This window comes from Lactuca saligna, chromosome 7, assembly GCF_052625555.1.
Source record: "Lactuca saligna cultivar CGN05327 chromosome 7, ASM5262555v1, whole genome shotgun sequence".
NCBI classification, from domain to species: Eukaryota; Viridiplantae; Streptophyta; class Magnoliopsida; order Asterales; family Asteraceae; genus Lactuca; species Lactuca saligna.
The window spans coordinates 148367194-148435960 of NC_136423.1; the positions used below are offsets into that span (position 1 = coordinate 148367194).

General features: G+C 38.8%; 2 protein-coding genes across 2 annotated transcripts; both read left to right on the plus strand.

The window, feature by feature from the left end:
* The first annotated feature begins 37282 nt into the window (after positions 1-37282).
* Positions 37283-37633, plus strand: LOC145007329 (uncharacterized). The gene has a single exon (XM_078966287.1). It carries the CDS (start codon positions 37283-37285, stop codon positions 37631-37633), a length of 351 nt encoding a protein of 116 aa, XP_078822413.1.
* A 20333-nt stretch (positions 37634-57966) lies between these two features.
* LOC145005738 (protein RER1B-like) lies at positions 57967-60526 on the plus strand. Its single transcript, XM_078964848.1, has 4 exons — positions 57967-58105; positions 58624-58990; positions 59091-59271; positions 60269-60526. The coding sequence occupies exons 2-4, from the start codon at positions 58644-58646 to the stop codon at positions 60314-60316; spliced, it is 576 nt and encodes a 191-aa protein (XP_078820974.1). The 5' UTR covers positions 57967-58105; positions 58624-58643; the 3' UTR covers positions 60317-60526.
* Positions 60527-68767: the final 8241 nt, after the last annotated feature.

Genomic DNA, 68767 nt, shown 5'->3' on the forward strand with positions numbered 1-68767 from the left:
TATTTTCCAAATACTTATAATAGTTATATACTCTATTATCTCTCTCACATGTGCAGAATAATCAGTCAGATACTTATTCTCAACAATAGTCGCCACAACCATGCAAAAGACCCGAAAGACCAAGTCAAGTAACATCTATAAGTTGATCTCAGAGGATCTCGTAATTCTCGGAGTTCTTGTTATTAGCTTTAGACTATAAAAATCACTTATATTCATCACACTACACACAAGACTTAGCAGACAACAACACTTGTACTTATACTCTTTACATTTTCTCTATAAACGACATTTTCAATCAATAAAATCATCAAGGTAGGTGACCATTATCACCTCCCAAGGTTTTATTTCAGAGATCCTAGCAAGGATCAAAGGCTTTCAACTCGTGTCACTTTGATCAACATTTTATACTTCCATTATTCCGAACATCACAACCTCTCATACACTTTGGTCGATTCTTGCTTGTTCATTTTTTAACCAAAACAATTTGGTGCCCACTGTGGGGCTGTGGTGTTCAAATTCCTTCAAAAAAACATGTCTACTTAATCAAAATTGTCCTCTTCTTTGATTCCTCCCATTTCCTCCAAAAACCTTCCACCACCGCTAGCTAGAGCTCCCAAGAAAGTCTCAAAAACACCAAAGAAAACACATCTATGGTCATTACCCCAGGACTCCAGGATCCACCTGTGTTGATTTCTAATACATAATTTTTACTATAATAAAGAAACTAGAATGACAAGTCGCCTAGCAGTAGGAGGATAATAGGACAATTCTCAAGGAAGTGGAAAGAATGAGGACATAAATCCACAAGCCTCAGGAGGCAGCGCTGTTGATCTTGCAGCCGAAGATCCTGAACTTTGATAACCCAGGATCCTCAGTGGTTCGTTGTAATATAGGATCCTCAATATTGACCTTTTTTCCCACTTGGGGGACGACTCTGAGAAACCAAGCCCATACGACCCAGGAGCCTAACGAAACCTTTGTTAGTCCCAATAACAAGGATCCTGGTAACCCCATCAAAAATAATATATTTACTACTAATTCAATGGATCTTGATACATGTTTAAGACCGATCATGGCTAAGGAGCCACAAAAACTAAGATGAATGATCTCTGTGACAACCCGAAATTTCCATTTATACGAACATTATCTATTTAATAGAAGCTAGTCCAGTTTCAGTGATTTTCAGACTTGTCCGAACAAGTTTGTGTACATTAGGGTTTACGTTTCTGGATATATCAGGAGAGTGGATGCTCCTGTATTTGTGAAACTTGAACATTCCAAGTTTCATAATGTTATAGTCCAACTTCCGGAATAAAAATATTTTCTGTCAAAATATTTCAGGACTATAAATAGATTTCTGAATTTAATTAATTCATTATTCACAATTCCAACTAGAGAAAAGCCATTTCTCTCTGACGGATCTTCAGGTTTTCATCCCGGATTGTGAGTCTACTTTCCTAAATGTGTTTTAATGCTTGTTATATGCTTTATAACATTGTTTACATGTCTAAAATATAAGATCCGGGAGCTTACGACCCAAGAACGTTCTTGGGGTGTAAACTCCAAAACGAAGCCTAAAGGCTTCCTAGTCCCGATTCCTTGTTAGACAACTACTTAAGGACTTAATGTATAAACATTTGAGGCTAGAAATGAATCAAGAAACCCTAGTTATAGGAGTTTATGGCCAAGGATATCTCTTGGGCCGTAAACCACTTTTTAAGGGATATAAGTGCCCTAAATCACCCCTAAAGCTTAAGGACCTTTACCCTCTAATGCTTGTAATTAATTTGGACACCAAAACACTTCAAAATCATAGGGTTTTAGGAGTTTACAGCCAGGGAAAGATCTTGGGTCGTAAACCCCTTTTTCAAGGGTTAAAAGTGCCCTAAACACCCTTAAAGCTTTAAGACATTACCCTTTAATACTTAGGACTTGAATGGGGAGTAAACTACATCAAAATCATCCCTTAAAGGGAGTTTACGGCCAAGGAACATCTCTTGGGCCGTAAACTCCAAGTAAAGGCACAAAGGTGTGCCTAATGTCCCCTTTAGCCTTAAGCAAAAACATGGAAGTTATCCTACATGTGCAAGTGCCTTAAATGAATTAAAACCAACACCCCATAGGAGTTTACGGCCGTAAACTCTAGGGGATATGGTTTTTTGGTCGTAAACTCCCCAAAGGAGCATTCCAAGGCCTTAAACTACTTCAAGGATTATCCCAACAAGGCTAGGCTTATTCTAGGATCAATATAGCACTTCAAAACACCCAAAACCATCAAGTGTGGAGTTCACGGCCGTAAAATCAAGGAGTTTATGACCGTAAACTCCAAAGTTGGGGTTTGTTGGGTGGTGAACTCATATACAAGGTCATTGGTGCATTAAACCCCTTTTCCCTTGTCCCGTATCAACTTAGATGCAACCATTAGGACCTATAACACTTATATAAAGTGTTTACATGTTCCTAAGTGTCTCAACTTATTTTGTTAAGTTATTATTTGGCTAATTAGTTATATATATGCTCATTATATGATAACTAGGCTCGTGCTTGTGAACAAGTCTGCGTTTGCCACCTTGCACGGTACCCGATACATCAATCCAATCTACTCACCACAAGTGAGTTCATACCCCTTTCATCAACCTTTGAAATGCTTTTAAATGTTTTAAATACTTTATGGGGGGGATACAAGTTAAACACTTAGAGTTATTACATCAATCACATGTGATTACATTAATCACATGTGATTAATAACTAGAAAACCAATGATTTTATCACTATTCAAACTGTTTATCAAACTGTTTCACTTCAAAATGTTTTACAAACTCTTTTACTTATCAAATGCTTTTATTAAACTTTGTTTTACTTCTTATAAATTGCATGCCCATATATGTATAGATATATAAGTAATGTTTAAAGGGCTTAGGAAGGCCATCTGCCCTATTTCCTTTTCGCGCACTGAGATGTGGTCTGGTGGGATTTCGGGTGACCATCCGAGGGTCGTTTCAATATTAGTTATATATCATATATACATGTATAGACATAAAAGTACTTCCATATTCATACTTATCAGTACATCAATAGCTAGTTACCATCAGGGTAATACATAACATATACAATTATACTAGAAACAGAACATATACAACTATACTAGAAACAATACATATACAACTATACTAGAAACAATACATATACAACTATGCTAGAAACAATACATATACAACTATACTAGAAGCGGAACACATACAACTATGCTAGAAACAGTACATATACAACTATACTAGAACGAGAAACATTACATATACATGAACACGTTAACAATTGTAATCCACTGTGTCGGAGAATGCCTTAAATGTCATGGCCCGAGTTGTAGTCAGAATTCTCTTGAAGGGAGAGCGTGAGTTTGCGTATAGATCTATATTGGATTGACTATCCTACACCTTGCTGCTAGCTACAGCCGGACCTGCAAGCCTGCGGGTGCCAAACGTCATTTCATTATTACGACCATTCATTATATCGTTGTTACCAGTCGATAGTATGGTGATATTTATCACATTATACCTTAATATAAATCCGGTTTAAGGTAGTTAGTACAGCAGTAGTTCCTATAATACAAAACTACAGTACTACAATGATTTACCCATTACATATTTTAGTGATAACCTCACTTAAACGTTAATGTACAAACTATGTTTTGTTAAATGATAGTTACACTTGGGAAATTACACACTTTTACATCAAACGAGCATACAAAACAGTTAAGCCTTGGTAGAAGGCTATTTTAATGGAAAATATAGGTTTTTCTGAGAGATTCAAACTTTTACAAACACTTTCAAACACTTACTTACATTTTTACAAACTTATACAGTGAGACAGGTTCAAAAGTTTTGACAACAAACATTGACACTAAAATACTTATGAACTCACCAGCTTAATGCTGATAAACTCTTTCAAAATAACTTGTATTCTCAGGTCATCAGTAGACAGGTACCGAGGCCAGCTTTTGAGAAGATGGAGCGCATCCAAGACTCATCTTATTATTTTGATATACACTATTTTTGGTGTCTATACTATACAGAACACGCTTGTATTAAAATTATATATTTAATGCAATGGATGATGTTGTTTGCTTATTTACATTTACTGTGTTGTGATACTTTACATGACGTCCTCCACCCCAGAACGTTTCCGCCGTTCTTGGTTTTGGGGTGTGACAGATTGGTATCAGAGCATTGTTTATAGTGAATCAAGTATATCAACCCATAACAGATATACTAAACTATAAACCCATTTGGGATTAAAACACTCTGACCAAGAGTCTATACTTTAAATACTAAAATATTTAATTAAGTATACTAGTCTGCATTCATACTAAAACCAGTGTCACAACGACAAGAACAAAAGTATTACGATTGTTAAATATCACAGGTAAGCTCGGGGATATATGGTCAGTCCTGGGAATGGCATAGCCTGATCAACTATGCTGGTCCTAGGAGTGATTAGCATATGCCCTAAAATGGTTGTGATGTGTTAACAAGTCTAAAAACTTACCAACAATACCATAAGAAGATCAATAGAACCTAAACTTAAAATACTATAGGTGTATTTTGTACTTCTAGCTACATATATACTATATCTTTATACCTCTCTTCTCGCGTAGATTTAAATGGCTGGATTCCATCATGGCGACCCGTACTTTCCAAATGAAGGCAACGCAGGATGGCTCGAAGCAGAGTCTGATGATGAGCACCAAATTCCGTTGGATGATCATCAAGCTGAAGGCTTCTCAGATGGATCAGACTCTGAGCCAGAAGTCAACAACCTACCCCCAGTAGGTCAAGCCCCAAACAACAACCCTTGACCAGCTTTTCCAGGTCCCACTCCCTTGTGGGTAGATAACTTGAATCGCTGGAGTGACGAACAGGGTCAACCCTTACCATACTTTGGGGACCGAACCTTTTACAACGTCAGCGATGGTGGCTCTGCTGACCGCGCTCTACCTGTCATTATCCGCAGAATAGCTCGTAATGTCGAGCAAGGTCGAGCAGCCATCGACCGGGTCGTGGAGATTGATGCCAAATCTGGTGTCAACACAGTCCGCATTTGCCGTCTCGAAGAAGACATGGAACGGACCCGGAGAACCAATGAAACCCTACAACAACATCTAGTTTCCTCTCAAGCAGAAGTCATGGAACTTCGAGCTCGTCAAAGGGCTCATGAGCGACACCTTTAAGAGGTGGTACGTCAAATGAGAGACCTCAGGGTTCTCCCAAGGAATACTCATCGCCGTTAGATGATGTCTAGTACATCATTATCTTTTGGGTTAAGGATTAGCCTTTAACATCCGTGCTCTAAGTATCACTTATCTGTAAAATATTCCTAACTTTCAGTACTTTAATTAGGAATATAAGAACTGTCAAACTTTCCGTATGGTATGATGTAAGACCTACTGTTAGGTCAATTTTCATTGAACTCGTTACATCAGTAATACCAGTATTATTGACAACTACCTACTCTGTGGGAAGAATCTTTACATTTGGGTTTTCCGACACATCTTTCTGGTTATGATCTCAAACACTCATTCAATTGTTGGACTATGGTTAGTTAGTCCATGTGTCATTCGCACATTACTTGCAAATTGATTCTTACCACTTTTCTCATCTTTATAAACTTATAGCTGAAAGATGCCTCCTCGCAAATCTCCCCGGAATAACCCTACACCGCCTCCACCACCTCCGGTTATCGATACAGCAGCCCTAAATGTTGTCGTAGCTGCAGCAATGGCAACGCCATGGCACAGTATCACTCTACTGATGCCAGTAGAGGTGGAACCCTGGTTAACTCCATTCCGGTTGAAACTCCTGTGTGCTCGAGAGAGTGCTCTTACAAGGATTTCACCAACTGCAAGCCGAAGTCCTTTCATGGGACCGGCGGAGTCATTGCTCTCTCGCAATGGTTCAAGAAGACTGAATCAGTCTTCGAAATTTGTTCTTGCCCTACTGCGAGCAAAGTCAAATATGCCGCATGCACCTTTGAAGGAAAGGCACTGACGTGGTGGAACGGCCACGTTAAAGCTCTAACTCTCGTCGTGGCCAACGACATAGGCTGGGAAACGATGAAAGACCTCATGATTGAGGAATACTGCCCGAGGGGCGAGATCCAGAAACTAGAGCAGCAGCTTTGGAGCCTGACCATGAAGAGCACCAACATTGTTGCTTATACCGCCAGTTTCAGCGAACTGGTGGCCCTCTGCCCTAATATGGTTCCCATTGAAGGGAAAAAGATCGAACGGTACATATGGGGGTTGGTGCCTCTGTATCAGGGGAATGTCCTAGCATCGAACCCCGCTACCTTCGACAGTGCCAAGCGACTGGCACAGCGACTCATTGACCATGGTGTCAAAACCCCTGCAACCACAACAACCCTAGCCATCTCGGAACCCTCCAAACCCGCTGACACCAAGCGGAAGTTCTGGGATGACAAGAAGAAGCAGCGAGCTGCCAAGAAGCAGCAAATTGCGGCAGTACATGCCACGGTAACCCTTGCTGCTGCTACTGCTCCGATGAAGCAGTATGCTGGAAGTTTGCCGAAGTGCAACAAATACAACTTCCACCACAACGGCCCGTGCCGTGAAATGCAGTGCTCTAACTGCAACAGGAAAGGACACACCGTCCGTTTCTGTAAGTTCCCGGCACAACCGATCACACAAGTCCCCGGCTCCGGTGTGAGCCCAACTTGCTATGGATGTGGTGAAACAGGCCACTATAAGAGGGACTGCCCCAAAGCGAGAAATGCTGGAGGATAAGGGAGGGTACTAGCTATAGGCCACGGGGAAGCAGTCGCTGACCCGACAGTGGTGACTGGCACGTTCCTCCTCGATAACTCCTATGCATGCATTCTGTTCGATAGTGGAGCGGATCGAAGCTTCGTCAACCATAAATTTGCTCGCATGCTTAAACAACGACCACATGCACTTAAAGAACAATTCACAGTAGAAATGGCTAATGGAAAAACAGAAAACACCAATAGCATATACTTAGGATGTATCCTAACCCTAGATAACCATTCATTCCCAATCGACCTCATGCCGGTCTCAATAAAAAGCTTCGACGTTATCATCAGGATGGATTGGTTGAGTCTTCATCGCGCCGACATCATGTGCTTCGAGAAAGCAGTCCGACTAAACCTTCCGTCTAACGAAACTCTTATAGTCTACGGTGACAAACCCGGTGCGAGTCTTCGCATTATATCAAGTATTCAAGCACATAAATATCTGCGCAAAGAATACCACCCATTCCTTGCTCACGTCGTCGACACGAACCTCTAAACGAAAGAACTAAAGAACATTCCAGTAGTGAGCGACTTCCCCGACATTTTCCCAGAAGAACTACCTGGATTACCTCTGCAACGACAGGTCGAGTTCAGAATCGACTTAGTCCCAGGAGCTACCCCAGTAGCCAAGTCGCCCTACCGCTTAGCACCAGCAGAGATGCAGGAATTATCTGGTCAAGTTAACGAACTACTCAGCAAGGGCTTCATAAGACCAAGCTTCTCACCTTGGGGAGCACCGTTCTTGTTTGTTAAGAAGAAAGACAGATCATTCCGTATGTGTATCGACTATAGAGAACTCAACAAACTGACGGTCAAAAATCGTTACCCTCTGCCTCGCATAGACGATCTATTTGACCAACTACAAGGGGCAAACTATTTTTCCAAAATTGATCTAAGATCCGGATATCACCAGTTACGGGTACTAGAGGAGGATGTTCCAAAGACAGCCTTCCGAACTCGTTACGGACACTACGAGTTCGTGGTGATGCCATTCGGATTGACCAATGCGCCAGTAGTTTTCATGAACCTGATGAACAGAGTATGCCGACCTTACTTGGATCAGTTTGTCATTGTTTTCATTGAAGACATCCTGATCTACTCCCGAAGTAAGGAAGAGCATTGTGATCACTTGCGACAAGTTCTAGAAACTCTACAAAAGGAGAAACTTTATGCGAAGTTCTCGAAATGTGAATTTTAGATCCGAAGAGTCGGATTCTTAGGACACGTGGTAAGCAAAGAGGGAATCGACGTGGACCCATCCAAAATTAAAGCCATTGAGAACTGGTCAACACCCAAGACGCCGACAGAAATTCGTCAATTTCTAGGTCTTGCTGGCTACTACCGCAGATTCATTCAGAACTTCTCCCGAATAGCGAAACCTCTTACAACCCTGACCCAGAAAGGCGTGGCCTTTGACTGGGAAGAGAAACAAGAGAGAGCGTTCCAAACGCTCAAGCGAGCCTTGTGCACCGCGCCAATACTATCTCTCCCTGAAGGGATAGAAGACTTCGTAGTCTATTGCGATGCATCGAACCAAGGGCTCGGATGTGTTCGGATGCAGCGAGGTAAGGTCATTGCCTACGCCTCCAGACAGTTGAAGACACACGAAGTTAAATACACGACCCACGATCTTGAACTGGGAGCAGTGGTGTTTGCTCTGAAGATCTGGAGACATTACTTGTATGGAACGAAAAGCACTATCTTTACCGACCACAAGAGTTTACAACACATTTTCGAGCAGAAGGAGCTCAACATGATACAATGATGGTGGGTCGAGCTACTCAGTGACTACGAATGCGATATTCGTTATCATCCGGGTAAAGCCAACGTAGTAGCAGACGCCCTGAAGTCAGAAAGAATATTCTGGTCACAAAGTCAAATCATTATCAATAACCATCCATTCACACTTGTCTAAACAAATTCAGGCAGCCCAACTTGAAGCCATGAGACCTGAAAATGTGACAAGTGAATCCCTCAGAGGAATGGACAAGAATTTAGAAGCCAAGGGTGACGGGGCCTTATATTTCATGGACCGGATCTGGACACCGAAACACGGTGGTTTCCGAGACTTGGTCATGACCGAGGCGCACAACACTCGGTATTCCGTCCACCCAGGTTCAGATAAGATGTATCTGGATCTTAAAAAGCTATACTGGTGGCCTAATATGAAAGCAGAGATTGCTAGCTTTGTAAGTAAATGCCTTACTTGTGCAAAGGTTAAGGTCGAGTACCAGAAGCCCTCCGGTTTACTGCAACAACCAGAGATTCCAGAATGGAAGTGGGAGCGGATCACTATGGATTTCATAACCAAGTTGCACAAGACAACGAGTGGACTTGATACCATATGGGTCATCGTCGATAGATTGACCAAGTCTGCACACTTCCTGCCAATCAAAGAAACCGACAAGATGGAGAAACTTACGAGAACATACATTAGGGAAATCATACGGCTACATGGTATACCTATATCCATTATCTCCGATAGAGATAGTAGGTTCACCTCAAGATTCTGGCAATCACTACAATATTCCCTAGGAACAAGGCTGGATATGAGCACAGCCTACCATCCACATACCAACGGACAGAGTGAGAGGACGATACAAACTTTAGAAGATATGTTGCGTGCTTGTGTAATTGACTTTGGAAAAGCGTGGGATACCCATTTACCCCTCGTCGAATTTTCCTACAACAACAGTTATCACATGAGCATAAAGGCAGCACCATTTGAAGCCCTCTACGGCTGAAAGTGCAGATCCCCTCTGTGCTGGGCCGAGGTGGGTGATACCCAATTAGCCAGGGGGCAAGCTTCCGACAGTACTCTCACCGGTCCGGAAATCATTCGGGAAACGACAGAGAAGATCGTTCAGATCCGTGAACGATTGAAAGCCTCTAGAGACCGACAAAAGAGCTACGCTGATAAATGAAGAAAACCTTTGGAATTTCAGGTGGGAGACCGAGTCCTTCTCAAAGTCTCACCCTGGAAGGGCTTGATACGCTTCGGTAAGCGTGGGAAGCTTAATCCTAGGTACATAGGGCCTTTCGAGATTCTCACAAGAGTCGGCCCCGTAGCTTACAAACTCGATCTACCCGACACACTTCGTAACGTACATTCTACATTCCATGTATCTAACTTGAAAAAGTGTCTATCCGACGAGACTCTCGTAATCCCACTCAACGAGATCGAGATCAACGAGAGCCTCAACTTCGTGGAAGAACCTGTAGAGATCATGGACCGTGAGGTCAAGCAGACGAAACAAAGCCGTAGCCCTATCGTGAAGGTTCGCTGGAACGCCAAGCGAGGACCGGAATTCACTTGGGAACGCGAGGATCAGATGAAACTGAAATACCCTCATCTTTTCGCTTAGTTATTTGTAACTTCTTATTTGCTTAAATTCTAATTTCGGGATGAAATTCCTTCTAACGGGGGGATGATGTGACAACCTGAAATTTCCATTTGTACGAACATTATCTATTCAATAGAAGCTAGTCCAGTTTCAGTGATTTTCAGACTTGTCCGAACAAGTTTGTGTACATTAGGGTTTACGTTTCTGGATATATCAGGAGAGTGGATGCTCTTATATTTGTGAAACTTGAACATTCCAAGTTTCATAATGTTATAGTCCAACTTCCGGAATAAAAATATTTTCTGTCAAAATATTTCACGACTATAAATAGATTTCTGAATTTTATTAATTCATTATTCACAATTCCAACTAGAGAAAAGCCATTCTCTCTGACGGATCTTCGGGTTTTCATCCCGGATTGTGAGTCTACTTTCCTAAATGTGTTTTAATGCTTGTTATATGCTTTATAACATTGTTTACATGTCTAAAATACAAGATCCGGGAGCTTACGGCCCAAGAACGTTCTTGGGGTGTAAACTCCAAAACGATGCCTAAAGGCTTCCTAGTCCCGATTCCTTGTTAGACAACTAGTTAAGGACTTAATGTATAAACATTTGAGGCTAGAAATCAATCAAGAAACCCTAGTTATAGGAGTTTACGGCCAAGGATATCTCTTGGGTCGTAAACCCCTTTTTAAGGGCTATAAGTGCCCTAAATCACCCCTAAAGCTTAAGGACCTTTACCCTCTAATGCTTGTAATTAATTTAGACACCAAAACATTTCAAAATCATAGGGTTTTAGGAGTTTACGGCCAAGGAAGGATCTTGGGTCGTAAACCCCTTTTTCAAGGGTTAAAAGTGCCCTAAACACCCTTAAAGCTTTAAGACATTACCCTTTAATACTTAGGACGTGAATGGGGAGTAAACTACATCAAAATCACCCCTTAAAGGGAGTTTACGGCCAAGGAACATCTCTTGGGCCGTAATCTCCAAGTAAAGGCACAAAGGTGTGCCTAATGTCCCCTTTAGCCATAAGCAAAAACATGGAAGTTATCCTACATGTGCAAGTGCCTTAAATGAATTAAAACCAACACCCCATAGGAGTTTACGACCGTAAACTCTAGGGGATATGGTCCTTTGGCCGTAAACTCCCCAAAGGAGCATTCCAAGGCCTTAAACTACTTCAAGGATTATCCCAACAAGGCTAGCCTTATTCTAGGATCAATATAACAGTTCAAAACACCCAAAACCACCAAGTGTGGAGTTCACGGCCATAAACTCAAGGAGTTTATGACCGTAAACTCCAAAGGTGGGGTTTGTTGGGTGGTGAACTCATATACAAGGTCATTGGTGCATTAAACCCCTTTTGCCATGTCCCGTATCAACTTAGATGCAACCATTAGGACCTATAACACTGATATAAAGTGTTTACATGTTCCTAAGTGTCTCAACTTATTTTGTTAAGTTATTATTTGGCTAATAGTTATATATATGCTCATTATATGATAACTAGGCTCATGCTTGTGAACAAGTCTCCGTTTGCCACCTAGCACGGTACCCGATACATTAATCCAATCTACTCACCACAAGTGAGTTCATACCCCTTTAATCAACCTTTGAAATGCTTTTAAATGTTTTAAATATTTTATGGGGGGATACAAGTTAAACACTTACAGTTATTACATCAATCACATGTGATTACATTAATCACATGTGATTAATAACTAGAAAACCAATGATTTTATCACTATTCAAACTGTTTATCAAACTGTTTCACTTCAAAATGTTTTACAAACTCTTTTACTTATCAAATGCTTTTATTAAACTTTGTTTTACTTCTTATAAATTGAATGCCCATATATGTATAGATATATAAGTAATGTTTAAAGGGCTTAGGAAGGCCATCCGCCCTATTTCCTTTTCGCGCACTGAGATGTGGTCTGGTGGGATTTCGGGTGACCATCCGAGGGTCGTTTCAATATTAGTTATATATCATATATACATGTATAGACATAAAAGTACTTCCATATTCATACTTATCAGTACATCAATAGCTAGTTACCATCGGGGTAATACAGATTACAGAACATATACAATTATACTAGAAACAGAACATATACAACTATACTAGAAACAATACATATACAACTATACTAGAAACAATACATATACAACTATGCTAGAAACAATACATATACAACTATACTAGAAATGGAACACATTCAACTATGCTAGAAACAGTACATATACAACTATACTAGAACGAGAAACATTACATATACATGAACATGTTAACAATTGTGATCCACTGCGTCGGAGCATACCTTAAATGTCATGGCCCGAGTTGTAGCCAGAATTCTCTTGGAGGGAGAGCGTGAGTTTGCGTATAGATCTATACTGGATTGACTATCCTACACCTTGCTGCTAGCTACAGTCGGACCTGCAGGTCTGCGGGTGCCAAACGTCATTTCATTATTACGACCATTCATTATGTTGTTGTTACCAGTCGATAGCATGGTGATATTTATCACATTATACCTTAATATAAATCCGGTTTAAGGTAGTTAGTACAGAAGTAGTTCCTATAATACAAAAATACAGTACTACAATGATTTACCCATTACATATTTTAGTGATAACCTCAATTAAACGTTAATGTACAAACTATATTTTGTTAAATGATAGTTACACTTGGGAAATTACACACTTTTACATCAAATGAGCATACAAAACAGTTAAGCCTTGGTAGAAGGCTACTTTAATGGAAAATATAGGTTTTTCTAAGAGATTTAAACTTTTACAAACACTTTCAAACACTTACTTACATTTTTACAAACTTATACATTGAGACAGGTTCAAACGTTTTGACAACAAACATTGACACTAAAATACTTATGAACTCACCAGCTTAATGCTGATAAACTCTTTCAAAATAACTTGTATTCTCAGGTCATCAGTAGACAGGTACCGAGGCCAGCTTTTGAGAAGATGGAGCACATCCAAGAGTCATCTTATTATTTTGATATACATTATTTTCAGTGTCTATACTATACAGAACACGCTTGTATTAAAATTATATATTTAATGCAATGGATGATGTTGTTTGCTTATTTACATTTACTGTGTTGTGATACTTTACATGACGTCCTCCGCCCCAGAACGTTTCCGCCGTTCTTGGTTTTGGGGTGTGACAATCTCAAGCGTACCTAGAGTAGTTCAGTCTGTACCAAAAGTATCCCCCACGGGCCATAGTATCTCCAAATTCTTTCCAGTGGTAACTGATACCGAATTCCCGAAGCACTTTCAGACCCCCTATATGAAGCCTTACAACGGAACTACGGATCCTGAGGAGCACATGGAACAATACAGGGAGAGGATGGAGATCATTCCTATCCCCAGTCACTTGAAAGAATCTTGCATGTGCAAGGCTTTGGTTCCACCCTCGCAGGATCAGCTCTAAAATGGCTTCTTAACGTTCCTCATTAATCGATTACATCATTTTCTCATTTGATTAATTTATTTAACAATCAATTTTCTTGTAGGAGAACATCCGTAAAGATCATTAGTGATCTCTATCGAGGGGAAGAAGATTTTCCTAAGATTACTGACTCCTATTTTTTTATAGATATTTCAGGTGTAATATTTTCTATTCAGGATCTTAGAGACAAAGGAAAATGGCCAAGAAAAGGAGAAAAATCCATCTCTTGGAAAGACAAGTCCAAATGGTGCACATATCATGAAGACTTTGGTCACATCACAGAGGACTGCGTAGCTCTCAGGAAGGAGATCAACTATCTCCTAGGCAAAGGATACCTCGAAGAAATCCTTGGAAGAATAAAGGAGATCCAAAGAAAAATACCAGGATCGCCAAAAGATCCTCGACAGACCAAAATCCCCCCTACCGATGCCAAGGTGATCAATGTGATCTCTAGAGGATCTGACATTTGTGGTACCTCTCAATCTTTAGCAAAGAGGCATGCCAAGGTATCCAAAATGGAGAAGGAAAAGGGACCACAGAAGAACACATCAATCACAAAGGAAAAGGAGATCACCTTCGATGAAGCGGATAGACAAGACATCCAAGATCCTCACCATGACGGATTAGTGATTACTTTCTACATTGCCAACCATTTCATCAAAAGGATCCTCGTCGATGGAGGATCCTCGGTTAACATCATACTCCTGGACACATTGAAAAGAATCATGAACATCTTGGAGTTTGAGATAGTTGCAAGATCCTTAATGTTAATTAGATGCAGCAGTGAAACCAAGCACACCATCGGCAAGATGAAGCTACCAATCTACATAGAAGGGATAAAGTCTGTACAACGTTCTTGTGTAATTGATACATTATCCTCTTATTTGTCATACTAGGTAGACCATGGATGCACGGAATGAAGGTCGTTCCATCGATGCATCATAAATGAGTAAAAATGCCCACCCCATGGGGGCAGTGAAGATCATAGGAGACCAACAAGAATCCAAGGAATGCTACAAGACTTCAATGAAATATTCAATAGTATAAAGACAAGCATAGAAATTAAGGTCAGGGGCACGAGACGTGCTAGAAACAATAGAGCAGGATATAAAAGAAGTGCCCCTGAACCTTGAGGATCCTGAAGCCAAAGTTCTTAGAGGATCTTCAATGCCTGAACAAGTCAAACATGATCTCATAAAGTTCCTCAAGGCTAGAAGCAAGACGTTTGCATGTAAGCATGAGGACATGACATGTATTGATAAAAGTATAATAACCCATAAAATTAACATTGACCCATCTTCCCGTTGGAATAGTGTCTAAGGCTGCAACTATATTAGGCAAGTATTTGACCCAATTGTGCATGGTCCTTTTGGGTTGCCTTCACCATAGCAACTTGGTAGGATGATTTATTATGAGAGAATAGATATTATTAATATATTATGAGAAAAATATAATGAATATAATATTGTTATTTGATTAATATAAGTCATAGATTAATTAGTATTAATTTGGTGACTTAAAGAGATTAATTAAATAAGAGCGTATAAACTGTCAATTGTTTGATAGTTATACTTTAGGCTGTAAATCCTTATTGGAAAGAGGGTGGACGATTTCTAGGGCTAGGATAAGCCTAAAATCGTCCATGGCTTATCTTTGGTAAGGATTAGGATTACTTAGAGTCTAAGTTATCCAATTAGGGTTTAAGGGTGAAACCCTAGGAGCCTTACAAGTATAAATAGACCCCTTGGGATAGGGAAATCGGCACCTCCTCTACAGCAAGGATACCCTTGCCAATTTCCTCCCCTCTCCTCTCTCTCAAATCATTCTCTTTGCTAGTTGGTGTTTGTAAGCCATTAGAGGAGTGACAATTGTGACTCTAAAGCTCCAAGAACAAGAAGATCAAACAAGTGTTTCAAGGTATGCTTCTAACTCTGGTTTTGTATTGTTCTTATACCTAATTAGCCATTAGGAGTCTTGGATTCAATGCATGTTTAATTAGAGAAACCTAGATCCAAGCATTAGGGTTTGTATGCGCACATAGGAATGTTCTTATGTACAAAACCCATCAGTGGTATCAGAGCCTAGATTGGTTTCTATTAAACTGATGCTTGATTGTTTGAATGTCAACTGCAAAATTCGATTTTTTGTTTCTGAGTCATGGACTCGGCGAGTCCCATAGTGGACTCGACGAGTTGGCCTGACTTGGCGAGTCCAGTTTGGGTACTCGGCGAGTCCGAGCGTCAGGAAGAGCCAAAATCGGGATTTTTTCATATTTATCTTATGGAAACTTACCTTTATCATATTAGATCAACCCAAATCCGATTTTATGATATATATATGACTATATTTTTGATCTAATTGAAGATATTTATCAATTAATAAAATATTTAATTTCCTTATATGATAATTATTAATTATTTTGATTAAATTGGTAAATTGTTTTTTCAAGAAATCATAAATAAATCAAATATGGATAATTATATGATTAATTGTTAATTTGAATTATTTGTCATTTGATCCTTTATGTTTTAAATGTTTAAAACTTGCCCTCAAGTTTTGAAATTTATGTTTTGTGATTAAAAGTTTAATTTAGACAATTTAAATTTCAAACCCTAGAATTTTTTACAAGTTTAAAATCTAACCCTATACTAATATAATATTACAAGATTAATATCTATATATGTATAACTTAAATGCTAGTCTTACCGTTAGTAGGCCTCATTCACGAAGCCGGTCTATAAGGTGGGTATAAGGTTGCGGCCTATAAAATGGCGCTTAATGGGTGTACACTCACACCCACCGCTTGCTTGATCGGTGGAGGGTTGTTAGCCGAACGGGTAGGATAGGGCAACCTCATCCTCTCATTAAAAGTATAATATGAAATACAAAGTAACGACATGTTTTCTTAAAATTTCCCAATCTTAGTTACATTAGGAAAAGTGAATTGATGCAATCCCATGAAATTACACTTTGCACCTTGCTAAGAAGTTAGTGGAGTGTGTGTGGTTTACCGGCACACTAATTGGTTCTAAGCGAAGGTGGCAAAGGGTGATTCATTGTTTATCATAGTTCGATGGAGCGTGTTTGGTTTACCGGCACATCGAATAGGTGATCGTTACAATGAAGGCACCATGTGAATTTGCATGGTAATTCACACCCACTTTGTGATCCTTGGTATCCCAGTCATAAACAAGAAGGGCATATCGAGATTTAAACATGGCATTGAAAAGTTTCAATGAATCTCATCCGAACCTAGGAATTCTCAATACATTTAGGACTTAAAGTTATGTTTTTCATGGTGGAGAATTAGTGAATCGTCATTCACTTACCTTCAAAATTGTTGCATATTAGATTACGGAATCCCTTTTCTAATGTGTAAATATTGTTGTTGGATCCTAGCCCTAATTTTCTTATTGGGTGATAATTAGGGATTCACATTCTAATCAATCTTTGTCCTTTCTATTGTAGATGTCGAACGCTAACAACGCTGCTGCTAGTTCTTTCACTTTGATGAGCCTTTGTCAAAAGGTCACCTTTGATGGAACGAACTTTAGCGAATGGATAAGATACATTCGCACGATTGCTCGCTATGAGGATAAGGAGTATGTCCTCGATGAAATGCTCGAGAAAATCAACCACGAAATCGCTACTCCCGCCGAAATGACCGCTTTTGAAACTCACGAGCGTGATGTAACGAAGGTACATTGCATCATGATCGCAACTATGAACTCCGAATTCCAAAAGTCCTACGAGGACATGTATCCGTACGAAATGCACCAAGACTTATTAGAGAGATACCATCAAAATGCGAGACAAGAGCGTTATGAGATTTTCACTAACATGATTTCTGCTAAGATGGGTCATGGAGAGTCTCTTACCGTGCACCTGCAAAAGATGCAAAGGTATGTCGACCGCCTTTGCAAGTTAAACGTTGACTTTCGGGAAGACTTGGCGATCGACATGGTGCTTCACTCTTTTCCTCCAAGTTACAATCAATTTAGGATGACCTATCACATGAACAAAGAAGAGTTCACCCTAAGCAAACTCCAAGGTCTCTTGAGGGTCGCTGAGAGTAACTTCAAGGACAAGTCTGTTGCACCAAATCCCAATCCGCCCGCCGCTCCTGTCTAGGCAATTAGACAAGGAAAGGGAAAGAAGAGGAAGTCTTTGTCTAAGAACTATCGCAAGGTTAAATCCTGAGATGGTGCCTCTTCTAGTGGGACCAAAGTTGATCCTGCTAAGCCATGCCCTAACCCGAAGGAGGCAGAGTGCCACCACTGCCACAAGATAGGATATTGGAAGAGAAGCTACCCAGAGTACCTGCAAGCCATCAAGGAAGGAAAGATCAAGCCATCTTTCGCAGGTATATACACAATTAAATCTAACGATTCATCTCATGATATTTCTTGGGTTCTTGATACCAGTTGTGGTTACCACATTTGTTCTAATGTGCATGGACTAAGAAGAAATAGAGACGTGGAGCATGGAAGAATAAATCTAATCATGGGGAATAGATGATCGTCGCCTGTGACCAAGATTGGAGTGTATTCTTTAGTGCTTAGGAATGGTTTATCTTTAGATTTGAACAATTGTTGCTATTCGCCAGAAATGGCTAGAAACATCATTTCATTTCATGGTTTGCTTAGACAAGGTTTTAGATTTTCTTTTAATAATGAGAATGGTTCTATTTTAGCTTATCTAAATGGTGTCTTTTACTTTGAAGCTATACCCTGTAATGGAATTTACGAAACTGTTACGATTGTTGATAACTTAGGAAATGATGTTTTATGCATGGATTCTTCCAATAGTATGGATAAGGCATCCTTATGGCATTGTCGTCTTGGACATGTCAACAAGAAACGCATACCCTAACTCCAAAAGGATGGAGTGTTGGAGTCATTCGACCTTAGGGAAGATGACACATGTGAGTCCTGTTTACTTGGAAAGATGACTAAGTCACCCTTCGTTGGTACGTGCGAAAGGGGTGAAGGTCTATTGGACCTTATACATACCGATGTGTGTGGACCGTTTAGATCTACCACGAAGGATGGAACCCGCTTCTACGTGACTTTTACCGATGACTATAGTAGATATGGGTATATCTACTTAATCAAGAAAAAGTCAGAAACTTTTGAAAAGTTCAAAGAGTTCAAAAATGAAGTGGAGAATCAATTGGGCAGGAAGATCAAGATGCTTCGATCCGATCGAGGAGGAGAGTACCTAAGTCTTGAATTCCACGATTATCTCAAGGAGTGTGGAATAGTTTCACAATTGACGCCACCTAGGACACCGCAATTGAATGGTGTGGCAGAAAGGCGTAATCGAACCTTGTTGGACATGGTTCGCTCTATGATGAGTCGTGCTTCGCTATTTATCTCTTTTTGGGGGTATGCCTTAGAGACTGCTGCCCATATCCTTAACCGAGTCCCTTTCTAAGAAGGTTGCCAAAACACCTCACGAGATGTGGACGGGGAAAGCTCCTTCGTTAGCACATATCAAGGTTTGGGGTTGCAAGGCTTTCGTAAGACGAGATACTCACGACAAACTCGAACCTCGTAGTGAGCGATGTATTTTCATCGGCTACCCGCAGAAATCCTTTGGATATCTCTTGTATAGACCGAAGGACAATGTTGTTTTTGTTGCGAGGAGAGGAGTTTTCCGAGAGAGAGAACTCATAGGCCAAAGAGACAGTGGGAGGCAAATCGATCTTGAAGTGATTCAAGAGTCGATAGATGAATGAACCTCTACCGCTGGCGCTCAACCCAAGGAGGAAACTCTGGTTGAACCGACTGACGTATCATTACCTCTTAGACGTTCCGAAAGGGTTAGAGTTCAACCCCAGTTGTATGGTTTTCATATTACTACTGAAGGGGACACGTATATTAGTGATAGTACACTAATAAATCTTGATGAACCTAATAGCTATAAGGAAGCCATGACAGGCCCGTAGTCTGCAAAGTGGAAAGAGGCAATGGATAGCGAGATCCAATCCATGTATGACAACCAAGTTTGGAATTTGGTTGATAATGTGCCTGGAAGTAAGACCGTTGGGTGCAAATGGATCTTCAAGAAGAAGACCGACGTGGATGGAAAGGTACACACGTATAAAGCGTGATTGGTTGCGAAGGGCTTTACTCAAACTCCTGGAGTTGACTATGAAGAGACCTTCTCACCAGTTGCGAAGATAAAATCTATTAGAGTGATGCTAGCTATTGCCGCATTTCATGATTATGAGATTTGGCAAATGGATGTCAAGACCGCTTTCCTTAACGGGAAGTTGGCTAAGGATGTTTACATGGCTCAGCCAGAGGGGTTTGTGGATCCGAAGCATCCGAATAGAGTGTGTAAGCTTGAGAAGTCCATTTATGGACTAAAGAAAGCATCTCACAGATGGAATCTTTACTTCGATGAGAAAGTCAAAGAGTTTGGATTTGTACGAAGCGAAGATGAATCATGTGTATATGTCAAAGCCAGTGGGAGTATAGTAAGCTTCCTCGTTCTATATGTCGATGACATATTACTCATAGGAAACGGTGTCCCAACTCTGCAGGAGGTTAAGTCCTGGCTCGGGAAGTGCTTCGCTATGAAGGACCTAGGAGAGGCTTCCTATATTTTGGGAATAAGGATAGTAAGAGAAAGAAGTAAGAGACTAATAGGACTTTGTCAAAACACTTACTTAGAGAAGGTACTAAAACGTTTTAGTATGGAAAACTCAAAGAAGAGAGAATTACCGATACAAAGCAATGCCACGTTAAGTAAGACTCAAAGTCCGAGTACCGAAGCCGAGATAGCTGAAATGAGCCGAGTTCCATACGCTTCCGCAGTTGGCTCAATCATGTATGCTATGACTTATACTCGCCCTGATGTAGCCTTTGCTTTGAGCATGGTTAGTAGATATCAAGGGAACCCTGGCAGAGCCCATTAGATTGCGGTGAAGGATATCCTTAAGTACCTTTGGAGGACGAAGGAATGGTTCTTAGTCCTCGGAGGGAGTGATGACTTGAAGGTGCGAGGGTATAGTGACGCCAGCTTTCAGACCGACAGGGACAACTACCGTTCACAGTCGGGCTGGGTCTTTCCCCTGAATGGAGGAGCAGTAACTTGGAAAAGTTCCAAGCAGAAAACCGTAGCTGATTCAACGTGTGAATCAGAGTACATTGCAGTGAGCGAAGTGTCGAAGGAGGCGACATGACTGAAGAACTTCATTGGTCATTTTGGAGTTGTAGCTGCCATAAAAGAGCCCATGGAGATTTTCTGTGATAATGAAGGAGCGGTTGCCCTGACCAAGGAACCAAGAGATCATGGTAGATCACGACATATCGACAGAAAATATCACTTTATTAGACATCGTGTAGAAGAAGGACAACTCGTAGTGAAGAGGATATCATCAGAAGATAACCTAGCAAATCCGCTTACGAAGGGACTGAGTAGGGTTAAGCATTTGCAGCATGCTAGGAGTATTGGGCTGAAGGATGATATTAGCATAGATTAGATAGTATTAGAAACGTATAATAGATAAATGTAATTAACATTTGATGATTAAATAAAGGAGTTTTATTTATAAGTAATGTTACTGTCTTATGTTAATTGTTTAACTATTGTTTCACTTGGCATGTTTTGACTTCCAGAATAATTGAGTTTATTAAGAATAATCGAATTGTTCAAATTGTCCACAATCATTCATATGTCGGAAGTAGATATGAATGAAGATTGTCATGAATAGATGTGTAGATTGTCTAAATGGTTTTATACATAGCAAAAGATTGCTGCAACGTTCATGAGTGCTTATGAACTAGTTTTGAGCATTGGAACAAACCCGCGCTTGCTGGAATCACCTTATGGAATGTGATAAAAAGGGTGATCGCGAGACGATAATATCATATAGTCTTAAAACCTAGATATATGGTTTGTTATTTGCTAATTGATTTTACATTGAAAATGCGAAAACGCATTGGTAACTCAATGTTATAAAATGCATTGTTGTGTATAGTTGGTTAATGAATAAGTAAATGCATATTAGTCGAAGTTTATCTGTAACTTTTATCCTAAGAAGAAAAAGTGATATCTCGGCCGCTCGATGATTTGATTTGACTTATGTGCCGGGCCCGATCAGAATTGAATTGATGTGTTTGATTAAGTTCTATGTCAAATAAATCGGAGATCAAGAAACCAAATGCTAGACTAATCATTCCATAGAATTGTCAGCATGATATCTAACAGAGGACTGTACGATCTCTTATCTGAAGGATAAGATTGATTAGATCAGAGTTATGACAGCATCTTTGAGAGCTACGATTGGAAATTGGATTGTACTTGTGCATATAGTTACTAGACTTATCCAAGTGGGAGACTGTTTGAATAGTGTTTAAGGCTGCAACTATATTAGGCAAGTATTTGACCTGATTGTGCATGGTCCTTTGGGGTTGCCTTCACCATAGCAACTTGGTAGGATGATTTATTATGAGAGAATAGATATTATTAATATATTATGAGAATAATATAATGAATAATAATATTGTTATTTGATTAATATAAGTCATAGATTAATTAGTATTAATTTGGTGACTTAAAGAGATTAATTAAATAAGAGGGTATAAAGTGGCAATTGTTTGATAGTTATACTTTAGGCTATAAATACTTATTGGAAAGAGGGTGGACGATTTCTAGGGATAGGATAAGCCTAAAATCGTTAATGGCTTATCCTTGGTAAGGATTAGGATTACTTAGAGTCTAAGTTATCCAATTAGGGTTTAAGGGTGAAACCCTAGGAGCCTTACAAGTATACATAGACCCCTTGGGATAGGGAAATCGGCACCTCCTCTACAGCAAGGATACCCTGGCTGATTTCCTCCTCTCTCCTCTCTCTCAAATCATTCTCTTTGGTAGTTGGTGTTTGTAAGCCATTAGAGGAGTGACAATTGTGACTCTAAAGCTCCAACAACAAGAAGATCAAACAAGTGTTTCAAGGTATGCTTCTAACTCTGGTTTTGTATTGTTCTTATACCTAATTAGCCATTAGGAGTGTTGGATTCAATGCATGTTTAATTAGAGAAACCTAGATCCAAGCATTAGGGTTTGTATGCGCACATAGGAATGTTCTTATGTACAAAACCCATCACTTTCAGGCTGATACACCAAAAGAGAAGGAAATTTACACCGGAAAGAAACCATGTTATACAAGAAGAAGCAGAAAAACTTCTCAAAACTAGCATGATCAAGGAGGTGAAATTCCCAAGATGGCTAGCTAATATGGTTGTGGTACAAAAGAAGAATGGTAAATGGAGAGTGTGTATAGATTACACAGGTTTTAACAGGGCTTGTCCCAAGGATCCTTTCCCTCTACCACACATAGACTCCATGATAGACGCAACAACGGGTCATGAATTACTAACATTCATGGACGTATCAACAGGATTCCAACAAATCCAGATGGAAGCCTCTGACCAAGAGGACATTACGTTTATGACTCCAACAGGTGACTATTGTTACACTGCCATGCCATTTGGTCTTAAAAATGCAAGTGCAACATACCAAAGACCGGTTAACAAGATGTTCAAAGAGAAACTAGGGGACACCATTGAAGTCTACATCGATGACATAGTGGTCAAGTCCAAAAAAGTTAAGGGTCACCTCAGGGATCTCGAAGAAGCCTTCAACATCCTGGACCAATATAACATGAAGTTGGATCCCTCCAAATGCCACTTTGGGATGAGATTGGGTAAGTTCTTGCGATATATGGTAACCAAAAGAGGAATCAAATCAAGCCTGGAGAAAGTCAAGGCTATCAATGATCAAAGATCACCATCCTCGACAAAAGATATTCAGAGACTAACAGGACGAGTGGAAGCCCTAAACAGGTTCATCTTAAGATCCTCAGAAAGATGCAAGCCTTTTTACGAAATCTTGGAGAAGAACAAAGAATTCGAGTGGACCCAAGAACATGAAGATGCTTTCTAGGAAATTAAAAGATATTCGAATTCAATACCTCTATTGGTAAAACCATTAGATGGGGAACCACTCCTTCTTGATGAGTACAAAAACTCTAGATCGATTAGATCTTTCACAGGTATGATTATAGAGATCGAACAAATAAAAAACAGTATGAAAGTAAACACTAGATGGAATCAAATGTACGCTTATGATTCAAAACAAAGTTACTCCTCAGCAGAGCTTGACAAAGAACTTCCGCTGTAGAGGCGAGCTAGGGTATACAAAACTTAGAGTAAAATACAATAATGAAAGCGATGATTACTAAGACTACATGCATGTAGCTTATATACTAAACCCTAGAACAAAACATGCACGGTTGGACAGGCCCAATACCAACAATCAAAATTGGGCTAAGGACCGAGCTGATGACGCAATCTATTAACCCCAACAATCTCCCCCTTTACGTCAAATGAGGCGAGAGATCATTTCTTTTGTGTGGGCTTCACTGTCTTTACAAATTTAAACATACATGGAATTATTGCAAGAAGTGTCTGTCGAAACTGTAAGTGCCACCTCAACATGTTAGTGAATAATTTCTTATCAGCAGCACTGTTCTGATCACACCTCTGGATGATTTCTAAGATATGCTTCAGGCATGATGTTGAGAAGAGGTGTTTGTCAACAAGAGAAAACAAACATTTCTGACCTTCGCCCCTGAGGAACATACCAGTTTGGTAAACTGTATCAATCTTCCCCTTGACCATAGTGCTGACATTGCCAACCTTGCCCATAGCTTTGATTATAGTTCGTTTGTGAATGGTTGAGGCAATATCCTGGTCCATCTTCGCCACTTCGTGTATGTAGCAAACAAGCATACGCTTGATATGATCAATTATTGGCTGGTACTCCTTAGGATTTGATAGAAGAATGTTGTTGAGGAGTATCCAATCATGGGGATTCAGGTTCGGCAAATCAGCGAGGGTGAAGCTGTGAACCGAGCCTTCGGACCCTCGAGTCACTTTAAATTGAACATTGACAAACTTCCCCGCTGAGTAAGGCTTTAAAACCTTGACAGTTGTGATCTTTTTCAAACTCCAAGTCAAGTACTAGGGTTGAGAAAATTCCAGGTAGAACTCCAACAGATCCCTATCTACCTTCGGGTCTGGGGAAGGAATAAAAGCAGTTGAATTAAAGAAATAGAATACAAATGCCTTTCAGTTGAATTAAAGAAATAGAATACAAATGCCTTTCGGCATGTCAAACTGTGCATCCTTGGAGTTCTCGAGCCCAAAATACATAACTGGCTCAAGCCAAAGAATGCTTGGCTCATCAATTGCACATCTCTGGAGCGAAACTGCAGTCTACACGGGAAACATGGACTTTTTCTTCTCTAGGAGCTCCGTCTCCTTGTTTTTTCGCTCCATCTCCGCCTGTTGTTTCTTGAGATTTTCTTCCAACTCTTTTTCGGAGAGCTTTATCTTCTGAAACGGATTCTTAGGATTTTCAGCATATACATCATCCTCATCATCTGTGTCATCTTCTCCAATTTTCTTATTTTTCTTCCCTTTGTGATAGATCGAAGCTTCATTACCCTTCAGTTCAGATGATGGTTTCGATTCAGTAGTAGGTTGAGTTGGCTTGTCTCGAGTTTGCTTTTCTCCCCCTTGTTTCGACAGGACACCAGTCACCGGATCACCCTCGATACGACTAAGGATGTCCAATGATGGCCTATGTTTATCAACCAGATGCCGACGGGTGGTAATTGTGATGATTGGATCATGTGCTTCAACAAGATGAAGGAGGATGGAGTGAACATCAGCCACCGAACTACGAACGGCCTCCTTCTCTGACTTGAGATCATTGAGCTCAGTAGTGGCAGTACGCAGCTTGAGGTTTTGCATTTTCAGCTGGGAGGGGCGCCTGTCAAGCTCATCCATAATGCGATTCTCTACAACTAATTCGGCCTCATGCTGAGTGAGACGATCATTGACGTTAGCATGTAGAGATGCATTGGCTGCTTCAATGGCTTGTCGTGCCGCTTCAAGGTTTGACCATTCAGATTGAAGAGACCGTTGAAGGTTCTCTACTGAAGCGTTGAGAGTTTGAGCATTCTTTTGATTAGCAGCCTTCAAGGAATCTAAAAACACTTGAGCGTCAGAAACTAGTTTATCGACTTTTGCAGTCGCTTCCTTGCATTCTTTAGTCGAAGCATCAACAACAATTGAGGCTTGTTGACATTGGGAAGTGGAGGCTTCGATTGCTTTGGCTGCAGAAGATAAAGCAGCACTGTGTTCAATAACAACGGAGGAGAACAAGGACTTCAATGCAGCTTCAGAATAAGTGTTGGGGGTAGAGGATGAGGGCAGTTGATCAAGCTTTTCATTTACTGCCTTAAGATGACATTTCGTAACAGGCTCATCATCATCATCATCACTCTGCACTCGGTAAGGACTAAAATATGTGGAATAAAATTCCAAGTCCTCACCGCCTAGAATAGGGGTTGTTTCAGTGGATTGTGTGGGAGACAAGGGTTTTGAAGTAGGTGGAGGTTCGGTTGTGACAGGTGGAGTGGGGGAAGTAGACTAAGCACCTGTTGTGGTAGTGGTAGTGTTTGTGAATATGGGAGTGGGGATGGGAATTGTAGTGAATGGTTGAGTGGTTGGAATGGGAAAAATGGGAGGGATAGATACAGGGATGGCTACTGGTGGAGGTGAAGGAGGGTGAGAGCGAACTGGAATTTCTGGGGTAGGGGAGCGAGGCAGAGTATCACCTCGGCCCGAAGCCTCATCATCAGAGCTTTCACTCTCAGATGCTGAAGGAGAAGCAATCTCGTGTTGGGGAGGGACATACTCAAAATCTGAGTCACTCAAAGATTGTAGTATTAGCCTCCTAGCGGGCTTCTTTAGCTTCTTCGGTTTGGGAGGTGAGCTAACAGCTTGATCAGACTTTCGCTTCAGAGGGGTTTTCACCTTGGTGGGTTTGGAAACTTGTGCCTCTTTTTGGGATTCCGCTTTCTTACCCCTTTTTGCAGGTTTGTCAGCCTCATCAATAGAGTGAACCATGGCTGGGTCAGCTCCCTCAGACCTGAAGACGGATGCTTCCTGTATTGTTGGAGAACGTTACTCGAGGCAGAGATAGGAGCGAGCATAGCCTCTGGAATAGATCCAATAAACGAGTACTTGGTTGGATCGGTAACAATAATCTTCATAGTATGAAAGGTAGCAATGGAGGAGAGAAGAGAATCCACCATGATTGGAACATGAAGGCAGTCCATTTCCCAGTTGGTGGTGATCGTCCAAAATCTCCCACACGAGATCTCAGAGTGCCTGGAGGAAGAAACCAAGCTTTGTACCAACTATTGCCAGATTATAGTCCCAAAATCTAAGTTGATCCCATGGTACAGCCTATAAAGCACATTCATAAAATACTTGCTTGCACCATCGGAGCCAGCGCTTTACTCAGAGAGTCCGTTGAAAAGCAGCTTGAAAAGGCCATTCCATTGAGGAGGAAGGTAGGACTTCTTGAATTTTGTGATGGTGGTAAGTGTTTCAGTATATCTCATTTGATAAAACATAGAGAACAGTTGACCAGCAGTAATGGATTCAGTATTTACCATAGATTGATCTTGAGAAAGACTAATTAGGGCACATAAGCGGTGCTTGGAGATAGAGGTCTTCTTATTGTGGATTTCAAAGTGAATCCGCTCATGAATCTTGTCGTAGTAGGCAGTAGAGTAAACAAGTGAGAGGCACAACATTGGAACAACTTCAACCTTGGTGAGCGCTTCGATGAGAGGTGAGTATTTGAGACACTCAACGATGTACAACATGTAAGGCTCATAAACAAACGGAGACTGTGTGAAAGATCTAATCGATCTAGAGTTTTTGTACTAATCAATTGGTATTAGAGCAGGAGACTATGTGATTCATAGACATCTCTTTAGTCGAAGAAATTATTAGGGTTTTAATTCCGCATTGATTGATATTAATTGAGTCGTCATTCCATATTGACGTATCTCATTAATTGTTGATCTAACCCTAACGATATATTACAAGTCTGATCTTTTACAGGTTATCGATCAAAAGTCATTATAATGTCCATGGAAGATTCACAAGCCAATCCAATCAACATCTCTAACAGCATTGGTTCGCCGACAAGGATACCAATCTTGTATACACAAGACTATGAAGTCTGGACGCATCACTTTGAAGATTATGTGATTGGATCGGAGGATAATGGATACTTGATCTGGGAAGCGATCACCGTTGGCCCATTTGCTCACTCAAGCACCTCATGCATCTAGGGACACCTAACTAATGGTATAAAATAATATAAATAGACCTGCTTAAGCTCCACCATCGAGAAATACTCTTAGACAAATAAAAGTGTTAGAAAGAAATCAAAAAAATATTTTTCTATTTTGTGAGAATTGACCAATTGAACGAAAGAGAAAAATATTTTTGGATTTTATAAGTATTTTTATGAGAATAAAAGTGAAAAGTATTTTTGGAATTTTATATGAGGGAAAGAAGGAATGAAGAAGATTACAAAGGAATAAAGTGAAAATGACTTGTTAAGAAAAAGAAGCGAACGAGTTCAGAAGGACCGAACCCGAAATAGACCGAACGTTCGGTTCATTTCGGTTCTTAGTCGAACTTCACCCGAAACAGACCGAACGTTCGATTCATTTCGGTTCGCTCTATTTCGCTTGTTACCTTTATGAAAGCAAAGGCGTTTTTGGTACAGATTCAGCTTGCATCATTCCTAGGCCTTGTAGAATCTTATTGAAGCTCGCTTCAGGTAAATCCTTTGTGAATATATCTTCCAGTTGATCAGTCATTCTGATGAAGTGAATTTCTACATTACCATCTTTGACGTGATCCTTGATAAAATGGTACCTCAGTGCTATATGCATAGTCTTCGAATGTTGCACTGAGTTGTGACAAATCCTAATTGCACTTTCAGAGTCGCAATATAGTGGGATTTTCTTCATGTTTAACTCGTAATCCGTGAGTTGACTTTGTATCCAAACGACTTGAGATGTGCATGATGTTGCAGTAATGTATTCAGCTTCTGCAGTGGATAGAGAAACGCATGTTTGTTTCTTTGATTGCCAACTAACCAATTTTCCATCTAGAAATTGACATCCTCCGGTTGTGCTTTTACGATCTAATCCACAGCCACCTAAGTCAGCATCTTATAATGCCTGAACAAAGAATCTTGAGTTGGTTGGATACCACAGACCGAGGGAGGAGGTTCGCTTCAGATAGCGAAAGATGTTTTTCACAGCTTGTAAATGAGGTTCGCGTGGGTTGGCTTGAAATCTTGCACAGTAATAGACTGAAAACATGATATCAGGTCTACTGGCTGTAAGATACATCAGAGACCCAATCATTTGTCGATAGGGTGTCCTGTCAGCTGCTGGTTTCTCCAATGAGGGTGTAAGCTTAGTTCCAAAGGCCATAGGCACTTTCACTTTGGAGTCTCCCATCATCCCAAATTTAGCTAATAAAGTCTTGGTGTATGCTTCCTGATTAATAAAAATGCCTTCGGGTCCCTTTCTAATGTTCAATCCAAGAAGAAAGTTAATTGGACCCATTGAGCTCATTTCAAATTTAGTTTCCATCAACTTTCTGAATTCAGCTGTTAAGTTAGGATTCGTAGAGCCAAAGATGATGTCATCAACATAAATTTGGACTATCATAAGGTGGTTACCTTCTCGCTTACGAAAGAAGGTTGGGTAAACCGAACCTTGTTTGAATTTAGACATTTTTAAGAAACGAGTGAGAGTTTCATACCATGCTCTGGGAGCCTGTTTGAGGCCATATACAGCTTTGTCAAGGACATAACAATGATCTGGATACTTCTCGTTCACGAAGCCTGGCAGTTGCTCAACATATATGGTTTCTTCAAGTTCACCATTGAGGAAGGCACATTTGACATCCATCTGATAGACTTCAAAGTTCTTGTGAGCTGCATAAGCAAGAAAGATACGGACAGACTCTAATCTTGCAACTGGAGCGAAGGTCTCTTCATAATCGATTCCCTCTTCCTGACAGTATCCTTTGACCACCAGCCTCGCTTTGTTACGAATGACATTCCCCTCCTTGTCCATTTTGTTCCTAAAAACCCATTTGAGACCGAAAAGAGTGCATGGCTTGAATAAGACGCCATACTTTGTTTCTTTCAAACTCGTTTAATTCATCTTGCATGGCTTGAACCCAGTCTGAATGATCAAGCGCTGAGTTAACAATCTTCGATTAAACTTTGGAAACAAAGGAGTTGAACATGCAAAATTCGACTTTAGAAAAGAGTGCAGCCTGTTTTGCTTTGATTTGAGAATGAGTTAACACATTTTCTGAAGATTCCCCTATAATTTGACTTTGAGGGTGATCTTTGGTACATTTGATAAGTGGAGCGAAATTTGGATCATAGATGGGATCCAATTCAACATTTATTTCTTCCTCTAGCTCTGACTGAATGTCATCATCACCGACATTGGTGTTCTCCCCCTCGAAGACTGATGCCTGTTCGGTATTTGGATTAGTGTTCCCTTCTTTGAGTGGACTCTCAGAAGAGCTTGAAGAACGAGGCGATAAGCTCTCCCCTAGAACGATGAACCTTGATCATGAAAAAGAGATGGACCCTCCCCCTCAACATCAGGACGGTCACTTAAAGATTCGCTTACTTCTGGCCTTTCGGTTTCTTTAGATTGCTCGTCAGCCATCTTTTGAGCAGCATCGTCAATAATTTGTTTTAGACTATCAACTTTGTTGTCTTTTGCCGTAGATTCAGAGTCAATTGCCTTTTGAGGCTCTTCAAACAGAAGCAAGTATTACTCGAAAAGATTTGAAAGAGAGTCCGTAACTTGACCATTCTGTGGAAAGATCTCTTGCATTGCACCATTTGTTGATTTCGTCTTCTTAACATAACTATCGTCAAAGGTGACATAGTATGTTTCTTCGATCTTCTTTGAGCACTTATTGAGAACTCGGTATGCCTTAGAGTTCAGGGAGTAGCCTAAGAAAATTCCTTCATCAGCCTGTGCATCAACCTTGTTTCGATTCTCTCTTGAGTTGAACACGAAGCATCTTGAACCAAACACATGAGAGAATTTCACATTTGGTTTATGATTGCTCAAGATCTCGTAGGGAGTGATAGAGAATCGTTTGTTCAAAAACGATCTGTTTTGGGTGTAACAAGTAGCGGCAATTGCATCGGCCCAAAAATACAACGACAAGGAGGCGAAGCATAGCATTGTACGAGCTGCTTCAGATAGAGATCGGTTTCGTCTTTTAACGATACCATTTTGTTGTGGAGTGTATGGAGCTGAGAAGTTGTGAGTCGTTCCCTTTTCAGTAACAAAAGTCTTCAAAGTCTTTGTTCTTGAATTCCAGGCCATTGTCACTTCGGACGTTGCGAACAACCTTCCTTAGTTGAGTCTCGACCTGTTTTATGAAGAACTTGAGCCTTGGAGTAGCTTCAAATTTTTGCTTTAAGAATGTATTTGTTTCCCCCAATGATTTCAATGGATGAGGGTCCACATAAATTAATATGTAACAGCTCCAATGGTTCTATTACCTTAGTATTGATAATAGAAGGATGACTTTTCCTACTCTGTTTTCACATTTCACATGCTGCGCAAAGATGTTCTTTATCAAATTTTAGAACCGAAAGTCCTCGAACATGATCTCCCAAAACTAACTTGTTGATATCCTTGAAGTTTAGATGAGAGAGTCTTCAATGCCATAACCAGCTTTCATCGGAGTGAGCTTTAGTGAGCAAGCAAACTGCTGGTTTGCCCCGAATGGGGTTGAGATTCAACGGGTACATTTCCCCCTTTCGCTTAGACTTCAGCAGAACATTATTAGATCTCTTCTCGACAATCTCTGAACCTTCATCATCAAATGATACTTTCAATCCAGTGCCAACTACCAGCTGTGATACGCCGATAAGGTTATGTTGGAGCCCTTCAACATAAGCCACTTTTCTTATAGAGAACTCGCCATTAGTGATCATTCTATAGCCTTTGATAGTACCAAATGAGTTGTTGCCGTACTTTACAATGCCACTATCCTTAAGAGATCGAAACTCCCTTAATTCTTCCTTCCTCCCTGTCATGTGACGAGAGCAGCCACTATCAATGTACCACTCTTCATCGAACTCCTCGTCACGAATTACCTGCAAAAATTTTAAGCGGATTTAGGAACCCAAAGTTTCTTGGGTCCTCGTGAGCCTTTTACAGAACAGGGTATAGTAATATAAATATCAACTAAGTAAGTACGTTTAATTAAAGTTGTTTCATCTTTTCTTTTTATGGTGAAAACTTTAATTTTGGTTGGTTTAGATTTAGTGGGTTTGGGATTCGTGGTGTTGATGTCAGGATTCTTTTAGATCTGTTTTGGACGTTTGCTATCTTCTGGAAAGAGCTTTCCTTTTACCTTTAAATCTTTTGACGAAGGAAAACTAGAATTGGAGGAGTTGGGTTTTGAAGTGTCATTGGAACTTCTGTGTATCTGACTGAACTTGGATGGATGAGGACCGAAACCGCTCTTTCGATTGTTATCGGATGGGGGACCGAAACCGCTTTTTCGGTTGTTGTTGGGTGGAGGACCAAAACCGCTCTTTCGGTTGCTGTTGGATGGAGGACCAAAACTGTTCTTTCGGTTGATATAGGATGGAGGTCCGAAGCTCTCTTTTTGGTTCCTGTTGGTCATCGGACCGAAACCACCCTTTTGGTTCCTTTCGGTCGAAGGACCGAAACCACACTTTCGGTTCCTTGATTCCTCTTGGGATTTGCTGTTCTTTTCAATCCTTACATAGTGTGGATTTTGCGATCTCCAAAACTATTTCCTTTCTGAGAGATTCTTCTTGTATCTCAGATTTCGTTTGTGTTTATGATCAGCCACCTGTTTTGGATTCCTATGGATGTTAGCCTTTTTCCTTGAAGCAGGAGCATGTCACTTTTTGTCGAGGATGTTTCGCTAGTGGTTTGCATAGGTTTGCCCGTTGAAGTTTTGGTTCCACTTGTGCTCGGCACATCATATCTTTTTGGCTCATTAAGTGGTTCGGGTATGTATCTACCTTTCACTCTCCATGAAGTTTTCTGGGATAGACCCGTTGTCTCATCAGCGTTGTCTATTGGGGCCTACCAGAAAAATTTGTCACATCTGCCAGCATTGTCTTCTTCTACCATAGCTGTTAACTCTGCAGTTTGTTGTAGAGTGACACCTGGTACTGTGTAGACTTGATTTGGAGTGGTTTGTAGCTTCTGGTACACTACAGCTTTAGCTTTGAGAACATTGGTTTTGTCAGTAGACGAGCGAGCGAACTCAACAGAGTTTTCAGAAATTAGGTTTTTGCGTGACTTAGGTTCACTTTTGATAAATTCTAAATAGTCCACCACATCCTCTACAGAGATTTCACTCAGATCATCATCCTCATTAAGTTCAGATGCATTTTCAACATCAATTTTATTCTCTGAACTTAATTTGGCATTCAATGAGTCAAATTTCTGTACAGTTTCAGTTCTTAATTTCAATATATCATTTTCGTCTAACAGATTTTTGAACATGTCCTTGTGGTCCTTGGACTTTATGTAAGATTCAATTTTATCAAGACCTATTTTATATGCTCGATAAACCTCGTCAGAAGATACAACGCTTTCATAGTTGTAGGCTTCAGCATCGATTTCATCCTCCTTTAACTCAAGGATGGGTAAAATCATGCGATGTATCTTCTTCCCTATCTCACAATCAAGATGCAACTAAGTGATGTTAAAATAGAGTCTTTTAGCAATTAAACAAAACACATTTCGCTGTTTAAGAAGTTTGAGATTGTCTCTTTGTAAATAAATTGATTCATCCTTAGATCTAATTAACTCATTCTCTTTCTTCTCGATCCACATTCTCCTTTCCTCACTCTTTGATGAAATCCTATTGATTTGATCAGTTAGGTTAGAATTTGTGACACGGGTTTGGGTGAGACTGCTACTTATTCTTGAAAATTTAGATTTTAAGCCATTTAATTCCTTTTCATAGTTAGTAACAGGTATTTTTAGAGAGACAAGAATATTTTGAACCTTCTTAATCAATTCATCACATTAATCTGTGCACTGACAGGTTTGGCAGCGAAACAGATGTCCTCTCGCTCCCTTTCGTCTTCAACTCCCCCGTCGGTTGTGTATCCTCTCAGTTGAGACACGCCTTCAGTTACCACAAAGCACCTTCCTGTATCACGTTCTTCTTTTGCCAGCAAAGCCTTCCCATGAGTGGGCTTTCAGACTTCATCATCCTCGGAATTTGTGGACCAAACTTCCACACCACCGAATTCATCACAGTTGTCTGTACCCTGCAGAATTAAATCATTCATTGTAATATTGTTAGCATCAGACTTTTTTTTCTTGATTTCCTCCAATCTTCTCAGGAGGCTCGCTTCCTCATCTTCTTCATTTGTCTTCTCTTCCTTCTTTCTCAGCATGTAATCTTTTGCAAAATGTTTCTTGCCTCCACAGTAATGGCAGTCAAATCTTGAGTCTCCTCCAACTTTCGCTTCCTTCTTTGACTCTTTAGACTTTGACCTCATCTTTGGTTCCTCCTTGATCTTTTCGGTGCTGTAACTACCTTGCCAGTTTCGGTTCTTGTTGGCTGGGAATTTCTTCTTAATAAAATTTCTAGGGTTAGACACCATCAAGGCATATTCATCGCCGGTTAGATCATAATTGGCAAGATCCAATTCCTCTTCTTCTTCAATTGAGCTTTTTCCTTTAGATATAAGAGCTAAAGAACCCGGACTGGAAACCACGTTCGTTTCCTTAGACAGAGCACTTTCATGAGATTTCAAAATACCCACTAGTTTCGCCAAAGAGTATGACTTGAACTGTTCATGATCTTTCGCTGTAGACACAACAACCATCCATTTGGATCTGAGATCGTTCATAAAACCTGTTGTTCGATAACCTTCCTTTCGATCCCATGTTTTATCATCTTACTTAAAAGATGATTGAAACGATCAAAGGCTTGAACAAGTTTCTCTTCAGGCTTCTGCTTAAAGTCTCCAAATTCAGACAGCAAGAGAGTTTGAATTGAATGTTCCAAATCTTCATCATTGGAATACAATTCTTTTAATCTATCCCAGATCTCTTTAGCCATGGTACAAGAACTTACCAAACAAAACGTATATGACTGCAGCGCAAACCTAATCATCCTTAGAGCTTTTATGTTGCATTGAAACTTTTCCTTCTCGTCTTGAGGAATATCTTTGATGTCATTAACAAGCTGATTGTACTCCTTTTGAGTTTTAACAATCTTACAGGTGCTTGAGTGAGCAAATGGGCCAACGGTGATTGCTTCCCAGATCAAGTATCCATTGTCCTCCGATCCAATCACATAATCTTCGAAGTGATGCATCCAGACTTCATAATCCTATGTATACAAGATTGGTATCCTTGTCGTCGAACCAATACTGTTAGAGATGTTGATTGGATTGGCTTGTGAATCTTCCATGGACATTGTAATGACTTTTGATCGATAACCTGTAAAAGATCAGACTTGTAATATATCGTTAGGGTTAGATCAACAATTAATGAGATACGTCAATATGGAATGACGGCTCAATTAATATCAATCAATACAGAATTAAAACACTAATAATTTCTCCGACAGAAGAGATGTGTATGAATCACACAGTCTCCTGCTCTGATACCAACTAGTGAGTACAAAAACTCTAGATTGATTAGATGTTTCACAGGTATGATTATAGAGATCGAACAAATCAAAAACAGTATGAAAGTAAACACTGGATGGAATCAAATGTATGCTTATGATTCAAAACAAAGTCACGCCTCAGCAGAGCTCAACAAAGAACTTCCGCTGTAGAGGCGAGTTAGGGCTTACAAAACTTAGAGTAAAATACAATAATGAAAGCGATGATTACTAAGACTGCATGCATGCAACTTATATACTAAACCCTAGTACAAAACATGCACGGTTGGACAGGCCCAATACCGACACTCAAAATTGGGCTAAGGACCGAGCCCATGATGTAATCTATTAACCCCAACACTTCTTTATCTCTCGGTATCCTCGAACGTGGTAAGTGCAGTATTAGCTAAGGATCAAACTGGGGACCAACATCTCATCTACTATGTAAGTAAAAGTCTCTTGGATCCTGTGACCATGTATTCCCACATTCCCACCTTGAAAAACTTATACTTACATTAGTAATAACTTCTACTAAATTAAGACATTGTTTTAAACGCACCCTATAACTGTAAGAACTAACTATCCCATTAAGAGTGTTATGAGAAAACCAAAAATGTCAGGAAGGATGGAAAAATGGCCCATGAAGTTAAGCACATATGACATAAAATATGAACGAAGATCTGATATAAGGTCCCAAGCACTGGCAGATTTTGTGGCTGACTTTAGTGATGATCTAAGAGTTGAAGTCGAAATAAAAGCCAAACAAATTCTAGAAGAAGAGAAAATGGGAAGATAGACACTATTCACAGATGGAGCATCAAACAAAAGAGGAACTGGATTGGGGATCATACTAAAATCACCACAGGGGGACATCCTATGCCAAGCAATCAGTTGTGAGTTTAATGCAACCAACAACCAAGCAGAATACGAGGCACTAATCATGGGACTATAGCTAGCCAAAGATCTTCAAATCAAGGATCTTTAGGTATTCATCGATTCTTTATTATTAACTAACCATTTTAATGGATCCTATATAGTAAAAGGAGAGAAGCTAGTACTATACCTCCAGATCCTCAAAAATCCTAGCCTCAAAATTTGAAACATTTAGCCTAACCCAGGTTCCTAGAGAAGACAATGCTGAAGTAGATGCTTTGGGTAATCTAGGATCTTCCCTAAGGATCCCTCCAGAAACCAATATCCCTATAACCCACATATTGATCCCGACAATTGAGGATCCTGCCAAGAGACTGAAGGATCCCGAAAATCACATGGAAACTACTGAATTCGCTACAATCGAAGATCCTGATTCAATGATTGAGCATTAGGATACCAACATCAAGGATCCTTATCCAACCTTAGGATCCTGGATCCAACCCATTATGGAATACCTTCAAAATGGCATGATCCCTAACGAAGAGAAAAGCCAAAGGGCATTCAAAACAACGATCTCAAGGTTTGTTATAATCCAACATAAGTTATACAAAAAATCTATAGCAGGTCCATACCTTAGGTTCTTAGAAAACCATGAAGCTACAGAGGTCCTAAAGGATATGCATGAAGGAAACTGCGACAACCACACTAGGGCAGATCCTTATGCTCCAAAGTGTTGAGGATAGGATACTACTGGCCAACCATGAAGAAAGATTCCTTCCTTCATACCCAGAAATGTGATGCTTGTCCAAGACATAGCAACATCTTGCATCAACCAATAGAACCTCTATATCCTATCATCTCCCCTTGGCTATTTATGAAATGGGGAATTGATATAGTGCGTAAATTTCCAGTAGCTCCTTGAGGAAAGGTCTTCATGCTAATGATGACATACTACTTCTCAAAATGGATAGAAGTTGAAGCTTTCATCTAAGTAAGAGAAAAAGAGGTAGTTTCCTTCATCAAACGTAACATTTGGACCAGGTTTGGGATCCCTGCTAAAATTATATGCAACAATGGTCCCAATTCATAAGCAAAAGGACAAGGGACTTTTGCACAAGTTGGGGAATCAAGATGGTAATGTCTTCTCCTGTCCACCCTCAAGCTAACGCCCAAGCAGAATCCAGCAACAAAATTATAGTCAACAACTTGAAGAAAAGGTTGGATGAGAAGAAAGGAAGATGGGTAAAAGAACTTCCCTTCATATTATGGGCAGATAGAGCCACTTCCAAGATAGCTATAGGCCAAACCCCATATTCATTAGTGTTTGGAACGAAATCAATGATTCCCACTAAAGTGGTGATCCCAACAGCAAGACACTTACTTCAAAACCAAGAAGACAACGATAGGATCCTGGCCCAGGATCTTGACACTATAGATGAACTTAGGGATCTTGCCAAAATCCATATTGCTACTCATCAATAGAGGATTACCAAGGCATTCAACAAATTAGTTCACCCTTAAAGATTTCTAAATTCAAGAAGAACATCACAAATTTCCAATAAAATTATAGGGAATCGTTATGTGAAGCATGTAAGCTCTACCGAGGGAATGTAGGGAAATTTACCTAAACATGAATTGAATGTGCAATAGGAAATCACAACCTTTTATGATGGAATAATTGTGATCACAAGTCAACATCTTGATTCCCAATGACCCATGATGAAGAAGGATCCAACTACTAACAGATCTCTTATTGAAGAATTTTCCAAGCACTCAAGGGTGTACCACAATCCAAGAGAGGATGTTACTAGAGGAAAAGAGAACAGAGATTGAGGTCAATACAACATTGATTTTATAATGGAAAACTCTACATGATGGATAGGAGGATCACAAAGATGGGTCAATCAGTTCATGCTACTCATGTTGGATGCGACAGCTATAGCATACCACATCTTACAAAAGATTGTGATTTAGATGAGAATGGAAATAAGAAGGTTCAGGTGTGTTATTCAAGGGACTTTCCATTTATATGTCATTTGTTGAAGGAATCGTAAAAATGCCCGAATACGAAAAGTTCTTCAAAGATTTAATCAACAACCGAAAGGAACTAGAAAAAGTTTCAAAAGTATTCTTTAATGAGTAATGCTCAACCGATGTGAGAGAAGGCATTCAAATTAAGATGGAAGATCTGGGGCGTTTAACATTACCTTGTGAATTCGATAATTCAACAAAAAAAAATGCCTCAGCTGATTCGGAGGTAGGTATAAATATAATACCTTACTCATTCTACAAAAAGATGGATTCACCAGAATTAAAAACCACTAGAATGTCTATTCACATGACGGATCATTCAATCACATACCCTTGCAGTATTATTGAATATGTGATGGGTAAAGTTGGGAGATTTGTATTTCTGGTGGGCTTTATAATTTTGGATATGAAAGAAGATGGGGGATTGGCCATAATCTTGGGAAGACCTTTCTTAAGCACCGACCATGCTTTGGTGGACATCTATGATCCAAAACTCACCCTACAAGATAGAGACAAAGAAATAACTTTTGGGTTCGAGGAAAAATTCATCAACTCGACTAGTAGAAGAGGATAGAGGACTAGAATGGATGATAGGGACTCGGTGAGTTGACGGCCTAACTCGATGAGTCCGGTCAACGGGAAGTTGACTTTGACCAGGGAGTTGACTTTGACCAAGGATTTGACTTTGACTAGGGGTAAAATAGTTATTTGACCCCGAGAGCATTTACCAGAAACTGATCTAGTGTTTTGGAAATTGTAGTCAGACAGTTCCGGAGCAGCGGTCAGCCACTTTTGGAGTTAGCATCTCAGCAGCCAGCACTACGAGGTGAGTTTTCCTTCCAGTAGGAACGGGTCTACGACCACAATGCCTGCCCGTCTAGTTAGCAGTAGTTTCGGACTTTGGTCCGATGTAGTAGTTTTGTGTGACTGTAGTATCTAAGGATTAGTGATGTCAAGGTCATTAGGTTCCTATTGTTTTGTTATTTAAGATTAATTGCTCAATTTAAAAGAAAGAAACAAAACCTTTATGATTTAGATATATTTTGGCTGCGAAAATAAAGTGATTTTCGGTCTGATCATTAGGCATGACATGAAAGAGCTATTCCCCACACCATGGAAACTAAGTAGTTTATAGAATAGTTGTTTATTCATTCTGCAAAGCGTGGTATGTTGTTTTTGTTTGTTTTGCGGAAAATAGGACACCAGAAACACACTAGAAAAGAAGTTTTCGCCATTTCAACCAAGACCACTCAATTGAAGCACAACTCCATCAATAATGTAAATGGCCTTCAAATATCAATCTTGAGAGACTTGCACATTACAAATCTAGGTTTGATTTATTGCATGATAAAGAGATTTTGGCACCTCTAGCTATTGATTGGGATTAGATTGCAAGTGTAGGACATGCTTCTCAATTATAGCCTTATTCGACAAGAGTTTTTACGAGAAGGGGTTTCACTTTTACTTGTGATGGTTGGAGACGTTTATTTTAACTTCAAGAGCCAATGTACAAGGAGTTGTGGGTGGAATTCTTTTCCATATTTTTGTTAAAATTTCAAGAAGATATGAATGACAAGAAACCCTTGATATTTAGATTTTGTGCAAAGGATCACAAATGTAGTTTAGTGGAGTTATCTTGGAGGCTAAATCTTTATGATTATCCAGATATTATAGCTCCAAAATTCACAACTTTTCTAAAAATGCATATCGGGTGTTGTCTCAAGAAGTTTTTTTTTTTATCAAGATGCACAGTTCTGCATGGCAAATGGAATTTCCAAGTCAGCTATTACACCAGCCAATCTCATTCGTTCTCTGATACATTGTTTTATTCGTCAACTCATCAAATTCCAAATCAATCAAAAGGAAATATGTGATAGGGTTTGTGGGCTTGATTTATTTTTCTTTCCTTTGGATTATTCTTACACCCGGTATTGTTTGCAACATTCCTTATCATATAACACTCTTCCTTTTATGAGAAAGCTACAAAAGGAAGAACGGGTACACCGATTTATGGAGGGAATTTGGTTACGTATTTGGCCTGATCATTTGGTTTGATGGATCACCCATTTGCTAGGATTCTCAATAGGATAGAGTGTTGTTTACTACAACCCCATTAATTTCAGGATGCTAGGATTATTGTTGATATTGGAGGAGGGAAATACATGATGCGTTTGAATGACCCGATTCGAATGGTTGGAGAAATTAGACCATAAGAGCAACGAATATGCAAACGAGAGTAGCAGGACGAGCCATACCAAAAGATGCTGCATAAATTGGTGAAATTGCAGTAGACCGATTCTAGAGTAAACCTAGGATGTATTAGGATAATATTCATGGTGGAGTGAACTACTTGGGAAATTCTATGGATTTGTTGTTTTCATATTTGAAGATCAAGAGGCTAGTCAACGTGCCACAACAACTTCCATATATTCCAACCAGGAAAGAGTTGTGGGCAGTTAGAGATGTGGGATCCTGTACTAGTGGAGCACGTAACAAGGAGGATGAAAAGTGACATTTTACCCATTTTTAGTTTTTATGTTTTACTTGTGTTTTGTTTGTTTTAGACTATTTCTATTTCTATTTTTGTTTATTATGTTTTGTTATGAATTTGTAACCGAATGATGATGATGTTTTCTTTCTTTACACTAGGAACTTTTTTTTTTATTGTGTAGAAAATAGGTTAAATTTCAAGAAAAAAGTCGTGAGAGAATTTTGAAGATTATAATCGAGAGTGATGAATTTTGATAAGTGTAAGGTGTGAGTCATGTTTGTAGGGGATGATTACACTATTTAATGGATTCATAGAGCTTCTTCTGAGCGTTATGAAAATTTTACATGCGGACATGACGTACATATTTTTGAAGATTTTTCTTATTTAATATGCTTGATTCCCACAACATGGATATCTTACCGCCACGCCGTGGAGTTTTACTTCATCATGGTTAGAGGCATACTTTTGATTCTCACAACGTACATCTTATTTTCCCAAGTCGTGACGACTACATTGATCGTGGATCAGAATATCTTACGCTCGATGCTACGTGGTGGTTAACACTTTCTCACTTCGTGTTTACTAGTCGTTGCAACTTTTTGCAATTGTTTGCACCACTTTTTAGAAGTTGGTGTTCTTGGTTTTACTTTTGTGGCACATTATAGAGCAACATATTCCAGTTTCTAGAACAATTTTGAGATAGCAATGTTATTCCCACGACTATCAGATTCGAGTTCACCACTACAACATAGGGGAGTTTGTTTCTTTTTCTCCATTTTAGTTGCTTTTATGTGCTTTATTCTATGCATACAATGAGGGCATTATATGAAATAAGTATACGGTAGGAGGACGTTGGGTCATAATTATTGGTTTATACTTTGCTTTTTTAGGAAAATATATTTTTTCTATAATATAATATGTAATATTGTGGCTGTGTACGGCTGCACATGTGTGTGCGGCCGCACACGCATGTGCAGCTGTACACTCGTGTGCTACTTGTGGCCCATGTCTCATATATATAAGGTAAGGAGTACATGTGAGCGTACGGTTGGAGAGGAGAGTATCTTGTAGAGAGAGAAAGTTAGAGAGAAGAAGTGTGTGTGAGAGAGAATCTATTGTAAGGAGCATAATTCATTTCATTAATACATCATAGATTCATCTTAATTCGTCTTCTCATTCTCTTCTATTTGATCTGACATCATCCAATTGATTGGGATTCCGCACCATCAATTGGATCTGATTGATACACAAGCAATTTTGGGGACTTACAATTGGTATCAGAGCTTAGTTGTATCAATCAATTTTGTCAGATCTGGAGCTTATTTGATCTTATTTTGAAAAGAGAATAGCGTTTTTGGATAGATCTCTCAAAAATAAGGGGGGGGGGGTTACTTCTTTGTATTTTTCATAAAAACGAGTTTTTAATCGAGTTTTAGAGCAAAAAAGGGTGAAAAACATCGTTTTTTCCGCGAATCTGTTGAAAGTGTGCAGCTGGTAGTTTTAGAGCAAAAAAAGGTGAAAAACATCGTTTTTTCCGCGAATCTGCTGAAAGTGTGCGGCTGGTTGAAGGGGTGCGGCTCGGTGTGTGAGGCTCAGCAGTGTGCGGCTCGGTGTGTTCGGCTAGGGTCTCGGTGTGCGGTCCAGCTTCTTCCCCTCGGTCTCGCATCTGGTTCACGGCTCAGCAGCATCGGTCTCGGCGTCGCGGCTACGTCCTCGCTTCGCAGCTCTAGTCCTCGCTTCGAGGCCGTCCTCGTTTAGAAGCCTTCGCATAAAAGAGGAAACGGATTTGAAGGAGCCGGGGATCGAACCCGGGACCTCTATATGAGCAACCCACCGCCTTACCAACTCGTCTATGAGGCTTCTTGTTCCCTAAATCCGAAATCTCGAATATAACTCATCGTTTTCGCATATAATTTCACAAATTGACATTTTCAACCCCAAAAGTTCAAAATTTTATTTTTAAAATCCTTTTTCTACCCAAAAATTTTAGTTTTTAATTTTTGACTTTTATTTATCACTTTTGACTTTAAAATTTTGATTTTGACTTTCAAGTTTGACCTTTGACTTTAAACTTTGACTTTCTCGTTTGACTTTTAATTTTTCAAATTTAGCTTTTCGGTTTGACTTTTAAGTTTGACTTTTGGGTTTGACTTTTTAAATTTGACTTTTAAGGTTGACTTTCTCAGTTTTTAAGTCAAAGGACAATTAAAAATATTAAAATATATAAAAAAAAATTTAAAAAAAAAAAAAAATGAGTTCCACATCAATTCCGGTAAATGAAGTTTCATGTACTCCATCTTGTAAAGCTACAATTAAATTTCTTCGAGAACAAATTGATTTGCTAAAAAGGGAAAATGAGGACCTTAAATATGAAGGCTATATTCTAAGGAAAGGTCAGAAACCTTTAAAAGGACAATTAGAGGCCAAGACTAAGGACTTTAGGAAATTACAAGAAGATTACAGCAACAAGTGTGAAAATTATGATCACATTAAACGCAAACTTGTTGCTCTAACTGAAGAACTTGACGCTTTGAAAATAAAGTGTGGGAAAACATATGTTAGTTTCAAAAATTACACTACGTCAAGTAAGACAGTCGAGTCCTTATTTGAAAATCAATTGAAATTCAAAGATAATCAGAACAAGGGTCTAGGGTATGATAGTGTTCCTCCCCCTTTCAATCATAACTACACATCCATCCCTATGACACAGGAAGAAATTGACAATGAGGCACATCTCCAATATGGGAAACCTGTTACGGTTGTGCCAGAAAAGGATGAAGAGAACGTTTCTAATGATTTTGTTACATGTGCAGGTAAAGTAGTAGAGGATGAGAACAAGGAGAAAACTATTGAACAAACTAATGATTCCTTGAACTCTGAATCTGTTGCTTCGAACTCAACTGCTTCTGATCAACCCGCTATTGGTAAGTACAAGCCACCAAGTCAAGTGAAACAGCCGACTTGCTGCAAGTGTGATTGTGGGAACAATCAGAAATGAGGCAAGGACATGCCATCAGGGGCAGGAAGAAACAACTCCACAGTGAAGAAAAAGACATGCTTTCACTGTGGAACACCTGGACACATTGCCAGAAATTGTCCTAATCGAGCATACATTCCCTACTACGCACAAGGGTGGCAGAACACGCCAAGAGGGAGATACTTCAAAAGAAACCCCACAAGGTCATGTTCAGACAATGGCGACTGGAATGCCACGAAGGGCAAGAGTTCAACTCCCAAGGCCAAGAAATCAAATCCCAATGTCAAGAAGGGAATGTCAGCCAAGAAGCCAAATCCAAGAGATGCTCCCGTGAAGTCAAAATCAATGTCATCTCAATGGCCAACATCTAGATCAAAAGCAAGTACTGAGCCACCCATCAGATCGAAAAAGAAATGGGTTAAACCCAACTACAAATGGGTTCCAAAGGCTCACTCTCCCAAATCTTCTAACGACTCTAATATTTCTTCATCTTCTGTTTGTGATAAGCAGGACATGTCATGGGAGAGAGTACCATGCAAGGATGACAAAGGTCAACCCAGTTTCAAAATGGACTGGGTTCCAAAGACCAACTGATCCCGCTCTGTGCTGGATCAGCTATGGAGGCATATCATCAGACTTCGATTTGTTGATAGTGGTTGCTCCAGGCACATGATAGGAGGCATATCTCAACTGTACAACACTCATAACATTGTTGGAAAGTATGTGTCCTTGCGGGAAGGGAAGAAAGGAAGTGATCACTCACGGGGTTTGTGCTTAACGACATGAAGAATTTTCGGATCTGTTCTGAGATTACGTGTGTTGTTCTCAGACCTTCTGGATGCAAATTCAATCGGTGACTTACGGTTTGAGTTTTCTTCTCTATACTCCTGAGTTTTTCTTAAGCTGATTCACTTTAAAGACAAATTTTTGTTTTAGGATAGTTTAAATTTGTGCATTTACTTTCGTTTCTCTCCTATGCACAAATTTAGGGGGAGAAATAAAAACAAAACAAAATTTGAAAATTAAAAAAAAAATTGGTTATGGAATGTGCTTGAGGGAGATGTTTTGGGAAGTGAGTGATAACGGTCAATCTGCGTAACGTACCCAAAGTTGAAGGGTCTATGCTCTGGTTCAATGTGTCGGTAGGCATGAAAGAAATCCAAATAGACATGACTAGGCAGAATTGAACTTAGGAAATCAAATAACTTGACAAATCTTGATCTAGATAGTTCCGTTTAGCCTGACAATACGTCGCTCGGATAGGTTGAGCAGGGAGATATATATAAGAATCTACTTGTCACATTAAATGAACCCGTATCTGGAACCATGGTTTAACTTTTCCTCGATGTGCGGATTTTGTCCTTAATTTTGGTAGTGATGGGGCGACTGGTAAATTCCGATGAATTAGGTCTGTAGAAAATTATTTTCTTTCTTTCTTACTGTTAGTCATATGTTGCCTCCCCTGCGTGATTGGAAGAGATCCGACTTGGACTGCAACATATGCAAATCTATTTCTCTGCATATTATATCTATGAAATTCCTCTTATCTGTTAGCCATATGCTGTCTCCTTTGCTTGACTAACAATCCGACCTGGTACACAGCATATGCAACCTTCTACTTCTCAATCCCTCTAAAACTATAAGTGATAATAATCTAAATCTATCTTCTCTGTTAATGATTATCTGCTCACCCGATGTAAGGAGTACTCTGGAAGTCTTTGATTACGGGGGCATATCTGGAAGCGGGAAACATGTTCTAGTACAGTTAAAATTGAACACTCAAAGATTGTCTATAGATTTCGCTGCTCAATTTAGGTGGACAACAATATCCCTGGTCGTCGTCAGCTGAATGGTCCTTAAGATATAGTATCTAGAAACTTAGGATCAGATATAATATCTAGGAACTTAGGATCACATTATCTTGTCACTTATAGTATGTCCTAATTTTGTCATAATTTTTCATGTTTAAGTGGACAACAATACCGGCGATCGACCAGACAAAGACGTGAAGATAGAAGGTACCGACAAGCGGATAAAGGTTGTCTAAAAACTTTGATCCCAAATCATTCTTAAAGTTAGATATCATTTTATTTTTGTTAAATTTGTATATAGTTTTTCTCTATGCATAAATTTTAGGGGGAGAATTAAAAATAATTCAAAAATCAAACAAAAATCAGAAAATTAAAATCCAAAAATAGTGTTATTTCTTGTTCAGAAAAATCAGAAAATCCAAAAATATTTTTGTTTCTATTTTTATTTTGTGTGTTAATTTTTCTTTTAGTTTTGTTTCGTCTTGAAAAGTGATTTCAGGTATAGATAAGACTCATGAAGTTTGTGTTGAAGATTTTTGAGCCAAGGCTTCATCTGTGAGCACGAAGAATTTTCATTCGAAGGAGCAAGAAATGAAGACTATTCTTCCATCATTCAATATGTCAATCCCAGAAGCATGGTGAAGCTGTACTTGAAGATTATGTGACAGGTTGCATTGAAGCCTCCTCAATCAATTTGCTGCTATCTATGAACCTGCTGAACTAATCTAGAAGCTTATTTCTCTCTGTTGTTCTCTTTGAAGATTCTCAAGCTGAAAGCGCTATCTTTCAAGAATCAGTACATCAAGCCTCCTCACCCAATAAATTTGAAGACTAATGCTGAAGCCAAGCTCCCAACGAAGATTAACAAGAAAAGCCAGCTACTTTGTAGGGGGAGTTTGTTGGGCCAATTAGAAAAGAAAGTTATAAACCAAGGGGGAGATTGTTGGGTCAAAAATATGGTTTATACTTTGATTTTCTAGGAAAATATATTTTTATGTAATGTTGTATGTGTTTGCGGTTTGTGTGTACGGTCGTACATAGGGTGTGCGGCTGTACACATGTGTATGGCTAGAGGTCCATATAAATAGAGGAGTGCATGTGAGTGTACGGTTGGAAAAGAGGAAAGAAAGAGAGAAGAGAGAGAAAGTTGAGAGAAGAGTGTGTGTGTGTGTGTGCATGAATCTATTGTAAGGAACATCATTCATATTTAATACATCTTTAGATTCATCATCTTCTTCTTCTCATTCTCTTCTATATTGATCTGACATCATCTAATTGATTGGGATTCCGCACCATCAATTGGATCTGATTGATACACAAGCAATTTTGGGGACTTACAGAGGTTGAAAAAGAATTTTAAGCATTAAAAAGTTCTTATTGAAAAATGCTAGATTTTAAAAATTTTAAGTATATTATATAGACTTGCAAAAATAGTCTAATTTGAAATTTCTAGTACATTTGTAAATTTTTGATATTATTTCAATGAAAATAGTTTTCTAGTATTATGTGAGATGATTCAAGGAGAACTCTAAGATTTACTTGAGAGCCAGTTTTTATAATGTATTTGTGGTTTTCCAATTCTAGTGAAATCATGAGATAAAAACTCAACCTTGTATAGTTTGAAGGTGTAACATCCCGAAATATCAAGAGTAGAGTTGAAGGGCTAAAAGAGTAAATTGGGAAAGAGCGACTCGGTGAGTCCATGTGTGGACTCGGCGAGTAGAGTCGCGACTTGGTCGCGTGTTAAGTGGCCGACTCGGCGAGTCAGTGTATTGGACTCGGCGAGTAGGCGCTGAGTGGAGAAAACCCTAATTCTCGGGGTTGAGCCTTATATAATGATCATTATGTCTTCCTCCCAGCCTCTTTATCACCCCTTGAGCCCCAGAAAACCCTAAATCGCGGAGAAGCACCATTTTTGAGTGGATTGGAGCTTGGAGAAGTAATGGTTGAAGGAATTTTGGGAAGATTGAAGGCTTGGAGCAAGGGGCTTTGCTTGGATTCGAATTGCATTGCAGTTGGGGCATCACTTAGAGGTAGTATCTCGTTTTTGACCTGTTGATTATGTTGTTTCTTCATTTTGGGGTTTGTGAGAAATTGTCTATGGATGAAATGGGAAGTCTAGAGGTTAGATCTGAGGTTGCTACCTCAGATCTGGAAGGGAGAAGAATCAGAGAGCATGAAAGTCCTTGTGTTGGAGTGTTTAGTGAAGCTTGCATGTCCCAAACCCTAGCCCCAATGTGCAAACGGCTTAGATCTCTTTGGATTCACGTAAAGTTTAACACTTTACGTGATGGATGAGTGGTAGGAGGCTAGATCTATGTCTTGGAGCAGTTGCATGGCCTGGAATGCTTCGGAATGTATTCAGACCGGCGGTACTCGGCGAGTCACATGGGTGGACTCGACGAGTTGGATGAAGATGGCCTAGAACTCGGCGAGTTGTATGAACAACTCGGCGAGTAGGTTGAAGATAGCCGTAGACTCGGCGAGTCTGTTCTTGGACTCGACGAGTCTTGACGAAGAGTCCCAAATATTTCCTGGTTGAGTCGAGAATCGGTGAGTCAAGGGATGACTCGGTGAGTTGGGTGTGAGTGGACTCAGAGTTGTGGGACTCGGCGAGTCTCGTGGTGACTCAACGAGTTGAGTCGCGATATGGGGAAGTTCTGATTATGGGAACTCGACGAGTCACAGGGTTGACTCGGCGAGTAGAGTCAGTCAAGGGTTGACCTAGACTGAGGACTTTGATTTCGACCAAGGGTTGGCCGTTGAGTTTTAGGGTTTGGACAGCGATGTGGCCTTTGGGCCAAGAGAGAGGTAAAATAGTCTTTTACCCATAAGAGGGTGTTATGAGAGGATTTATTCTAGCCTCGAGAGTTATATTCATGAGAGTATTTGCCTTACATGTTAGGCGGTGGCGAGTTCGAGATTCAAGTGTGGGGATATCTGCTTTCTGCTTGCCAGGTGAGTCTTCTCACTATACTTTACCTTGAGTAGGTAACCAGAGTTATGTGATTAGAGTATTTGTATGCTATATGTACGTGATGTGTTGTACTGCATTATTTCTATGTGATTTATGTTGTGCATGTTTATAGAGTTGGAACCGGAAGGTTCCCAGAGTTAGAACCTGAGGGTTCACAGAGTTTGGGTGCACGGACCCACAGAGTTATAGCCTCGAGTGGCTAATATGTGTTATGTGTGGTATTTTGGGGAACTCACTAAGCTTCGTGCTTACAGTGTTTTGTTTGATGTTTTACAGGTTTCTTTCAGTATCACGGGACGACACCGGCTTGATTGTACACACCAGAGAAAGAGTCATATTTTTGAGGATCTTGGTTTTCTATGCAAGTGAAAATGGAGTTATGTTTTGTAAATCGACTATGAATAAGATTTTAAACAAGTGTTTCTAAGAGTAAAATGATTATTTTAAATGAAAAATTTGTCTTGAAATTTACGGTGTTACAAGTTGGTATCAGAGCCTTGGTTTGAGGGATTCGGATGCGCCTTCGGGTAAATCTGGACTCAAACTGAGGAAGTACGAAAAGTTTTTAAAGAAATAATTTTCTAAAAGTGAATAAGAGTTCAAAGAGAAAGCAAGAAGGAGCAGTGTGTACAATCAGCCAGAGCCCGAACGGTGATTTCCCAAAATACCCTTATTTTTGTGTTATGAGATATGTATGATGCACTTTATGAGATATTATTGCATGCTAGAGACAGGCTAGGTATTTCATATGTTAGGACTAGAGTGGCCTGATTTGTGATGCCTTAGCCTAGGACTCATTGTTATATGTGTTATGTTTTAAGTATGTGATGAGTGAGAGTATCCAGTTAGAACCCATGAGGGGTAGAGTTACAGAGTTCGGTGGTACTTTCGAGGATGAGCTGAGAAGGTGGAGTTATCACAGAGAGGGAGTCCTATGTATCCTTCGATGCTCGAATGTTGCTTGCTTTGTGCTTTGTGGAACTCTCGATGATGGGAGTCAGCTACCAAGTGAATATGACGATATTCAGGAGGTAGATGGCTGGCATCATTAGGAGCTCTTCAGCAGCTGATAGCAAAGAAGTGGGAGGACGACGGAAGAGCCTAGGGAATAACCCTATCCAGATGAGTGCGCTTGTAGAATAGAGAATTTCGCTATGGAGCGAGCACGCGCAACGGGATTGGTGAAAGAGCAGGTCGAGCAGCTATTTAGAAGCTCTGGGATGGTCCGTGTGGAAAGTATGAGTAGATGTGGCAGGTAGTATGGGCCCGTACTACTGAAAGCAGAGGACCCATACTTGATACAGGGAGTATTCTGAAGGTTCTAAAGAGCAGATTGAGGAGTGATGTTATGGTTTGAGTACCATACATCGGAGTGGATCGAGGAGTGATGTTATGGTTCGGGTACCATACATCAGGGCAGGTTGAGGAGTGATGTTATGGTTCGGGTACCATACATCAGAGTAGATTGAGGAGCGATGTTATGGTTTGCGTACCATACATCGGAGCGGATCAAGGAGTGATGTTATGGTTCGGGTACCATACATCAGGGCAGATTGAGGAGTGATGTTATGGTTCGAGTACCATACATCAGAGCAGATTGAGGAGCGATGTCATGGTTTGCGTACCATACATCAGAGCGGATCGAGGAGTGATGTTATGGTTCGGGTACCATACATCAGGGCGGATTGAGGAGTGATGTTATGGTTCGGGTACCATACATCAGAGCAGATTGAGGAGTGATGTTATGGTCCGGGTACCATACATCGGAGCGAATTGGGGAGTGATGTCATGGTTAGGGTACCATATATCGGGGCATATTGAGAAGAGATGTCGTGGAAGGAGTACCATGGTTCGTAGTGAATGATGTTTGTGCTTCTCCGGTTATTCGGTCACGAGTAAGTTCGAAGAGGCATCCCTTGAGAGGGAGATCGAGAGTCCCTCAGAGTATTCTAGTAAGGAGTCAGTGGAAGGGAGAATTTCGATCTGAGTTGAGTGATCAGTCGATAAAGGAGATGTCACCTCCTATGATCGGGGAGGTACTAATTATGTAAGTGTGAGAATATGAGAAGCATGATGTTTTGGTTTTGGGTTTAGGGGTAAACCCTGCAGGTCGTCATTGATGATGATTTCCCCCCAGAGTATCAGGTAACATGTGTGCCGCGAGGCAGTGATCTATCATGAGCAGATAGTCAGTTGGGACTAAGATAGTCGAGGGCCACGCTATACCTAATTGAGTATAGTCGGGTGTATGGTAGTGGTATCAGTGGGGAGTTCAGTCGAGTTTAGCGGTGCAGAGAGTTTTCTATCCATGGGGTGTTGAATATGGGAGTGGGTCCTTGTTCGTGGGGTGATCCCGGTGTTGGAGCGTTGGTTGATGAGTTGAGGTGAGGGGTACGGTGATTTTATGGTTCAGTCTATGAGCCAGGGATGTTATTGAGCAGTTGATTTGTTGGTACTAGATTGGTAAGATATTTGGAACGACTAGAGGCAGACGTGACGAGAAGTTCTTGAGGAGTTCATCAGAGGTTCAGAGTATATGAAGTCGATTCATTTCCGTAAGGGGGATTATCGGGCGTTATGTAGCACTTTCCGGGGGCAGGTGCGATTTTGCTGGAGAATATAGTTATGGAATAGTTGTGTGCTATTTGGTGACGGTTTGAACCCTAAGTGGAGGAGAACCGGGTGCCGTATGTAAGAAAGCAGAGATTTGTCAGGAGCAGTCATAAGTGGAGTATAGAGATATGCGGTAAGAAATCATGAGACCAGAGATGTTGCTGATCGAGGAAAGGGGTCGGAGTGAGTTAATGCGGGAAGTACTTGTTTGAGAAGGATGAATGTCTCCACGACAGGTGTTTATTAGTCAGGAATCTGGTATTGGTCAGTGTTGGGGCAAGTAGATAAAGAATGATTGGGCAGCCAACTCCCGGGTCGGTATGCGTATCCTTGTTTGGGTTTTGAGTGGCGGGAAAAAGGGTTTCGGAGAATTATCAGCGTATTTCGTAGCGTTAGCGTTTCTTCGTATTGCAGTTGGGAAATTGAATACACCGAAGTTGCAACTTGGGAAAAATGAAGATCTAGTTATGGGGTTCAGAGGGAATGTATTATTGCATCTATATGGTGCTTGGGGAAGGAAACCTGTGGTTGTGGCAGGATCTTGTGATGATTGGTGGGGGTGTTCCGAGGTATCCGGGTATTGATATCTTTATTTCGAAGTTATTCGTGAATCTTGAGTTGAGACGACTTGTGGTATATCAGGTATCTATGGAACTAGTGATAGCCCTTCGAGTATGGGCATCCAGGGAGATTACTTGGGAGAGTGGATCTTCGCAAGGGTGGGCATCTGTTATGACGATTGCCTCCAGAGTCTGTGATGAATATTCGAGACGAGTATGGGTAGCCGCCTATGATAATCTGTGGAGCACGAGCTAGTGGAGTCAGAGGGTGTTGTGATACTGCGGGGAGCCGTAGTACTCACTAGTCAGAGGGTGTTGTGATACTGCGGAGAGCCGTAGTACTCACTAGTCAGAGGGTGTTGTGATACTGTGGAGAGCCGTAGTACTCACTAGTTAGAGGGTGTTGTGATACTGCGGAGAGCCGTAGTACTCACTAGTCAGAGGGTGTTGTGATACTGCGGGGAGCCGTAGTACTCACTAGTCAGAGGGTGTTGTGATACCGCGGGGAGTCGTAGTGCTCACTAGATGGCAAGAGAGTGTGATGATGGAATGTTCTCCGATCAGTGTATGATGTGGAAGAGTTTTGGGCTTGAGTAGCCCTAGTATTGAGTTTTTGGAGCCTAGATGTTGGACCGGGGGCGAGACTAGGGTCCCCGTCTCTGTCGGGGAATGTGGTGAGATGGCAAGGGATATGCGCAGCAGAAACCAGAGATCAGAGTGGAGACGATCCTCGGTTGGATTGTACTTTCTTGCATAAGGAAAAGAGAATTTCGTGACTTGCGTGTCACGGGGCCGGGATAGTGGTCACGGGGAGGAAGTTAGTGGGATATTTGGATCATGATTTGGGTGACCTTTGGAGGCTCAGCTGTGGAGTCAAAAGCTGACCTGGTGCTCAGTCTCGAAGAGGGATATGTGATGAGCTAGAGCTTATCCTGATGATGTCGGAGGACACCTCAGAGGGAGTGAACGATTCAGACGCTCAAAGACATGCTTCGGGCATGTGTATTAGATTTCGGAGGGTGTTGCGGCACGTATTTATCCTTGGTTGAGTTATCCTATTTCAACAGCCATCATTAGTGCATTGGTATGCCACCCTTTGTGCTGTTGTATGGGAGGAAGTGTTGGATCCTCATTTACTGGGGAAAGTGTTGATTCGCGGAAGTGAAAGTTGTAGTGAGAATGGATGATTTGGAGTATGGTGGTCGAACACTGTGTCTGTGACAGTGGTATGGAATGACATCATGATGGGATGTCTGCTGAGGACGCGGAAGGATTCCGCGGGTGTAGAGCCAAGAGTCTCAGGATGGATGTAGGGATGGAGTCTGGGACTCCCAACTTGATTCTGATCGAGGGCTGTGTGCGTAGTGGTGGTTTCTCCTGGGGATGTTAGAGACGTCATCATTGTGACGGGTTTTCCTAACCCGAGAGTGCGAAGGTTGGTGCGGCATGGGTGTGTGATTGCAAGAAGAGGACTCATGGGAGTTGCTCTGGGATTTAAGAGTGGGTCTTTCCGTCGTCACGGATTGGATAGAGAGGGATTCGAATCGGGGATCCGATGGTTCATGTCTTCTAACCCTTATGGGTCGAGTGATTGTTGAGATTTGGGGCAGTGATACTTCATGGGTAATTCTCGGATCGATGTGTGTGGTCATCAGAGGGTGCATCTGGTGCCCGGTTCGAGACAATGGTCAGGACACCGTAAGGAAAGGGAAAGTGTGTTCGAGTTTCGATGGGTATGCCTTGTGAGATCTGGTCCGATTAAGGCCAGGTGGCACATTGTGGGAGTAATTCTGGAGTTGAGTTACTGTAGGCTTCGAGGGCGAAGCCTAATTTAAGTGGGGGAGAATTGTAACATCCCGAAATATCAAGAGTAGAGTTGAAGGGCTAAAAGAGTAAATTGGGAAAGAGCGACTCGGCGAGTCCATGTGTGGACTCGGCGAGTAGAGTCGCGACTTGGTCGCGTGTTAAGTGGCCGACTCGGCGAGTCAGTGTATTGGACTCGGCGAGTAGGCGCTGAGTGGAGAAAACCCTAATTCTCGGGGTTGAGCCTTATATAATGATCATTATGTCTTCCTCCCAGCCTCTTTATCACCCCTTGAGCCCCAGAAAACCCTAAATCGCGGAGAAGCACCATTTTTGAGTGGATTGGAGCTTGGAGAAGTAATGGTTGAAGGAATTTTGGGAAGATTGAAGGCTTGGAGCAAGGGGCTTTGCTTGGATTCGAATTGCATTGCAGTTGGGGCATCACTTAGAGGTAGTATCTCGTTTTTGACCTGTTGATTATGTTGTTTCTTCATTTTGGGGTTTGTGAGAAATTGTCTATGGATGAAATGGGAAGTCTAGAGGTTAGATCTGAGGTTGCTACCTCAGATCTGGAAGGGAGAAGAATCAGAGAGCATGAAAGTCCCTGTGTTGGAGTGTTTAGTGAAGCTTGCATGTCCCAAACCCTAGCCCCAATGTGCAAACGGCTTAGATCTCTTTGGATTCACGTAAAGTTTGCCACTTTACGTGATGGATGAGTGGTAGGAGGCTAGATCTATATCTTGGAGCAGTTGCATGGCCTGGAATGCTTCGGAATGTATTCAGACCGGCGGTACTCGGCGAGTCACATGGGTGGACTCGACGAGTTGGATGAAGATGGCCTGGAACTCGGCGAGTTGTATGAACAACTCGGCGAGTAGGTTGAAGATAGCCGTAGACTCGGCGAGTCTGTTCTTGGACTCGACGAGTCTTGACGAAGAGTCCCAAATATTTCCTGGTTGAGTCGAGAATCGGTGAGTCAAGGGATGACTCGGTGAGTTGGGTGTGAGTGGACTCAGAGTTGTGGGACTCGGCGAGTCTCGTGGTGACTCAACGAGTTGAGTCGCGATATGGGGAAGTTCTGATTATGGGAACTCGACGAGTCACAGGGTTGACTCGGCGAGTAGAGTCAGTCAAGGGTTGACCTAGACTGAGGACTTTGATTTTGACCAAGGGTTGGCCGTTGAGTTTTAGGGTTTGGACAGCGATGTGGCCTTTGGGCCAAGAGAGAGGTAAAATAGTCTTTTACCCATAAGAGGGTGTTATGAGAGGATTTATTCTAGCCTCGAGAGTTATATTCATGAGAGTATTTACCTTACATGTTAGGCGGTGGCGAGTTCGAGATTCAAGTGTGGGGATATCTGCTTTCTGCTTGCCAGGTGAGTCTTCTCACTATACTTTACCTTGAGTAGGTAACCAGAGTTATGTGATTAGAGTATTTGTATGCTATATGTACGTGATGTGTTGTACTGCATTATTTCTATGTGATTTATGTTGTGCATGTTTATAGAGTTGGAACCGGAAGGTTCCCAGAGTTAGAACCTGAGGGTTCACAGAGTTTGGGTGCACGGACCCATAGAGTTATAGCCTCGAGTGGCTAATATGTGTTATGTGTGGTATTTTGGGGAACTCACTAAGCTTCGTGCTTACAGTGTTTTGTTTGATGTTTTACAGGTTTCTTTCAGTATCACGGGACGGCACCGGCTTGATTGTACACACCAGAGAAAGAGTCATATTTTTGAGGATCTTGGTTTTCTATGCAAGTGAAAATGGAGTTATGTTTTGTAAATCGACTATGAATAAGATTTTAAACAAGTGTTTCTAAGAGTAAAATGATTATTTTAAATGAAAAATTTATCTTGAAATTTACGGTGTTACAGAAGGGCATAATAACTTTTGCTTGGTGAATACCTAGACCCAATAAAAAGCCTACCAGTGACGATTTATCTCATGGTTCCATTCTGTTAAAATAAAGCGAGTTACTTTTCCAACTTTATCTATTTAGTTTCTGCATTTTGAGTCCAGTTATATAAAAACTAATTAACAGTTCAAGAGTGGAACCAATATGTAGCCTTGAAGACTAGGTCAGTATTCCCCGTAGGGATATTTATATCTATCCACCTAATTGTAAAAGGTTGGATAGATGAAAAGAAAATTGCTACATGGGTTTCATTGAAAGTCATGGGTTCCATTAGTGGCCTAAGGAATTCCGAGTACCCCAATGACTTTCATAGAAAGTCATGAACTATAATATTAATAATAATAATAAAGTTAGTATTATTTTCTTTTTTATATGCGAAGATTGAAATATTGAGAAAAGATAAAAAAAAAAAAAAAAAAAAAAGGTTGAAAAGTTGCGAAAAGATATAAAAAAAGTGAAAAGAAAAAAATGTTCCAAAAAAATAAGTGGGTTGCAATAAATTTAGTTATATTTCTAGGAAAATTATGTTATAAAGTATTTTTCTTTTTAAAGTCGTGTTACTTCAAATTTGGCAATAACTTTTGAAAGAAATGCGGTAAATAAAAGGGCATAGGTGGTATGAATGCCCAAAATGAATGATGTTCAAAATAAGTGGGAAACATTTATGATGATTGTAAGTATTTAGGGGTAATAACCCTTTACTTTCGTTTAGATTAAATGAACCCTCATTCGGTTTGTCTAGTTTTACTATGATTAACCTAGTTTACTTTATGATTATGAGTGTTTCTTCTATAATCATGAGATAATAACCATTTACTTTCGTTTAGATTAGATGAACCTTAATACTATGTGTTGATTTCTACTTTTACGGATTATTGAAGTTGGTTTTCGCTAGTGTTTGGCAGATCACATCCTAGCATGTTAAGTTTCTATCTGTATTACCTTGCCTTCATGTTTTCTGTAATTAAGTGATCCTTGATTACATGACTTCTTTACCTAGTTGTTTATGATCATTAAATTGGAGGTGGCTTTTAGGCATATACTATATGTTATACCAAAAGGAAGTAGACAAGATATATTAAATGCATTTTTAATTGGTCAATACTTTGGTAACATTGTGATGTGTTATTTATATATATATATATATATATATATATATATATATATATATATATATATATATATATATACACACACGGTGACAAGTAGGTTGCCATCTGAAACACTTGGTTAAAGTTAAAGAATTTGCATAGTGTGTACCAGAGATACGAGATTGGTGATGGTGTTGTGGATGAGGAAATTGATGGGCAAGTAGAGTTTGAAATTTTTGAGCACATGTTGATTAAGATGTTAGTGATCCTATAAGGTGATTGTTGATTTTGTATATCCATCTTTCTTATGAGAATTACAAAGTACTGAAAGTAGCATATATTTACATCAACATGTTATTTTGCACCAACAAATGAAGAACTAGACTAAATAAACGAGTATATGCTTAATCAGGTACCCGATGATTCGTAAACATATTTTAGTTTGGACAAAGTTTGCAATTCTGAGCAATATAATTTTCTGACCGACGAGTTATACTCACCTGGTTTTATAAACTCTATCAACTTGTCAAGACTACCAAATCATGAATTAAAGTTTAAAATAAGTAATGTTGTTGCATAATCTTAATTAATTAATCTAGGGCCATGTAATGGGATAGGCATGCATGCAATCAACATTTCAAAAACAAAAAAAGTCAAGGTAAATCACTTTCTGGACTTGATTATTCTTGTGAGGACTCGTGTTCACCCATGAACAATTATATATTGTGTTGTCTAGAAAAACAACCAAGGAGGGTATAAAAGATAGTAATGATGGATGAAAAATAGAACTTATAAAACACGACAACTAACATAGTCTATAAAAAAATACTTCAATGTTTATAAATACCATATTTGTCATAAAGATTGAGTGGATGATGTTTAAGTATACGTGACAATATATGGTATATATATTTGCTATGTTTAGTAATTTTTTAATTTTAATTTCATTCATATGTGTGTATGCCTTAAAATTATTTTCAAGATCAATATTTCCGCATCTATGTTCACACATGTCTATCACCTAGTTATGAGATACATGAATATTTTAAGGTATAAATACAAATTTAAGCTATTTTGTCACAATCTTCAAGCCAATTAGGTTGTGTTTATCTATTTTTAATAATAGAATTTTTTTATTAGCAATTGGTAATCGACAATTGATTTTTATTTAGCTAAATTTATAATTTAATGTTTTCTTAATTTTAAAAGGTATTTTCTAACATGTGCCAAATGACACATATAAAAATTATTAATTATAAAAAATATTATCATAATTAAATACAAAATGTATTAATTATAGATAATATTTTTAATAATTAATACATTTCATATTTTTCAATTAGATTTTTTTTCTATAATTTCTTTATTTCACATTTTTAATAATATTTTCTACAATTAATATTTTTTTTATAATAATATTTCCTATAATCAATATTTAAAAATATTGTTTTTGTGACAAAAATATAGACGGTTTAATATTGGATAACTGAGGATAACAGAGACAAACGGCCAAAAGAGCAAGAAACGCACGGCAGCCGTCACAACCCCGAGGAACCGATTCCGTCGCCCATCTGAGAAAAATCGACGACTCTCTTCTTTTCAACGCACTCTCGTTTCTTATTTCTCAAATCGATCCTCCGCCGTCCTTCCGCCCAATCTCACCGGATCCTCCCTCATTGGACGTAAGCTGTTTCCACACCTTTCTCTTTAATTTCATCAGCTTTGTGTTTATCGATTGATTTTATCTTCAAACCCTAGTGTTTTCGGCGTACAATCACTCATCTTCGCGATTCGAACTTTATGTCTGTAAATCGCGATGCCTCACTTCAGATCTGCTCCCTGAATGCGTTTATGTTGCTTTCCCTTGTTGCAATTCGTCTAGTTTTTTGCAATGAATGAAACTCATATCTTGCTAATTGATCTTGTCGAATCAATGATATACGAACTCATCTCAATTCTAATCTTATGCTGCTCTTTATTAATACTGAAACCAATTGAATTTATCGAAGATACACATATTAGGACACTTCATATAGGTTTCAGTTGTTGAAGATGCAAAACAATAACACTAGAAAACAACTCTGACCTTCATAAGCAGCTTGAAAATCATTTCAATGCATACAAGTTTTGGGAGACCTTCTGTTCATGTAAACAAGTGTTATATATCTCTGCTTATTTCAGTTGTATTTTGGATGATTAGGGTTTTGAGGATAACTTTCCATGGAGGGAATCGGAGGTGCTAATACAGCTTCTGAAGCAACATTGGATCAATGGAGACAATATTCAAGGCTTTTCCAGTATTACCTTGATAAAACCACTCCACATGCAGTTTACAGATGGATCACAACAGCTACTCTAGCACTTCTCTTTGCATTACGTGTCTATTATCTTCAAGGATTCTACATTGTTACCTATGGACTCGGAATCTACTTACTCAATTTGTTGATTGGGTTTTTGTCCCCTTTGGTTGACCCTGAAGTGGACCCCACAGATGGTGCCTTGTTACCTACAAAAGGCTCAGATGAGTTCAAGCCTTTTATTCGACGCCTCCCTGAGTTTAAATTCTGGTAATCATTTCAGCCTTTCACATCAACATAAACATCATTTACCATAATTTCATATTGCTTTTTGATGTTGAAACTTGAAACTTGAAACTTTAAATTACAGGTATGCCATTACAAAGGCTTTCATTATATCGATTATGATGACATTCTTTTCTATGTTTGATGTTCCTGTGTTTTGGCCAATACTACTTTGTTACTGGTTTGTATTGTTTGCAATGACAATGAAGCGCCAAATCATGCATATGGTTAAATACAAGTACATCCCATTCAGCATCGGGAAACAGGTCAGCATTCAATTCAAAAAAAAAAACACATTATTCCATTTTTGATTGATTATATTTAAGCATTTGAGATTTGGTTAATGTCGTATAAAACATCATTTGCCAAAATCTGATAAACGGGTGTTGAATCCTACGTGGCATCCGTTATGGTATCCAATATGACACAGTTTCTTGACTCATGTGAGGTGACATGGCATCCACTGTGGCATCTAATATTAGAGCTGTTCATTATTTGGATAAAACCTTGGACAATTTGGTTCGGATATTTGGATTTTTGGATTGGTTTTCACGGAATTATCAGAGTAAATTACACGAACGAATGGTCCCTATGGTTTGGGTTAATTTGCCCGTTTGGTCCCTAATTTATTTTTTTAATTCGGAAGGTCTCTACAGTTTGTTTTTGTTGCGCGTTTGGTCTCTATCTTACCTAAAAAGATTATTTTGCTCTTTAGTTTTTAATTTATTTAAATAAAGTGGGGTAGGTAAGATAAGTTGAAGTGGAAGTGAGGTTGGGGTGTGTTTAATTAAATAAATTAAAAAATCAAGGATAAATTAGTCATTTTTGATAAGACAGGGACCAAGTGCGCAACAAAAACAAACTGTAGGGACCTTCCGAGTTAAAAAAATAAGTTAGGGACCAAACGGGCAAATTAACCCAAACCATAGGGACCTTTCGTGTAATTTACTCGAATTATTATGTTGGATTTCAGATTAGTGTAAGTTTATAAAATAAGAATCGAATAACATTTTATTATTTATGTATTTATAATATATATATATACTTATTTATTAATTTATAAATTTATTTTTTCAAATGGATTCAAAAAGTTTCACATAATTAAAAACCTTAATATGCGGTTTAATTTAAAATGTTTTTATCTATAAAATATTAAACTATAATATATTTATTTAATATTTGTTTATAAAATTTAAACCAGAACTAAATAATTTGTTTTTGTTTTGTTTATAATTGGGGTTTAATTATTGTTGTAATAAACAGAAATACAGCGGTAAAAGATCATCTTCGGCTGGCGGGTCTCGGGATTAGTGAAAGAGATGGTAGTATTTATGGAGTTGTTTAGATTTGAATGGTTAATGCGCATTCGATGTAAAAGATATGAAAAAAAAAAGTAATGATGAATCATGAATGATGATGTTTTTAAAATTTCTTATCTAGTTGTCTAGTCTAGTAAAATGAAAACAAATTCTTTTGTCACTTATATTAACTTGGTTTAATCAATCAAATTGTTTGTGTTTAGCCTTTTTAAGTATTTTTTAAATAGGTTGTTTATTTATTTATTTATTTATTTAATGGGTTTAATGGATTTAGCACTTAATACGACAACGATATATGGTTATTTTGTTTTGATTTAATCTAGACAGAATGAAGTGATAGGTTAACCCAAAAGATTTAGCTTAATGTATTAAGATATTAACGGTATATATATATCTATTTGTAACGCACTTAATCTGGACAACGATATATGGCTATTTTCTTTTGACTTGATCTTAGACAGAATGAAGTGATAGGTTAAGCCAAAAAAATATTTAGCTTAACGTGTTAAAATACTAACAGTATGTATATATCTATTTGTAACGCACGATGAATAATGTTTTTTAATCTAAGGGAGAATTGATGACATATTTTTATCTTTTAAATATAAAAGTAAAATAGTCATTTGATTGAAACGGTTTATTATGTGCAAAAAAAATTGAAAAAAATAGGGCCTTATTTATTTAACATTTTACATATACAAACACTTTAGTCACTTTACATTTTACTAGAGCCGCTAAAAATCGAACTAATACGTCAATCCAACTTAAATTAGTAGGTTGGGTTGAGATTTTCAACTCGTTTAAATTGAATGAGTCAATCCGTCTAACCATTTAATTAAATATGTTGAGTTAGATAAACCTTATCAACTTGTTTTTAACCCAACATATTATTTCACTTTAATATATATTTTCTTTAACAGTTAATTAAATATTATAATGTATTAAACCAAGTATTAATTTATAAAATATAATGTTGTATTATTATTTATGTTTAAAAAAATGCAATCGTAATTCTCATTTTTTGTAACACCGACAACACTAGTCACTATTTACAATTATTTTGGAATTAGACATTTTAATGTTATTTGATCAATTTATTTGAAATTTTATTTAAGTTTCGAACTAACTTATATGGTGTAATATATATATATATATATATATATATATATATATATATATATATATATATATATATATATGTTAAACTGGTTAACCCAAGTTTAATCTATTTATTTATTTAATAGAATAAGTTGAAAACTATATAAATAGATCAATCCATGACAACCCATTTATCTGCATGTTGGGTTGGATTGAAAATATCAACCTATATAAATAAATAAGTTAGGTTGGGTTGAAATATTTATCCCAATTAATAAATGAGTTCAACCCGAACCTAACACATGTCAACCCATTGCTAACCCAACATTTTACTACGGGTGGAAATGTTCGACCCAACCTGTAACCAGACACTAGACACTAACCTGACACACAAATAAGTGGGTTATGGTTGAGACTTTAAACCCAGCAACCTGTTTATTTAATGGGTTATGTTGGGTTACCTGTTTAGTTTTACGGGTTAACCACCCAACCCGCCAATTCGTTTATTTAATGGGTTAGATTGAGTTATCTGTTTGGGTTCACAGGTCAACCACCCAACCTCTATATATATATATATATATATATATATATATATATATATATATATATATATATATATATATATATATATATATATATATATATATATATATATATATATATATGAGTGTTCAGTTGAGAAAAAAAAGGTTGAGAATAAGAAAATCATTCTCAGCCAATCATTTAAATAACATCTAAGCATAAAAGACGTGGTGACAAACTTGTAAATATGACATAATAATCTTGAATTGCAACTACGTACCTATGGCTAATTAGATAACAACTCAGATTCATTCTAATCGATCGTTCATGATCCAAATTTCTCCAACCTTCAACAATAATCCATATTTCTTCAATTAAACCTCCGATCAACATCATCCAGTGTTAATCAATCATCGATCTTCATCAATAACAGGCTTATCGACATCATTTAATAGTTGACAATAAAATTTCATTTTTGATTCTTTTATTCCAACCTTCAATTCTGCTTGAATACGAGCATAACTTCAACATATGCGATTAATTATACTCCCAACGTCATTAAATCAACATCATCGATAATCAACAACAGATCCATTTCATATCATTCATTCAACATTGATCAGCAAACAAAACTTCGAAATTAAGGTTAGAAAAACATTCAATCATTTTTTTTGAAAAAATTCATATAATTCTCTATCAGTCTACTATTTTGTAAGTTTTAAATAGTCCAAGTATCATGTGTTTAAATTTTTTTAAAAAGTCGACTTGTATGCACTCCAACAGTTTGATGAAATGCATAAACTAAATTACCACGTTACATTCACATATGAATATTTTTTCGCACCTGAATCAGTATATGATTATTAGAACACAAAACAAATGCAATTATGTATGTTATACATATGTGAATAACATATAAAAATTATATCTATTTGTGAATACACCTTGTAATATTCATATGTGAATATACCATCTAATATTCACAAGTTAATGAATCGTCTAATATTTAAATATGAATATACTGTGTGATATTCACAAGCGAGTATATTATATAATATTCATATGCGAATATACGGTGTAATATTCATGAATGAATATATTTAGATGTGACTATAATGTGTAATATTCACAAGTAAATATACCGTATAATATTCACATGTGAATCTACCATATAATATTCATATGTGAATATATCATGTAATATCACATGCGAATATACAATATAAACAATATATATCATATAATATTCATATATGATTACACATTCATGTGAATATACCATGTGATAAGTAGTATGTGGTAAATCATTGTTATATGAACTAACAATATATTTTTATTAACATTTTTTATGTTTATTCACATGTTTGTGGAATGGTTATAACTCAATAAACTAATATTTCAATCAATGATTGGTTTATATCTCAATTCTTGACGATTGGTTGACGTAAATGAGATGATATCATTGACGAAGACAATATATTTTTATATTCATGTGTAAATGTTATACAATTTAATATATTTTTCATTTTGATTGTGTTAAATTCAAATGTGAATGATATTCATTAACCAATACAATGTTGTTTGTCTTAGTATAATGTTGTATTTACATTTAAAATAATATTGTTACAATATACGAAAAAAACTATTCACAAACCAATTCTTAAAGTGTATTATTTATTTTTATATATAAAGGTTGTATTCACAAATAAATAAAGCAACATGTATAATTTATTCACATAAATGAAAATAACATATTACAAAAATAAAAATAGCAAGTTATAATTTATTCACATAATCTTAACCTAGTTGTACTATACAGCATAAGGTTTCCTGAGACATAAGGAGCGTTCAAATATGACTTCATATGAAAAAGTTATAATTCTTCGAAGTTTCACGATAAACCGGCACGACTCTACGTCTCGTAAAAAGTAGATTTTTGATAAATTTACTTTTTAGCCTTAATAATCTAAACGAGAGTCATAGTAATTATTAAACCGAGAGCGTGCATATAGAGAGCGTCTAAATCTAATATCGTCAGAAGAAGTTATGATTTTTGTAAGATTCAACATAACAATATTCTACTTAAAAACCGAATTTTAGATCGGTTGATTTTTATCCAAGATGATCTAAACGAGAGTTGAAGATCTCGTTGTTAGGAGTCCAACAATAAAAAGTCTATCGAAAATGAACAGCGGATGAGAGAATTGTGCTTTTTACACGGACTTTAACAGTCTGAGCTTGTGTGAAAAATATAAACTCAAAATTAGTTAACGGAGTCTAAACGAATGTTGCAGATCTCATCGAGAGCTACGCATGAATATAAATAACGTCAAAAGTGCAGTTCATATGAAGACAAAACATAATTTTGAAAATCTGAAAAATGGTACGCGCGCGTCAGGAATGTTGCGCGCCCGAAAAAACCACGCAACCCCACCCAATTTGCGACACGTTTTAGGCTAGCAATTCTCCACGTCACTATGTACCGACCAAGAGCGTGACACGTCCTTATGATGCACGGCGTGCATCCCAAGAATTCAACCTATAAATAGCAATTCATTCTTTCATTTCCTCCTCACAATTCATCGATTTCTCTTTGAAATTTTTGTTATTTGGCTCATTTTACTTCATTCTAGCCTGCGGCGAAGCCCTGTGACACCCCTGAGTACTCATCTGAGTAGTATCCTTCGAGTAGGAGATCTGGAATTAGTATTCTACCTGTGTAATTTATAATTATAGTTATAAGTTATAATTCGTTACTACGAACTTATAACTAAGATTTATCAATGATTACAAGCTGTTATGCTGCTTGATCCACTTATGGGAGTGATGTCTAGGATAGATTTGGTGAGGTGTATACAGTGGGATTTCCAAACAGTATACTCTATATACCAAATGGACCCTACCTCCGATATGAGCTTACCTGGTTATTCCTTAGTTGGATCATGATATAGACTTTCGGATTATCGAGGAATCCAAACCCTTGTGATAATAGACTAAGACTTAGTGTTATGAACATCTAGGTCTTTTGCAAAAGGTGTAAGGCGAAGCTCTGCCCAATTCACAAATCACCAGACACTTTTATTAGGTGAGTGCATAGTTTCTATCAAGATCATAATCTAACACATAAGTATTTTTTTTTGGAAAGGGAACTTCCCTAACGAGGGTTTCCGGGCTAGCTTTCGCGCACCGACTAATCCCCCGCTGCAAACATAAAGCTTTGTCTTATGCCTTGGAGTCACTGCAGGCGAACCTCCATGGCCACAAGGGCTGAGTGGTGCCAGGATTTGAACATGGGTATTATTTATATGAGAAATCAAATGCTTACATGTATTATCTGTGCTATATGCTATTTGTATAATTAGGGTTATACTATTTGATTAGAAACTGTGTTGGAAATCGATTGCCTTTAGTTATAAGTCTTGCCTTAGGTTTAAGAATAAGACTTTTAAAGGATACTTAGTTGAACTTAAGTTAGATATCGGTTAGGTCTCATGACTAGGGTAGGGTGTGTGAGATCAGAGTGGAGTGTTTCTCCTCTTTCTTAGATGACCAGAAATGGTGAGTCCATATCAGACAATTGACAAATATGTTTAGGTCATCGACCAGAGTACATGACAACACTTGACTAATCCAGGTGGTTTAGTGAGTTACGTTGCTAGCATGGACTTATAAACTATAAACGTAGACAAAAATGGATACCAAATCTATGAACATTGGTTGCCTTATATGACTTACACTGGCCGCACACACCCCTTACTGTGTAGTCAACAGTTGCTTAATGGATTCATCAGTTTGGGTAATTCCTCCAGATAATCATTGCTTTAGGATCTATGAGGATCGGTTGGGTTGGGTAGTTGGCCTTAGGTTAGATTTTATATATATATATATATATATATATATATATATATATATATATACATATATATATATATATATATATATATATATATATATATATATATATTATATTATCTGATAATGTTGTTTGAAGGAATGATATTAATTATTATCATTAAATTATTATGGGCTTGGAAACCCTACGTATCTCACTAGGTTTTCCCAAACCTGACCCACTCATTTGTATGCATCACATGTAGTAGAACCAAGGCTGTAATAGTCTAGTTAGGATGCTGAGTGGAATAAAGAGATGTTCCTAGTAGTTTCAGAACCTTTTAGTATTTATGCGGTAATGTATGTTTGGATATGAACAATGACATCCTCTAGGTTTTAATAAAATGAAATAACTTTTGTTATCTCAAAATGTTTTGTATAATTAGGAATTTTCGCATCTCAATTTTATAAAGTGTAAAGATAAATGTTTTAATTAGTTTTGAAAAATGGGGGATGTCATAGTTGGTGTCAGAGCATTAGTTTACGCGAATTAGGAATCTAGGAAAATTCTAGACTTAAACTTAGACGCCAAGTATGATCGTTGAGGTGTACGATAGATTACTTTAGGATAGGTGCCTTAGTTGCCTTAGACTGTAGCATACTATTGGTAGATACCTTAATTGCTAATTATCTGATAGATATATAATAATAATAATAATAATAATAATAATAATAATAATAATAATAATAATAATAATAATAATAATAATAATAATAATAATAATAAGCAGTGTTGCAGAAATCAGACTAATTGGACGATTAATCAGCGATTAATCACTAATCAGACCTCCACCGATAAGATTTATTGCTAATCAGTCACTATAATCGGGTTTGATCAATACAGGTCAAAGTCGGAATTAATCGGGCCTAATCGGACCTAATCGGGTTTGGTCAACGTAGGTCAAAGTTGGCCCTAATCGAACCTAATCGCTGATTAATCACTTTTTTGTAGGATTAAAATAAGATTTATAAAATTTTGAATAATTAATGGTCCCAGATTAATCTCACGATTAATCCACGCCTAGCCGATTAATCCCTAATCGCTAGCCCACCGATGAGCGATTTCTGCAACCATGATAATAAGTAATATATATCTATCAAAAACTTCTCGCCTCTACGACTAAAGAACGTCATGACAATCACTAGGAGCGGAAGAGTCGTCAATAATGAGGGAGGTCCAGAACCTCAGAACCTCGAAGCAGCCATTGTCCAAATCTTCATGAATGAAGCTTGGGCAATGATGAAAAAAATGCTCGATCAGTAGCAACATGAGTTCAAGGAACTCTTAGCTCAAGAACTAGTTAATGCTAGAGGAGGAGCGTCTGTAATAAATGAGCCAGTGGTTTTTGAACAAGTTAGTAACGGACCAACTCCTTCTCATCCAAAGACGGTCCAGGAAGAATATGATGACTCGAAAAGTCATCAAGGACCAGAGCAACCAGAGATCCAAAAAAATGATGAACCAAGAGGCTATTGCAAATATAAGGACTTCACGAATTGCAAGCAATCATCATATAACGGGAAGGAAGATCCCGTATGAGTAATGAACTGAATCTCGGAGATGGAGATGACATTTCTCACATGTGGTTGCATGGGGAATTTGCAAACCACCTATGCTATGAGGTAATCTAAGGGAACAACGCTTCGTTGGTGGAACACATTGGGGTAGATTGTGAGTGCCAACAAGCCACTCCAGATGACACGGGACAAATTATTGACCTATTTCAAGAGGAAGTTATGTTCAGATGAGAAGATATTGGAATTTGAGAATCAGTTCTTGGCTTTGATAAAGGGAAGCATGTCAGTGGACAAATACACCAATGCTTTCACTGATAAAATGGAGTTTGGTTTGTGACTTGTTCCAGACGAACTGACCAAGATTGATCGGTATGCAAGCGGATTGCCATGGGAGTACACTATGCAGGTGAAGCAAACACATACTTTTGAGGCGTTCATTTGGGTTGCACAGTATGTGGAGGGTATGGTAAAGAAGAGAGTTGCCGATAGGATTGAAGTCAGTCAAAAAAGGAAGGATGAGGAAAGCAACAACAACAAAAATAAGTTTCCAAAGTCAAGAAACAAGTCTGGGAGCAGAAACAAAGGGAAGTGGTGCGACCAGTGCAAAGAGAAGCATTTCAGTGATTGCATCGTTTGCTTCAAGTGCAAGAAGCCTAGGCATATTTCTACAAATTACCTAGTCGAAGGATAAATGTTCTTCAATTATGGAGAGGAGGGGAACATGAAGGCAGAGTGCCCAAAGAGTGAGAAAACAAGCCGAAGGATCATGCCACCAAAGCCTAAGAGTCGAAGCTATCAGATGACCTTTAAAGGAGAAAATGAAGAGATCGATATTGCTTCAGGTACATTCTTAGTTAATCAAATTCCTACAAAGATATTATTCGATTTTGGAGCAGATCATTCATTTATATCACATAAATTTTGTAGGAAACTTATATTATCACCACTTAGATTAAGTACTCCTATCTTAGTAGAAATAGATGGTGGTAGGAATGTATCCATTAGAAATATGTGTTAGAGGCTATAACTATCGATTTGAATGGAAACAAAATTCTTCAAGAGCTTTTTCCTTTTGAGTTGAGTGGGTTCGATGTAATTCTTAGTATGAATTATTTCGGAGAATACCTTGAATACATCTTATGCGAAAGGAAAATGGTGCATATTAACCCCCTAGGAGAGAATCATTTGTGGTTTATAGTTATAAGAGTATAGTGAGATCTGAAATCATCAAAATGATGAAACCAGAAGATGCCTAGTCAAGGGATGCACATCATTTTTAGCATGCATGATAGATGCAAAGAAGGAAACGAAGGAAATGACTGGTGTAACACCAATAAAATTCAAGCCAATTTAAAACTTTTCAAAAAATTAAAAACCAATAGTTATTACAAATTTATTTTCAAAATAGTATATA

Coding starts and splice junctions, on each gene's coding strand:
- LOC145005738 (XM_078964848.1), top strand. CDS start 58,644: ATGGAGGGAATCGGAGGTGCTAATACAGCTTCTGAAGCAACATTGGAT. Junction 58,991..59,090: donor CTCCCTGAGTTTAAATTCTG/GTAATCATTTCA, acceptor TTTAAATTACAG/GTATGCCATTACAAAGGCTT. Junction 59,272..60,268: donor CATTCAGCATCGGGAAACAG/GTCAGCATTCAA, acceptor TGTAATAAACAG/AAATACAGCGGTAAAAGATC.
- LOC145007329 (XM_078966287.1), top strand. CDS start 37,283: ATGGTAATGTCTTCTCCTGTCCACCCTCAAGCTAACGCCCAAGCAGAA.